Source organism: Microcaecilia unicolor, unplaced genomic scaffold, assembly GCF_901765095.1.
Source record: "Microcaecilia unicolor unplaced genomic scaffold, aMicUni1.1, whole genome shotgun sequence".
Classification (NCBI taxonomy): domain Eukaryota; kingdom Metazoa; phylum Chordata; class Amphibia; order Gymnophiona; family Siphonopidae; genus Microcaecilia; species Microcaecilia unicolor.
Window position 1 is genome coordinate 27,398 of NW_021963273.1, and position 72,089 is coordinate 99,486.

At 41.4% G+C, this 72,089-nt stretch overlaps 1 protein-coding gene across 2 annotated transcripts; it reads left to right on the forward strand.

The window, feature by feature from the left end:
- Nucleotides 1–9,686: 9,686 nt before the first annotated feature.
- LOC115459130 (probable E3 ubiquitin-protein ligase MID2) lies at nucleotides 9,687–53,867 on the forward strand. 2 transcript variants are annotated; one of them, XM_030189002.1, is made up of 3 exons: nucleotides 9,687–9,892; nucleotides 21,057–21,188; nucleotides 50,250–53,867. In XM_030189002.1, the coding sequence occupies exons 1-3, from the start codon at nucleotides 9,711–9,713 to the stop codon at nucleotides 50,653–50,655; spliced, it is 720 nt and encodes a 239-aa protein (XP_030044862.1). In that variant the 5' UTR covers nucleotides 9,687–9,710; the 3' UTR covers nucleotides 50,656–53,867. The 2 variants fall into 2 exon arrangements, with proteins under 2 accessions (XP_030044862.1, XP_030044863.1); XM_030189003.1 differs by lacking the exon at nucleotides 21,057–21,188.
- The last annotated feature ends 18,222 nt before the right edge of the window (nucleotides 53,868–72,089 follow it).

Genomic DNA, 72,089 nt, shown 5'->3' on the forward strand with positions numbered 1-72,089 from the left:
GGATCTCACTGCTCAGCATCAGGGCACTTACAAGGAGGTCCCCTTGTATGGACTAACCCTCTAACCCCCAGATTCTATATAGTGCAACTTAAGCTGTATGTGCAGATAAAGTCGTATTCTGTATTTGTGCATACAACTTAATTAGTTAACAAGACAATCAGTGCTGTCAATTAACAAGCAATTATTGACGCTAATTGGCACTAATTAGAATTTATGCTCACAACTCTCTAAGCGTATTCTATAACATGATGCACATAAATTCTAAGTTGCATAGCTGAAAAGGGGGTATGGCCATTGGAATGGGTGTGTCATTGGTGTTTCTAAAATCTATGCGCGTCATAGAATACACCTGGTCTGCATGTTACTTAGGCATCGGCATTTACACCAAGTAAAACATCACGTAAATGGCCATGACTAAATTTAGTTGCGTTGACAGATGCTCAGACTCTATAGACTCTATTCTTTAGACTGCGTGGAAATTTAGGTTTATTCTATAAAGTACGCCTAAATTAAGATGTACTTTATAGAACACACTTAGGCTTTTTTTTCATTTTGGTGCCGATTTTTTAGGCGTGATATAGAGAATCTATGTAGCCCTAAGTGTGGAAAGTTGTTAGCAATGCTTTTTTTGTGCTGGTACGCAGCGGTACGGCGTACCGGCACCTTTTTTTTTTCCTCCCCCCGCCCTGTGAGTCCATGTCCCACACGCAGTGCCAGCCCCCATTTCCGGCCGCTGCTGCTTCTCCTGTTGAGCAGCAGTGGCCCCTACACAAAGAAAAAGATTTTTTTAAAAACTTCAAACCTGGCTGAAACGCGGCACCCCGGCACTGTAGACAGCCATTAGGCATTGGCTGTTGCCCCGCAGCCGCTCCTCCTCTTGCCTCTACGTCAGTGCCCCTGGAGGAAGACCCCGGAGGAGCGCAGTGACCTAGAGGCAAGAGGAGGAGCGGCTGCGGGGCAACAGCCAATGCCTAATGGCTGTCTACAGTGCTGGGGTGCCGCGTTTCAGCCAGGTTTCAATTTTTTTTTGTTAATCTTCTTTTTCTTTGTGTAGCGGCCGCTGCTGCTCAACAGGAGAAGCAGCAGCAGCCGGAAATAGGGGCTGGTGCCGCGTGCGTCGCGACTTCGCGCCGTTCGCGCCAAACTTGGCAGGGAGAGGGAATCCAACAGAGGGAAGGATTGGGGAAAGAGAAAAAGAGGGAAACCAACAGAGGGAAGGATTGGGGAGAGAGAGAAAGAGGGAAACCAACAGAGGGAAGGATTGGGGAAAGAGAAAAAGAGGGAAACCAACAGAGGGAAGGATTGGGGAGAGAGAGAAAGAGGGAAACCAACAGAGGGAAGGATTGGGGAAAGAGAGAAAGAGGGAAACCAACAGATGGAAGGATTGGGGAGAGAGGAGAAAAACAGATGGAAGGATTGGGGAGAGAGGGGAAAACAGATGGAAGGATGGGGAGAGAGAGAAAGAGGGAAAACAACAGAGGGAAAGATTGGGGAGAGAGAGAAAGAGGGAAACCAACAGAGGGAAGGATTGGGGAAAGAGAAAAAGAGGGAAACCAACAGAGGGAAGGATTGGGGAGAGAGAGAAAGAGGGAAACCAACAGATGGAAGGATTGGGGAGAGAGGAGAAAAAGTGAAAAACAGATGGAAGGATTGGGGAGAGAGGGGAAAACAGATGGAAGGATGGGGAGAGAGAGAAAGAGGGAAAACAACAGAGGGAAAGATTGGGGAGAGAGAGAAAGAGGGAAAACAACAGAGGGAAGGATTGGGGAGAGAGAGAGGGAAAAACAGATGGAAGGATGGGGAGAGAGAGAGGGAAAACGGAAGGATAGGGAGAGAAAGAGGGAAGACGCTGGATGGAAGAATGCAGAAAGAAATAGGGGAGACACTGGAAGGATGGGGAGAGAAAGCAGAGCTGCTGGATGGAAAAGGGGAATAGAGAAAGACTGGAGAATAAGAGGAAGGGGCATGGGGAGAACAAGGGTGAGGAAAAGATGAAAAGCCACAGGTAGATGAAGGAAATTAAAGAATGGATAGTAAGAATGAATTAAATCTGGACAGAGAGAGAGCTTGAAAAATATTGAAGAAAGCAAAGAAAAAGGAGACAAAAATGACAAATGGCACAGAAGAGTTAAGCGAAAACAAAGGAAAGGAGAATCACAGACTGGGACCAATATGGAAAGAAAAACAGTCACCAGACAACAAAGGTAGAAAAAAATCATTTTATTTTCATTTTAGTGTTTGTAATATGTCCAATTTGAGAATTTATATTGGCTGTCTTATTTTGCACTGGGTATACTACTACTACTACTTAGCAAATCACGTTATTTTTGTCTCCTATAGTACTGTAATATTTTCAATGATGTCTGTTTATATGCGCCATGGCTGGTATAGGGGGTGTGGTTAATGTGGGTGTGGCTGTCATAGGGGTGGAGCCATATGTGGTGACCCCGCCCATAATGAGTACCGGCACCTTTTTTCCTACAAAAAAAGCACTGGTTGTTAGTAAGAAATCTACAGTATAGAGAAGCTTTCAATTTAACCTTGTAAATAGTATGTTAGTGGCCTGCTCATTAATGGAATTTGGTCTTTTTTCCTGTCCCAAAGAGCTGACTCAGGAATGATCTTTACTACAGTATGTGCACACCTACTTTATAAAAATTTACAATTCCTCCATTTCACCTGAGCTACACCCAAAGTAACGACTATGCACAGATCAAGTAAAACTAGGTGCACTCTTTTCACCCACCCACTTTTTACACACATGTCGTCTCACAGTTTTATAAATACCCTTTTTCATGTGCAAAGCAGACCTTTTAATCAGGAAAAAAAACTTTATAAAATTATCCCCAGAACAGGCAGTTTTCAAATAGTTTGTATACTTGTGAGGTGCGCACACAAAAAGTATCCATGTTCTTTGTACCTGCTTTGAATGGATGGCTGAGGAATAAAATAGCATATGGATTTGTGAAAATATGTAGCCCCCAATCTAAAGACTGCCCTCTTGAACACAAATCATATCATAAAAATCACCACTTCATTTCTTTCTTCCATTTTGTTTGGTCTAGTTACTATAACTTCCCCCTGCTCACAGATCTACCCTTTTTTACCCTCTCTCTCTTGCCATTCAGCCCAGCCAATGTAGTAACAGACCTTAATCAAGGACCACAGATCATAGTTCCATCTGGAGACTGGAGCCCATTATAAATGTAGCTTTCAACTGGCCACTAGATGTCACCATTGTGCAGTGACCAGAACTACCCTTCCTCTTCCCCCAACTGGTCAGTAAGTAGAATTTGGACTCGGGCTTCATACCCAGATTCCTCATGTGCCACTACCATCAAACCATTGAACCGGACTGATCTATTTGTTTATAGTGGACATTTCACCGTGACTAAGAGGTTAAACTTATTTATCAGACAACATATGTCCTGTTTTTATGTTTAAAAAATAATTGTGTATTGCCTGTCAAATGCCCCTTAACCATGTCTGTGGATGATGAGGCAGAAATAGTTTATATTCTGATATCTGTGAAGTAATGTGGAAAGAATACAAATAGATTTATTTATAAGGACTTAACCACCAAAAAGCAGTATATTCCCAAGAGCATCAGTAAAAAAGCCAATTACTTGAAGCAGAACGGCTCACAGATTGTATATAGGCTTTTTATGGATTACCTGTAGATTTCCAGAGAGGTTTATGTCTTTATTGAAGTTAGCAGGGTTCATGGCTATGTTTGTCTTCAACGACTCCAAGACATTGAGGCTCTGTTTTAATTGGAGACAACTGTATCACATGACTAAAATATTGTTGCAAGTAAAACTTCCATCTTGGCAATCAGCAGACTGAGGTTTGACTGCTGTCATAGCAGCCGCCTCCACAAACCATCTACCACTGTGTGCAGCAGTTAATTAAAAGTATTTGCTGTAAGAAAAAAAGTATAGGTTTTTGCTTTCTTTTCTTAAGCATCCCAGATTTTTATTGCAAAGCTTCTCAAAAGAAATACGGGTATTATATTAATAATATGTGTATTAATACTCAATGCATATTTATCTCTGCGTGTATACATAGAGAGAGAGAGAGAGAGAGAGATGAAATGTCTTTAGTAATCCATATCAATCTGGAGTGATCCTCACTGGATTATCCTATGTTGCTTGGCAGATTGGGGGCATACCTTCAGGGAGGTAACACAGATGTGCAGGGTTCTTCTCTCTGGATACAGTATTTGAGTCCAGGTCAGGACCAGAATACCCGGGAGACGCTGGCAAATTAATCCCACTTTTTACTCTTTACCAGCATTCAGTAACTCAGTCCAGGCCACAAACGGGGTTCAGAACCAAAGAATCTGCTATAAATAGCCTTCAAGTAAAAAGGACAAACTTCACAACATTACCAATAGGGATAAGAAGAGTACAGTTAATAACATCAGGCACTTCTTGTCATTCAATTCTCCCAGGTCTTTCAAATCCCAAGAGACTCCTACCTATCAGAGCTGGATTGGACTCAGCTGTGGTCACAGATTCTAACCATTAGTAAATGGGCACCTTGGTAGCAATAGAAGAGGTAGAATTAAATGGCCCCCTTGGTAGTGGAAGAGGCGTGCAAGATGGGATAAGGTAGAGTAATACCAACACAGTCAAGGCTTGAATCTTTCTGTCCTAGGTACTCATCTGAAGCAAACTTTTTATTTTGCAACACAAACAAACAAAACCACAGATGCTGTAGGGAGAAAAGAGGCACTTTGTTATTGCACCAAGGAAAAAAATATAAATACATATATTTCATGATTGTTTATTTCCTGTTGGGGAGCCAGTCATCATCAGACAATAGTGTCAAGTGCTTTCTTTTTTACAGTAGCAAAGTACATACTATCAGGCTTATTTTCAAAGGAGAAGGGCGCCCATCTTTCGACACAAATCGGAAGATGGGCATTCTTCTCCCAGGGTCGCCCAAATCAGCATAATCGAAAGCTGATGTTGGGCATCCTCAACTGCTTTCCATGGCGGGGATGACCAAAGTTCACGGGGGCGTGTTGAAAGCATAGCGAAGGCGGGACTTGGGCATGCCTAACACATGGGCGTCCTCGACCGATCATGGAAAAAAGAAGGGCGTCCCTGACGAGCACTTGGGCAACTTTACTTGGTCCATTTTTTCTTACGACCAAGCCTCAGAAAGGTGCCTGAACTGACCAGATGACCACCGGAGGGAATCGGGGATTACCTCCCCTTACTCCCCCAGTGGTCACTAACCCCCTCCCACCCTCAAAAAAAACCTTTTTAAATAATTTTTGCCAGCCTCTAAGCCAGCCTCAAATGTCATACCCAGCTCCCTGACAGCAGTATGCAGGTCCCTGGAGCAGTTTTAGTGGGTGCAGTGCACTTCAGGCAGGGGAACCCAGACCCACCCCCCCACACACACACCTGTTACATTTGTGGAGGAAACAGCGAGTCCTCCAAAGCCCACCACAAACCTACTGTACCCACATCTAGGTGCCCCCCCCCCTTCACCCGTAAGGGCTATGGTAGTGGTGTACAGATTGCATCATATTTGGAAACCTCACATAGTTTGCATGATTTTCGATTTGGATTCAGGGCTATGCGTAGCATGGAGTCATTACTGTTACTCTTGGTATTCAGTCAGGGAGTCCATTCTGTCATGCTTCATTTTGATATTTCTGGAGCGTTTGATACAGTGAACCATGAACTTCTGCTGTGTAAATTGAGCGAGTATAGAATATCTGGAGCAGTTTATAAATGGATAGAAGGTTTTTTTAAAAAAAATCATATTATGTTAAGAAGAATAAAATCTTCTTTTTTACTTGGAGAACAGGTTTTGGTGTCCTGCAAGGTTCACCATTATCTCTGATATTATTCAATGTATTTATGAGCTCATTAGGATCAGATACATCACATTATTTTGGCTGTTCATATGCAGATTACATATTTGTGTTGATCCTCCATTACATCAAATATTTTGACACTACAAACTTCTATTTCTGACTGCATATCCTGAATTTATTCTTGGCTCAATCAACATCTGTTAAAGCTTAACGCAGTTCAGATAAAATCACTGTATTTTTCCAATAATGTGTCATTGGTCCCTTGTACATTTCAATTGCTTCAGGAGAACAGCTGTCATTTGAAAAATCCTCTAAGGTTTTGGGGAATATATTAGACACCCAATTAACGATGAACTCTCAAATAAATTATTTGAGTAAAAAGATTTTTTTAAAATTGCAACAATTGAGAACAATCAGATCACTCTTTTTTTACAGAACACTTTTGTATGCTGGTGCAGGCTATTGTTTTGTCTCAGTTGGACTATTGTAGTGTTCTGTATGCTGGATTAAATTTAAAACTTGTTAATAAATTGTAGTTGCTGCAAAATACTGCAGCTAAAATGGTTTATGGTCTTTCCCGTTATGATCATATGACACTTTTACTCAAAACCTTCACTGGCTACCAGTTTCTGCACAAATCAATTTTAAGACTGCTTGTACTGTGTTTAACATCTTACAGGGGAATTGTTCTTCTCCCGCTGCTAATAGTTTATCCAGCCTTTTGGATAAGCTATTAGCTTCTGCTCTACTCTTTTACTGGGGTTTCCGTCTGTTAAAGTTCGTTACAAAAATGTCCTTGATGGCTCTTTGTTTATCAAGCTAGCAAATTGCGGAATCCTATACCTGAACAAATTTGAACGCTTTTTGGATATTTACAGTTTTGTAAAGGGTTGAAGACATATCTTTTTAGTAAATATTTGGATAAATAATATAGTAGGGCTATCAGTATCTTTAATTGTGCATTTTGAATTTTATGTAACCCGCTTAGATTCGTTATTGATTGTAGCAGGATATAAATATCCAGAATAGAATAGAATTAAAGGCAGGTTGCAGGCAGGGTATGCGATTCGCTACTACTGCCAGCAACCACTAGAAGGAAGAACAATTCTAAGATAGCCCGAGGGAGGGGTTGAGAGAGAAAAGGAATTGCTGTCTGGTCTGCCTTCAACCCAGATAAGTGCAGCTTGTTTGAGAGGGGGGCAGTGCCCTCCCCCATGCCCATGATCCCCCAGCCACTTCCCACAATGGATGCAGAGCAGAGCTAGAACATTTACCCATAGAATGTATCGTACAAAAATACAATTTCTGATTCTAGCGTTATCTTAGTAACATGAACATAAAACCTGCCAGTAACAGGCATATTGTGAATTAATACAAAGCTTTACAGGAAAGTCATTCAAGACCTGGAGCAAATTTACCTTTACAGCACTAATTTTCAAAACTTGCACTATAAGGACCTTGCATGGGAAAGGCCGCAGCTTAAATATTACAGGGAGCACTACAACATTAGTGCACTTGTTATGAAAACTGAACTAACCAGATTACTGTACATTCATGCATAGATACCGCATGCTCAGTTGCACATGCAGAACATAGATAGATCCCCACCAAGTAAAAATAAGCGACCACAAACTGAAAATAGAAATATGCAGACTCTGCATGTGGTACAGCATTAAAGAAATAGAAAGAGCTATACCATATTTCCCCCTGTCCATAAGGGCTAGTGAGAGGAGGGTGCAACCAGGGCAATTGCCCTGGGCTCACATGACAGAAAGGACCTCAAGTCTGCCTGAAACTGAAGAAGCCATAGCCCACAAGTGGGCTTTGAGAGTTCACTCCCAAATTTCTGCTCTGGGCTCCAGCTAGGTCTAACATTGGCCCTATCAGACATATGTTCCAAAAACTGACATTTTCTAATCTCTAAACAGAAAATCATGCTGGATTAGACCAAAAGTCCATATAGCCCAGAATCCTGCTTCCTTTGTTGTCTGGCCATTTTATTTTTCCAATTATGTTAGTCTCAGGCTCTGTTTCTGTTTTCCTTTGTCTTCTCTTATCTCTCTAGGATTTCCTGTCTGGCATTTGCCATTTCTTCTTCTCCTCCTCCTGTCTTCACTTCTTCTCCTACATTAATTTCTAACACTGGCTCTTCCTCTCAGCTTTCTTTCATCATTTTTCTGCTTTTCACTCCAGATTTCACTCATCTTCCTTAGCAACTAGTCTTCAGTATCTTTTTTTTTGTAACTGGATCTACCTACAAGCTTTCTATCTTTTTCCCTCATCCAGCTCTGCTTTCGCTATCTCTCCCTCTTCCCCCAATCTCTCACTAATTGCCCCTTCCCTCTACTCCCCTTGTGACCAGCTTTTCCCCTCTCTCCTTTGCCTGGTGTCCAGCTCCCCATTTCTCTTCTCCATCCAATGTCCTATATCCGTCATCTCTTCTCTCTCCCTAATTCTCTCTACCCCATGTCCAGCATCCTCTCTGTCTCTCTTGCTCCTCTCATCTCAAGCACCTTCTCTCTGTCTCTCTAGCCCCACCCTATGTTCAGCATCCTGTTTCCTTAGGCCTATCCCCTATGACCAGCCTCCTCTCTCTGTCTTTCTAGTCCTCCCTGCTCAGGTGGTCCAGTATCCCACTCTTCCATCTTTGCTCCTACAGCCCCATCATGTTCAGCACATGCCCTCTAAACCTTCCTTCCTCAAGTCCACCATCTTCCCCTTCTGTGTTTCTATGTCCCATCACATGGTCCCATCATATCCAGCATTTCCATTCCCCCCACCCCCAAAGTACAGCATCTTCCTTTCTTGCCAACTGAAGTGCCTCAGGTCTGACCCTGCAACAGCCACATTAAAACTGAAAACACCAATGCCGGTCCTACCACCTCCAACCCAGATCTCTATCTATGGGAACAGGACCAGTATCACTGTTAGTGCACATGTGCTAAAGGCAGGTCTCATGAGTCTTTTCAGTTTTAAAGTGGCTGATGTAGGTTTGTACCTGGGATGCTTCAGCTGGCAAGAAAGGGAGTACAGATGCCGCATAAAGCTGCCCCTGAGCTCTGCAACGGTCAGCAGAAAACTGGCATTTACATTGGCTGGTTTGTTGTCCAGTGGACCACCGGCTTTCTATTTTAAAAATCCACCAGACCAGCCGTATACTGGCTGTTGGCAACCTTACAACCCTTTTGTGCTCTGTACCATATATATTCTGAACTCCCCAATCACACACAGACTTTATTATAACTGTGATTTCTATGAATACCATTCTTGTGCTTTCTGGAGTATGATCCTCAAATCTTTGCTCAAATGTAAGTAACTAGATTAAGAGAAGGAACAGTACTCGATGCCTAGAATTGCCTTTCCCCTGGTCAGCTCTATTTTTTGTCATATAAAAGGATGTGTTACTGTTACCTTGGGCATCACAAATTTGAAGGAATCTCATTATCGTAGTTATGCCTTTCATGTGTTAACTCCACCCTCAATTTTTACACTAACAAACTGAGTTTTGGTATCGAGAGTTTTGTATAACAATAATTCTAATTGCATAGACAGAGTTGTGCAAGATAATTTACATGGTTATAGTATCCTGTTCAACTTTAGCATGGATGATTAAGGGTCTTGACAAAGGTTGTGTAGTAAGTGGTGGATGGGGGATATGTACCTTGTACTTTGACCAAACAGATACTCTTCTCCGTCACTATATCGTGGGATTGATTGTATACTTTAGTTTGGATAGTGTGGAGTATAAAATCTAATAAATGGAAATGAAGCCAGGTTTTCTGGATTTGCAGCTGAGTTCTGCAACCACTTTACTACCTTAACACCTCTTCTGTTTGCTTATTGCACAGGTCAGCCATTTAAACTTGACCCTAAAATGGCTCACAAGAAGCTTAAGATCTCCAACGATGGAATGCAGATGGAAAAAGAGGAGAGCTCACTGAAGAAGAGCCATACCCCGGAGAGGTTTAGTGGGACTGGTTGCTATGGTGCAGCAGCAAACATTTTCATTGACAGCGGGTGCCATTACTGGGAAGTCGTTTTGGGCAACTCTTCATGGTAAACAAATGGTTCGATGTCAATGCAATACTTCTAAACTGCTGTTTCCCCTAAACTAGTGTTCAACACAGCGTACAGTTAAAACGTAGCATTACAGAGCTTACACAAATAACGATAAAGATTTCACACATTATTTTAGCATAGTAAATCAAGAGGAAATTAACCCTTATTCGAAAAGGTATGTTTTCAACATCTTCTGAAAGTTCACATAGTTCAGCTCTTCATGAATAACCAATGGAAGAGAGTTCCATTCAGGAATAGCAATGACAGAAAAGATGGCATTTATTATTCTCAAAAAACGTATTTTTGCTAAAAGAAGGGAGACAAAGAATAAGCTTATCCTGCAACTTAATAGATTGCCCAAATAAATTTTTAGAAATCATGTTCATTAGCAACTGAGAAGTAGAGCCTTAGATAATATGATGTAATAAGCAAAGTGCCTTGAACTAGATACGTTCAGCTACTGACTGTATCTTAGAAGGCTAAAGACCTGCTGTGTGAAGGGTTTTCTCTCATGTTGTGTCTAAGGGAAATAAGGTTTTAAATTCTTCTACATGTTACTTGCCTTCCTAATAAACATTTGCTGCTCTAGTTATCTTCTAGACTTAATACCAGTGTTGGGCACTATTTTCATTACTTTGAGTCTTAAGTAACTTGCACTTTTCGTACAAGTTAACATGTAAGGTATCTCAAGTAATATGTACCTGTATGTAAATTATCAAAATACAGCAGCGCGTTTGATCTATAGGTCTTCCAAATTTGAAAGAGTCACCCCATTATTTCTAAAACTTCATTGGCTTCCAGTTAAGGCACATACCATATTTAAAATATGTTCTTTAACTTATTTAATTCTTCATGGGTTAGCCCCAACCTATATGTCTAATCTTATTGACTTACCACTCAGGGATTGTGAGAGATCCCATCTGACTTTTCGTTATCCACTTTCAAAGGAAGTAAAATATAAAGTGATGTTCTCGGGTCATTTTTCATATCAGTCCACATTCTGGTGGAGCTCTCTACCAGCGGTTATAAGGTAGTCATCTAATTGGAACAATTTTTTTTAATGCTTAAAACTTATCTTTTTGGATGTATTCTTCCTAGGACAGCACAGATTCTTGTTTGTGAACCACACAGAACTCTGTGGGAAAAGTGCGGGATAGAAGTTCCATTTGTAATTGTAATTTTACTACTGTGGAAAAGGCATGAGAGAAATCATAACAACAATAATAATAGTAATGAATAGAAACAACAAAACTGTGTTTTAAAACTTTTTTTACACTTTATTAATTTATATTATGCCTATTAACTAGGCAGATTCCATAAAACATACATAATCAGAAAAATCAACATACATAATCATCATAAAACACAATCACTGCAAAAATTCATGACAAAACAAACATATAGCCCAATGCTGCTTTCTGCTTACTCATCCCTAAACATTCAGATTGGTTGTACATACTACCCTGCCTCAAAACAAGTGTGTCTTTAATAATTTCTTAAATTAGGTAGACTTTTTCTATCTTACCACTTTATGGTGGTTCTTACATCAGATGAATATCCAGTATGATATGGCTAAAGGTGCTAAGGAAAGGTTTTTTTTGTCTCTAAATGCCTTTCTGGGCTAATCTATTAGTCCAGAGGCATTTCTAATGGAAGCAGTTTTGAGTTCAGTTTTGTCTTATGAGGTGGCAGTTGTTTGGTGATGAAGTGGAATCAACATCTACAACTCCCTGGGAGGAGAGAGTCCCAGTTGTTGCTCAACACCTACATTGACTGGTTCCAGGCTGTTACTGTGATGGCTGTGCTGGTTGAAAGGGAAAGGGGACTTGATATATTGCCTTTCGGTGGTTTTTGCAACTACATTCAAAGCAGTTTACATAGTATATACAGGTACTTATTTGTACCTGTGGCAATGGAGGGTTAAGTGACTTGCCAGGAGTCACAAGGAGCTGCAGTGGGAATTGAACCCAGTTTCCCAGGATCAAAGTCCACTGCACTAACCACTAGGCTACTCCATCAGAAGAGGAGAATTCAAAATAAGGAAAACTTGGGTAGTTGTAAAAAAAAAGATCGTGGTACTTTCACCTCATTACAAATCGAAAGAACAAGATGAAAACTGTGCTATTAAGTTAAAATATATCCTCCCACTATGTAGCCTGCTGTTTTCAGCATTTTCTAAAATGCCAGCCACCATAGATTTTTGTATGCTGGGATATTTAGTACCGACTGTATTCAGATACCAGTGCTGAATATCCTGTTATAAAGTAGCCGGATACTGGTACCTGGATAAATTTATGACAGCCTTTTGCTGTCCTGATTTTATCCAGTTGGTTGCCTGGTTAGCAAACTGAATACTGCCACTAACTGGGTAACCACCAGTTCTGCTGTATCTCCAGTCCTGCACCGCCGTGGCGTCGTCCAAACAGCGTCACAGCAGTCAGTGGTAATTTTCAGCAACATTATCCAGATAATGCCACAGAAAATCCATGGCTGGCCCCAGGGAGCGAAACTTGTCCAGATAGGAGCACTCCTACCCGGATAAGTGTTGCTGATTATCAATCCCTGTGCTTTTCTTTTCCTTTTCTTTTTTACTTTTCAGGCAGTATCTTTACCTCTTACACATTATCCTCCAGATTCTATATATGGCACCCAACCCAAAAGGGCCATGGGAGGAGCATGGGCGTGTCAGGGGTGTTCCTAAAATTTGCACGCGGTGTTATAGAATACCACAGATGTGCACCTACATTACGCGCCAAGAATTACACCTGGTTTCAGCAGGCATAAGTCCTGGCACCCATACATCCACTTGATCCCTCATCCCGCAATCCAGTCTATCATACACTTATCCACGGAACTATGTACACCATATGTCTTTGTCTAACACTACCCTTTAGCTTCCCATTGTCCCCTTCCAATTATTTCTATGTTGATGTCCCATTGCCATATTCCTAATTTGATATTTGAATGTCTCGTATAACTTTGCACAATGTAATCCATAACCAAATTGTAACAAATGTATTTCTATTATTCATATCCTATTGTAAGCCACACTGAGCCCCGCAAAAAGGTGGGAAAATGTGGGATATAAATGCAATAAATAATAATAAATAATAATATTTGGCAGTCAGTAGTATTGTATAATGGGTGCTCATCTTTGAGGGCCCATTAGAGAATTGTGTTGAGCGCCAATGTTTTTTGGTGCCAATCTTTGAGTGTCATTTACTGAATCTAGCCCTATGTGTTAGTTTTTTCCAGAAAATAGATTTCTGTATTGATGGGCCCTGCTTTTGTCCTCTTTGCTCCTCTGCTGTGCAATTCCCGCACAAAAGAAAAGAACACAGGCCGTCTTTCTTGCATTTTCTTGATGCTTCTGAATATAGAATTTCATTGAACAGCAAAATACAGGTTCCATTTGTGCAAACATGCACAGCTCACGTTCCTAGAGTTGAAGATTTCTGTGGAAATCTGGGCTACTCCCATACAAAGCAATAGACCTTCTTGGAGTCGAGGGGTGGGGGTGGGGGGAGAAAGGGAGGGGAATTTGTGAATCACTTGTGCAGACCTGAAACTCTTTGTGATTAGGATTACCTGAAACCAACAATCTGGCTCTTTCAGCCTGTTAGTATTTCATGCGTGTGTGTGTTTTGTTTTGCTTTTTTAAATTTCATGCCATGACATTCTATTTTTCTGCATACATTGAAAAAAATATCCCAGCTACAAATACTTGTGCATAATTGCTTCTGCCCTCATTTTCTGGTTAAACACAAAGTCATTTGAAAATGAGCCCACCATGAGAGACACCACACAAAGCTCAGGCCCTGTCCTTCCCTGTCTCTCAGAGACCACATTCTGAGGCATGGTGCATGTGTGGCACTCAATCCAGGACCCGTCATAGTCTCCTTCCCGTAAATGAAGGATGCTAGTGGCCATTCAATGCTACTATTAGTCTGGAGATGTTAATGCCCTTCTGGATCTCATTGAGCCTCACTCATAGAAAGATGCAGTCAGAAATGTACAATAGGACGTGTTCACTGAAGTGGGGATGTTACATGGCGCTCTTCCTGCCCATGGTTCCAATTCAGTCTCTCTGAATCTTCCTATAGACTGTGCATTTACAAACTGAAACACATGTGTCTTCATATTCTCTACAGCATCCTCATGTGCCTACACCTGTGACTGGTCCACCCTAGCCTGGAACTCCATGGGAGTGGGCTGCATTTTGCCAAAGACCCAAATCTCCACCAGACATGAAAGGTGGAGAAAGAATCCTGGTCGCTGAATCCATTTATTACAGTGAGTCTCTTCACCATTGATAATGAGTTCCTCCAAGTACTGAAGTTGTCTTCACTGGGCAGCTTAGTGTCCCTTCAGGATTGCTTGGTACTCATTTCACAGTGGCTAGCTGACCATAGATTGGTTCTCAATAAAGAAAAGACCCTAGCTTGTTGGCTTACAGGTGGCATCTCTAGTCCATCTATCCCTCTAACCTTATTTGATTTGCTCATTCAGCCTGTAGACTCATTCCAGTGCTTGGCAGTCATTTTTGACTCCCACCTTACATTCACCCCTCAAATCGCAAACATCTGTAAAACAGGTTTCTTTATCCTCCGTAAACTTTGTTTAGCTCATCGATACGTTAGTGCTGATATCTTCCATTCCTTGATATTGGCTTTACTGAAAACTAGATTAGATTATTGCAACATAGTCTATTTAGGTTGCTTCAGATCTCACATCAAAAGACTCCGGTCCTTTCAAAACATGGCCATTTGCCTTCTCTGCCATGCCCAGCATCCTGATCATGTTACCCCATTATTGCAGAAATACCATTGGCTACCAGTTCAACAGCACATCATTTTTAAGCTCCCGATCTTTGTGTTTCAAGCCTTCTGACTCAGTCTCCCCCAGTATCTTTCCTCGCTTACTATACCATATTTACCATCTCACCTACTCCGTTCACTATGATCATTGTTTGGTTTTACCAGCCCCCAAATTTGCTCAGTTAGTCTACAAGACACCATGCCTTCTTCTTTGTGACACCATTTTTCTGGAACTCTCTCCCTTTGCATGTTCTTGCTGAGCCCTTGTTTAACAGTTTCAAGGCTGATCTAAAGGTCTGGCTTTTTGTTCAGGCTTTCAACCTACCCTAAACCTCATCTGACTGGTAGTTTACCGCTGCCAGCTCCTCCCTTTTTTTTTCTGTGAAACTGTATTATGTTTTTCTTATATCTGTCCTCTGATGTGATTGATTATTCTTTTCTATCAAACATATTGTAGTTCCTTTTCTTTTCCATGTGTTGTGAATCAATGTAAACCATCTAGATCTGCTAGTTAGGCAGGGTGGTATAGCAAATCTAAATAAACTATATGGTGAGGTGCAGGCATAGTAAATGTCCATTGTCAAAGAACCCTGTACTGGGGCTGTGTCGTTCTCAGACCTCTGTGTAGGGATTGCGCTTCATCTCAGGGAGGTATCAGAATAGGCCAAATATCCACAACCCTGCGACTGTTGAAGTGGAGCAGATGGCTTTTGGTATCCTCTTTTTTTTTTTTTTTTTAAAGACTGCGAGAAACCTGCCGGGACATGATTGTGAAGGCAGAATGAGCATGGGTATGTATGTACAAAGTTATATATGAGAAGCAGAGGGGATCCAACTTTTGCCCATGAGCCCGGAAGTCACATCAGCTGTAGCTCAGCTTAGAGAAGGAATAGGAAAAGGATGAAGGTTCTCTAGTAGCTCTCATGGTGGGCATGTGATCTCTGCACCACTCTCAGCTTGAGGCTTCTGCTATTCCTACAGGTGCCAGTGTTATTTCCTTGCAATTGACACCTCTTGCCCATTTGTATGTATTTGAATGTGGCTCACAGCATCTCAGTTGCAAGAACAAAAAGAGCATTTCTGCTCATCCCAGAGAGAGCGCAAAAGAGCTTCATGTTGCCAACTCACTCTATATCTCATACTCATGCCCATGGTTGGATTTGAGGTCTTAGTGCCCATTGGCATCTTTGCATGGAGGGGGTACCTTCGGGGTGCATCCTCCTCTTCAATACCCCCTCCCCACCTAAATTTGCTCTTCTGAGGCCCATGGCAGCCATAGAAAGAAAGTAAGAGGCTTGTGAACTGGTTTGTGCGTACATGCCCTGCTGTGAGCCCATCTCCTCCCGTACAGACTACCTTTTATCAAGAAAGCTCTCTGAAGGGTGGGGCCACTGCACAGCCTGGGGATCATTCACCAGCCCACAGGCTCTGTACTAAGTCTCTTTAGTTGGTGCCACACCACCCAGATGTCTATCCCTGTTCAAGTCAGTTAGCTTTATTGTCTTCTCTCCTGATCATCTACCATTTTGAAAATCATCAACTACAAAATATAATTCATAACCTAAAAGACATCTGCACGTATCAATGCATTGATCAGCAATCAAAACTTTTAAAAATGTGATCAGAATAAGTTAATTACATAAATTGCTATATGATTAATGTGATGATTTCAAAAAACAGAAATTAAATGATAGTGCCAAACATTTTAATAATGCAACACAACTATAATCTATAAAAAATATATTACCTTCCTTATCATAAGCAATGCATCTATCTCTCCCTCTCTCTTCTCTGTGTATGCATGTATGTATATTTATTTATTAATTTATTTGTTTGTTTGTTTATTTATTTTCCTCTTTGTATGATGTCACGTCTCTCATTTTGTTTTGCTCCAGTCATTTGTCAGAATGTGCATTTTCCAGGTTCTAATGTTTATGGCTGTTCATTTGCTGTTCAGATCTTTTTCAGTTTGTACCTTAGAAAATCAATTTTAACTGTGCTTGCGTATTCCACCATATGGTTCTCATGGCATATTTATGCATTGTCTGATCATTATAAACTGCTTTAGTTTCTCACGCCTTGTGAATTCAGCATTCATTTTAATATTCTCAAGCAGAAATCTCTTCTCTTTGTAGGTTCACTTCTGCACAGATTTTTCCCATTGTTCTCATGCTTCATATCACCTCCTCATACTCGTTTTTCTACCCATTGGAGATATTAGCTAAATATAATTTTTATTAGCCAGCAGTCTGAAACTTTTGGCGGGGAGAAGAGGCAGGGAGTCTAACAATTTCTTTCAGCTTCTTTGGACTTCTAGCTCACCTAAAAAAGCTGGGGTGGATAGTACCAAGAACCATCATTTGCAAAAACTTGAGGGTTACCTTTACCCTTCTCTCCCATAAAGCACAGCCATCACAACGATATCCCTCTGCCAGCAGCCATCAGTCCGTGACTTCATCTGGAACTCATTATATATATAACTTGCCGGTAGGTGGGGTTGTGGTATGGGACAATTACCATATTTTCACACATATAACGTGTGCGTTTGTATACATTTTTAAAACCATGCATACCCCCATCCCACTATGGCTAGATTCTATATAACACACTTAAAAATCAGCGCTAAAAAAAATACCTAGGTATACTTCTTAGAATACACTTAAATTTCTGCACAGTTTATAGAATACACCAAGCGCCCATCTGCATGACTAAATTTTGTCAGTCAGTTACGCCAAGTAAAACTTGGTGTAAATGCCGACGTCTAAATTAGATGCTGACCCAGTGTATTCTATAACAATGTGCATAGGGGGCCTTTTACAAAGCCACGCTTGCATTTCTAGCACATGGTAAAAATCAGCTGGCGGTAAGTGCTGAGATGCCCATAGGAATATAATTGGCGTCTCGGCATTTACCACCAGCTGAAAGACCCCCATAGATTTAGAAACACCCATAACCTGCCCATTCCACGCCCATGGCCATGCCCCTTTTCAGCTATGTGACGTAGAAGAATAGCTTAGAAATTTGTGTGCATAAATTCTAATTAAAGTCAATTAGTGTCATTGCTTGTTAAGTGGCAAATTAGCACTGATATGCTTATTAACTAATTAAGTTGCGCATACAAATCCAGAATACGACTGGATTTGCACACAACTTACATCATGCTATATAGAACCTAGGGGTATACACGTGGGCGTGCCATACAGATGTATTTTTACTAAGATACGCTAATTGCAAAATTAGTGCGTTTGTATTAAGGCTTTTTCTTTTTAGGATTTTTTTTGCAGATTTTGTGCACTAATAATGCCTACAAGAACCTGAAATGGAAAGCCCTTCAAAACAAGTGCATTAGTTTTTTCAGTTAGCGCATCTTAGAAGAATTAACTGGTATAGTGTGTGTTATATGGGCACATTATATCAGCTTATTTTTGCATAGACATGCAACTTTCACGTATATGTATAAAAATATGATGTCTCACTCCGATGAAACAATAGCTACACTCTAACTGCCTTACTGGACATCTGACCACCCAGCTTCTGCTATAGAATACTAGCATAAGCCCGCATTGGCGTATCTAAATGTGGGTGTGCCCACTTACGCCAGGTCTGTTTATAGGCATAAATAGGCACATCTAACTATGGCAAGCAGCGCACACAACTTACAGTATTCTATAAGTTATGCGTGTAAGCGGGAGACACGCCTGTGCCCTGCCCATAAGTATCCAATTTGCATGCACAATTTAATTGAATATCAAGATAAGCACTGATAATTAACTTAACAAGTCATTATTGGCAGTAATTAGATTTAATTGACATATACGTGAGTAAATTTAGGCACAAGTTCAGAAATGGGGCACGGATATGGGAGGCTCATGGGCAGAACGGGGGCATTCCTAAAAATTACGTGCATAGCTATAGAATAAGGGGGAATTTGTACCACATTTCAGTTGATGACGTGGCCATGTCTAAAGTTAGGTGCCATTCCCAGGCGTAAGCGCTATTCTATAAACTGCACCTAAATTTAAGCACGGTTTAAAGAATAATGCTTTTTTAGTGCTATATATAGAATTCACCCCATGCCACTTAAACACACTTAAGGCACTTGCACTCGTAAGTAGCACTTTTTGCTGCAGTAACTACAGGTGCACAGTTATGGAACTGCCCTTTTAACAGGTGAATTAGCATACGCTCTTAAGCGTTAACAGCACACACTAATTCACAATGCTAACTTCTTAGCACACTTTAGTAAAAGGTCCCCTTAGACTTGCAGTTGCATTGGTGCTGCCGTGTCACCATCATGCACCAGTGTAGATTGCTCAGATCAGGCTGATCAAAGGGAAAACGATGAGCCAAGACAGGATTTGAAGCGAGACAACTGCTGAGATGAAAAGACATTAGCAGGTTATATTGAATTATTACAATAATGGTGGTGTGTGTTTTATTAGATAGCTATACACAGCAAGTCTGCCCTGTTCTAGGAAATGCTAAAGTCCAGACCCACTAGGTGATAAAATCACAGAGCTAAAGACCTTGTGGAAGGCAGAGAATATGCTTATCTGCCGTGCTTCTTAGCAATTTTGTAAAAATAATTCAGTCCAAGTAAAAGTCGACATGATTTTCCAAGCCTTAGAAGCAGCCAGTCTGCTATGTTGCCCTTTACTGCACTGTCCTATCCAGCCAGAAGGAAAAAGAGAAGTGGTAAAGCATCAACACTTTTTTTACCAGACACATTTGGTTTATGCATTAAAAGAAACATGAAATATCTTTTTAATCTCTGATAAACGGTGCCATAGGGACTCCATTACACTGCTGTGAAAGAAGCCCTTTCACACTGAGCTGAACTCAGAACCTGCAGGGAGCAGTTTGCATCTTTTTCAAAATGGAGATGAAAAATAAAAGATTGGACTTGCCCCTTTCCCCCGTGCACTGTGGGTGAGATAAAGATGCTTCCATTCCTCTCCCCCACAGACACCTTTACCTTTCCTGCTCTGCTGCAGTGAGATGAGAGACTTCTTACTTCCCAGTGGAGTGACAAATTGCAAGCTGTGATAACTGCCTTTCTCCCAACTTAGTTTTATAGTTTTGATTATTTCACTACAATGGCTTCCAGCAGCATAAGAACCACATTTCAGATAATACGCGCTCGGTGATTTAGGGCTGTAGGTGCATCCTGCAATTAGATTGCTAAAGTGGAGATTACCTCTGAATCTTTTGGCACGAAATGTATTAACCTCAAGGGATGATGTGCAACCTGAAGCAGAAAACGATGTGCATTCGAAGGGCAATAAGCCCTCACAAAGAGTCATTCAGAATCATACATGCTATGAAACTGTCAGTCTCTCTTTATTCATTGTATAGCAAAAACTATCTTTTCTAACAAATTCTTTTTTTTTTAATGTGAACAAAAAATGTTTCCCACTGAGCTGTTATAGGACAATTCTATAACTGAGTGCCTCAAGGGGTCCTTTTACTAAGATGCAGTAAAAAGTGCCCCGTACGCAGGTCTTTCCTATGCGCTAAGTCCATTTTTACTGCAGCCCTAAAATGGCCATTTTTCTATTTTTTGTGTTAATGGCCCTACATTAACATTGTCGCCTTGTCCCGGGGCATCGCTGTATCCAGAAGGCGTTGCAATCTCTCAATCTGAGAAACTAAGAACATTCTTCCACGCTTTAAAAAGCTGTGAAATTTAGAGGTTTCTCCTGTTTCCTTTTCTGACACACCTGCATTAACGTTGTCATTACTGCGCTGCCATTTTAAAAAATTACCATGTGAGCTCTTGCCACCACTCATAGGTGGTAAGGACTCATTCAGTATTCCTGTGCTAACCAGTTAGCACGTGTTTAGCACAGGAACGCCTACTGTCTGCTCCAACATACTCCCTCAATCAAAATTAAAAATATATTTTTTAGCACACTCCATGGATGTAGCATGACCTCATCATTTGGGGGGTCTGGAGCCCAAAGGAGGGGGCACAGTTTGTCTTGCCTCCCTGCCGCAAACCCCTGCCCCACTGCAACCCCACATACCTTGGCTGGCAGGGGTCCCCAAACCCCAGTAAGCTGAAGCCTTTTCTCCAGCGCTGTTCTCTGTGCATTGCCCTGCCTGCTTTCCCTCATGTTACGTGCATGCTCAGTTTTAGTGAACCTGAGCATGCACGATGTGTCACTACCTTATAGCATAGTACATAATGCATTTGGGTATGTAAGTGGTGCAAATTGGTGCATTTACATGTGCATGCCGTTATAGAATTGACTTTTTTATAGTGCTTGAAGGACTTTACCTGTGACCGACCTGTGCATGCAACAAGCCATAATAATTCCTGACATGCAATGTGTTTTTTCCAGCTTTTCCGATCCGCTCTCTGACCCACAGCGGGGGCCAATCAGAGAGCAGCTTCGAGAAGGCAGGAAGGTCGGCTGCTGTCAGATTGGGCCATTCTGCAGGTCAGAAAGTAATTCGGAGAAGCTGCCAGAGAGGTATGTAGGGAACGACTTCAAGCCCTGAGCAAAACTCATTTCCATTTGTACATGTGAGAGTGAGAGTTTATCATGTCTTGAGGAGTTTCATTCTGTGCTTAGAAGCAATTCCTATTGTTACACTATGTCTATACGAGCCATGATTTAGTGTTGTCATTTTAACCAATTAAAAATGTAACTTGTGAAATAGTAGTAGCATTATTAGACATCTGCGCTGTTGTTGTCCAGGTTACCTAATAAAGAGAAGTGTCAGGTACTGGATTCTAGATAGAAAGAGAACAAGAGATGATTGGAAGGAAGGGAAAATAGAAAGCTGATGGAATGTATAAAAGAAGCTATCAGAGGGGCTTAGAACAGCCAGGATTATCTGGAGAAGGGTTAGCATGGCAAATAGGAGAAGTATAATTTAAAGCATATTTTGAAAATTTGAAGTATATGCATAACATTTTTTGTTGACAGGCTTCAATTCAAAAGGTAAGGTAACACTGCAGAGGTGCATAGGAACCACAGCAGAGCGACTCGAAGAGGGATCAAAGTATACATCACAGAAGCATGGTCCTTTATTGTAAAATCCACTTAGTCTTTAATCCATAGACTAATATGAGCCGTGTTTTGACATGAAATGCCTGCGTCAGGGGTTAAAAGTCTGGATTTCAACTTTAAAAAAAAAAAGGACAAAAAGCACAAGGACCAAAATTGCTCAGTCACATGAACACTTTCGAACAGCGTCTTGCAAGACGCTGTTCAACGTGTTGAATGCTGTCTTGGAAGACACTGTTTGAAAGTGTTCATGTGGCTGAGCATCTTTGGTCCTTGAACGTCTGTATTAGAATATTGAAGCTGAGATCCAGTCTTCTGACCCTTGATGCAGGCATTTCATACCATAGCACATCCCATATCGGGCCTATGGATTAAGGACTAAGTGGGTTTAACAGTAAAGGACCAAGTGTTTAGATCCCAATCTTGAAGGCCCGTGGTGCTTTGTTTACTGTACAGGAGCCACAGACATACAAAGGAGGCCTGGAGTGCCTATGTGAGAAGTCCGAAAAGATGCCTATTTTAAGCCTGTTTTATAAAGGCAATATAGACACCTATGTGCCCTCATAAAAACAGGCACCCAGAGCCCCAGTAATGCCCAAATGACAAAAAACATACATTTAAACCAGCTCCAAAGGTGATGTAAATGGATACGTGTACTCTAAGCATGTGCTTATGTATGTTAGCTAATACTTGCACACTTTGCAAGTCCACCTCCAGGAACACTTCAAGCAGCTCATGTTTAAAGTAGGTGCAAACTCCCCATTTGCATACTTTTTACTTGCCTGCAATTTTATAAAAGCCCAGTCCTGCATATAAAATAGGTTTCAGATTCAGAAAAATTGTGATAAAACTACCCCCAGCATGGGCTGGAGAAAGGTCTGAGCATGAAGAGGGGGGAGGGAAAAGAGAGACAGCGATCAGAGGTTATGGATAGTGGCGTGAAAAGGTTATATGTGGAGGATAGAAGAAGGACTGAGAGAGGAATAGAAGGAAAATGGAAAAAGGCAAGTTGAGACAGAAATAGGCACTAATCCATTTCTCAAATTGTGTCCTTGATTCCTCAAGTACTTAAGACTGACTTGAAAAGGGCATATAAATAATGAAATTTCTTTATAATGCTGAACACAAATTTTCTACATAACACCTCTCTCTGAAAGAAGAGAGAGGGCATAGAAGAATTTATTCCCCACCTCCACCCCACATTGTTATATGTGTGTGTGTTGTACCTTGTTTGGTGCCTTCACAAAAGTAATCAAGTATTAATAGCAAATAAATAAACATGTTCAGAAAAAAACAAAGGTCAGTGCTGCCATGTTGTCTCTTTAGGTAGAGAATGAAATAATTTTCATTGCCATCACTGAAAGGCTAGCAGCAGGGCTGTCCTTGCCATGGACTAACCGTGTTTTTGCACATGGCCCTGCTTTGTAGCACCAAAGACTTTTATGCAAATTAGGCTCTGCAATGAGTGCACATGACCCCACTTCTGCCCCTGACAGCAGTATAAAATGTTGGCCTCTCTTCCATGAGGAATGATTGTCTTCCCTTCTCATTACTCATTCCTTGGCTGGTCTTCTGTGGCTGAGAGAATAGGATGCAGCTTTATATAGAAATGCTCTTTAGACAAGCAGTGTATATGCTCATGAAAAGCCATGGCTTAGCTTTCTCTTGATCAGATTTACACTTAGATAGACCTAACATCCCTTCTACTACTACTTATCATTTCTATAGCACTACTAGACGTACGCAGCGCTGTACACTTGAACATGAATGTTTGATACATTCATTTTTAAGGTGATCAAGTGACTGTTCTGCTATATAAGACAGATTATTTCCTGATTTGGGCTGACTGTGATAAAATATCTGAATACATTTGTTTAGGTTCAAGTTTTATTTTTTATATGTTTTGTGCTGCAAATCATGGTCACAGCCCCAGCCATCATCACCTTCTAACAGAACCGTTTGAAAACCAAAAGGTAATCAGAAGAGAGTAGGTATTATAATGTCAGCAAATCTATTAATAATTAACACAGAACTTAAAAAAAAGAATAATCAGAATTCATTAACTTAGGAGCATAGTTATCAACGTGAGCTACCAAGAAGACATGTTATTTTACCTCTAACTCATGCTATTTTAGCACAGGACCCATTCTGTCAGTGAGATCTAGTACTAGTAACAGGGGTTAACAGTAAATAACACATCTTAACGGTAGCCCACAATGATAACTTCCCACCTTAATTAAAGAAAAAAAAATGTCTCTACAAATCAAACTCGCTGCTATATGTAATAAAGGTAAGCCAAGTATAGGGCAATTAAGCCATTGTGGCATCACTGATGAGGTTGGTTCTTAGGCGTTGGAGGAATGAGGCATTATGACATCACAATATCAGCTCTGGTTATCAGAGACTGAAACTCTTAGGGGGTAATTAACATGGCCTACTGTTAAGGGCATGTTATTTTACCACTAACGTGCTATTTTAGCACAGGTCCCATTCTAATCAGTGAGACCTAGCTACTAATAACGGGGGTAACAGTAAAATAATGGTAGCAATTCTATAAATTGGAACCAAGATTAAGGCACCTTGGCACCAATTCTATAACATCATCTGGGTGCCAAGATTCTGTATAGAATACAAGTGTAAGTTGACATTGGTGTACCTAAAGTTAGGTGTCAACAGTTACACCTATTCAATGGCAGTCATAACTGTTGACACCTAAGTGTGTCCTGAAGGTGCACAACTTATAGTATTCTATTAGGTGTGTGCATACCTAAGAAACACACCCATGACCTGCCTACTCTTTGCTCATGTGTGTGCCCCTCGAATCTAAGCAGTTTTGGTGAGTAGAAAAACTCCTAGCACTTAAGTGCATAAATGCTAATTTGTGGAGCTATTATTGTGTAATTTATGTGTCCAGTTGGTGCCTCTCTTTAGGCACAAATTTATAGAATTTCTCTAAATACATCTAGGGCTACTATTAAGGGGTGGAGTTATCACATGGCTTGTTACTAATAACTGGGGTTAATAGTAAAATAATGGGCCAAATTCTCTAAATGGCACTCAAAAATTGGCAAACAGGAGACAGTGAAGGTGACTCAAATGATACACAGATGATGTTTCAAGAGTTCTAAACTTTATTGTCCAAGAATCATTACTCGACATGGCTGTGTTTCAGCCTATCTGGCCTGCCTCAGGAGTCTCCAACAAATTGTATGTGTAACCTCAGATAAATGACATTGTGCATCACAAAGGAAAACATTCTGTTGCAAATATTATACTGGTGTCATCCACTGCACGTCAAGAAATACACAGATCAACTCTCAGTGAAGATCTCTCCCTCTCTGGAAGTCTCTTACAGCACCCCTTCTGGTGCATTGCAGGTCTAGCACAAGGTTTCTTAAAGAAGTATGCACACTGGGGTAGCGTCCGCACTGGGGCTCCATCAAGGACATCTATGGCTGATGTACTGCAGGCACCTAAATTTAGATGCACCTATACCAAGTTGTGCGAGTATTCTGTAACAAGTCAGGTGCCCAGATGCTGTTTATAGAATAGACTCAAAGCCCAGCATCAGTGTGCCTAAAATTAGGTGGCCATTTATAGAATTCCCCTTCCCTCTAGGGCAGACTGTGGGACAGAGTGTTGATGGGATTGGGACCTTTATGTGTTAAAATACACTCATAAGCACCAGTTCTTACTTGCACATACATGCACAAAAGTATTGCATTCTCAGAACAGGTGTAAGTTTGTGTTGCAGCTTGGGCTCAAGTAGGCTGAGGAGAAAATAAACTTGCAGGAGTGTGAAAAATAGGACCTAGGTATTTGTTACCTAGAAAAGACAGAGAACATGATTGACAGTATATCCAATACATAATGAAAATTAAGCTCTTTGTGAGTGTGTGTGGGAGGGTTATCAGTGCTCATTTGCCTTCTGTCTCCACTGGGAAAGGACAAGTGCAAATGATCTTAAATTGCAATAAGCAATATTTCAGTTAGTTAAGAAGAATTTTTTAGCTGTAAGGGTAATTACGCATTGGAACCAGTGTTGGAATATCTAGCACAGGAAATTTGACAATATTTGTTTGGGATGATAAGGTATAGTGAATCCTGTCTGAAGACGAGGAGTTAAAACCGATGACCTTTTGAGGTCCTTCTAGCCTTCTGACCCAGTGATTAATTGAGAAAACTATTGGGCACTATTCTTTCTGACTCCAGCATTTCCCCAGGGCTGGAATATGCATTTTTGAGTTTCTAAGCTAGATTAAAGCTTCATACATTAAAATATGAAGTGAACAGGAGTGAAGACACATAGGCAACTAATCAATTGAGTGTGCTGACCATAAAAGGTTGCAGCCTTAAATTCCGGGTCTTGGTTATTAATGGCCATGAATTTTTCTACTTCAAAGGCATGAATCAATACTGGATCTTTCCTAGAATGTTGTCCTGCAGGATATGGTACAGAAGCTATCCACACTAAGAGGGGAAGTTATCATGGGCTACTGTTAAGACATGTCATTTTACTGTTAATTCCAGTTATTAGTAACGAGGTCTCAGTGCATAAAATGGGACTTGTGGTAAAAATAACCTGTCCTTAACGGTGGCCATGGAATTCTATAGAGTGCACCTGGAAATAAAGCTAGTACAGACCTGCTATTGATACCTTAGTAGGCTGACTAGTTTACTTCCGGCCCTCCTGTTGTAACAGGTATATCACAATCAGAACCATAGTTCCATGGCTGTAGCAAGCTATAGATGTATATTGCACATACCATGGCTATAGATGTATATTGCACATACCATGGCAGTGCCCCCTCCTTGCCTCCCCCCTCCTGCATCACAGAGTGCCTCTCTGCTTCCTTCCTGCCCACCCCTGAACACACAGTGCAGCACCTCCACCTGTCTCTTTCCTACCCTCCCCCCCCCCCCCCCCCCCCCCCCCAGGAATCCCCTCTTTTCAAATCTTCCAGTCATGGGTAAAAGATCACGTTCAGCAAGAACAGCAGTGCTCCACAGAGCCTTCTGCTCAAGCATGATCCAGTCATTGCCGGCTCCTGTCCTCTTTGATGCTCACTTCCTGTTGCTGCGTGGGCCAGATCCAGTAGTGCCCCAATCACAATAGAAAGTTGACAGGCACTATTTTGCAGAAAGCGAGTTGCAAATTGGATGGAAGGTATTATATTGTTAGTATGAAAATTTAGCAAATGCATAAATTATTGTAATTTGAGAAAATATTTTACTTCTACAATAGATTTAGATTATTAAAAATGCCAAATAAATGTTCTGCATTTGGCTGTAAACGTGGCTATGACAGCACTCAGAAACACGGAGCAAAATGACACCAAGATCAAATTTCACATGCTTCTCTTCAAGAATAAAGACATGTTGGATAAATTAATTAAGGTTAATCTTTGAAAAGTCTGGTTTCCTACAAAAAAATTCAAAAAGTTGTTTGCTTCACCTTCGGCCATGTGATTTTGAAGAAGAGCAAAGGACAGTGACATTGCACAGCAGAAGTAAAAAGCTCTAATTTCTGAGAAACCAATTAGATGCCACTTAAAAGTAGAAGCTATTTCAAGCATTTGCCTCAATGCCCCAGAATATTTTTTGACGATGCTTGCAGCACCAAGAAAAACAACAAAAGCAACAAGTGACAGTCACTTCAGGGAAAAGCATTCAGAAATGATTTGCTAGAGTAGTCACTCAAGGAAGTGGAGGATATTACTGGAGTGCAGATTTCTTCCAAAGTTGCATCTGAAACTAATGCACCCTCTGGATTTACATTTGGCATCATAGAAAACAAACTTTTATTCCACATGCTAGAGTTCAAGCCTGATATTCTTGTTATTGGTGCTGTTTGAAGTCTGATCTATCTGTTGTTCTTAGCATTAATGACAACATTGTTCCAGTGTCATAGTACGATTATCTGGTAGTTGATAGCAGAATTAAAATAGTATCTCAGGTTGTCAATCTCATAGCTTGTGTGAAGTCATGGACAACAGACAGAACTATAAGACCATGGAATTTAAATTGAAAGATGGCTAAGAAAATACTGAAGGAAAGCCTTTCTTGTCTCCCTGATCCTGAATACAGACAAATTATTTTTATTATCGACCAGCTTCATCTGATGTGCAGGAACAAGTATGGTCACAATTATTCACCCAAACTGTCCTTGCATTTACAATACGTACTGTTAGTTCATTAGCCTATGAAATTCTCCTGCAGTCACATAATCTTTGCATGCCATCGGATTTGACTCTAAAGAAAATTGCGCATCTCAATAGTGATACAAAACTGGACAACATCTTGTACGTTAAACTTCAAGCATCAAAACTGTCTGAGATGGATCAACATGTATGTTTAGTCAATAATGAAATCTATGTGGTAAAAAAAGTTGAATACAGCTATGGTGAAGTAATTGGATCTGATGGATCTGTAGCATCTACATTACTCTGTTTTATGGTGAAATCAGTTGCTGGGCAATATACAGACATTGTTGGTGCATATCCCATAATCATGTTAATGGTTGAGAAACTATTCAATTTCTATACTAAAGTTATGGATTTGTTACACAATGTTCCATTTAATATGGTTGCAATTTCAGTTGATAATGCATTCGCAAACTGAACATTTTTGGTTGACTTCTTGCACAATGGGACTTTGAAAACTCACATCATCGACCCATTAACTGGACAGCCAATTTATTTGATATTTGATCCTGTACATGACCTAAAGAATCTGTATAAGGTCACAAAACATTCATTTGCCCCTATGGCTGTACAGCTAAGTTATCAGACATTGTTGACTTTTATCGATTTGAGGAAACATTGTCATTGAAAAAAAGCTCACAGACTGACTCCTTTGTGTAATACAGCCCAAGAACATTGAAAAGACTTTAGTTAATTTAGTAGTCACAGTCTTTAGCGGAGCAACATGTGATGTTTTATGCTATTATGCCACAAATGAAGGCTAACCTTGGTGAGAAAACATTGGATTTTATTTCACTGATAATAAACTTTGGAATATGCAGAATGTAAAAACTTCAACAAAAGGAAAACATAAAGAGACTACACGATGAAGCCTATTACATTGTCTCTTGATTGGAAGCTGGAGTTTTGAACAAAGAGTTGAGAGACATTTTTAGCCCTTAGGCATTTATGCTTGTCTCTATCTCAATCATTGTGGTTTCAGTTACGTTCTTCTGTGTCAAATCTAGTCAGATGCTATCGAGTCCTGCTTCGGATGGCTGTATCAGATGTCTGGGGCAAATTATTTCATTTCAATGAAGCAAGTCCTTGACAATGACCGGAAAAGTCAAGCCTTATTTATATGTTTTTTCCAGTATTTCACTCGCTGATATTGACAATGCTGTCGATGAACAACATTTTGGAACTTCATCAGATGACCCATTAGTAGATAGCATTGAGCTTCACCAGATTGTTTACCCTACTCCTCGCAAAATGATGCTAACACTATATACTATGTAAGTGGAGCTAAAGCAAGATCAATTGTGAGGTTCAGCAAATACAATTCTTGTAAGGATTTGGTGATGGGAAACGTGAAATACTGGAATTTGACCAGCATTTAGAAAACACTATGTCTCTGTGTTTGGAAGAGGTTAATTGAGGAGGTTTGAACAAACCAACTGACTATACATTTATTTATTTGTTTATTTTACACATTTATAGACCACTTATATCAAAGCGGTTTACAAAAAGAAAAGCCATACAAAGCAAAGTACATACAGCACCAACAATAAAATAAGTAAAATACATGGAAGGCAAATAATACCATTAATGTTTTATATCCATGACTTGTATCAGAACTGTGCCACTGTAACAGCCATACTTATATAAATGCTTCCACTAAAAAAAGAAGTCTTTAATAACTGCTTAAACTGCAAAATTTCAGAGCACAGGCTCAATTGGCCTTTTAGGTATTCCATAGCTGTACCCCATCCACAGAAAACGCAACAGATCTAGTCTCACAAGATCTTTTTCTGTATCTTGTGTGGGTCACCACATCAGATGACAAACGCATTGTCATCTCAGACCTCAAATTCCTAACAGATCGATACACAACAAAACTATCAAATACTTTGGTGCAGATCTATAAATAGCCTGATGCACATGACAAAGAGTGGAAGAGTGGCCTAGTGGTTAGAGCACAGGTCTTGCCATCCAGAGGTGCCCAGTTCAAATCCCACTGCTGCTTCTTGTGATCTTGGGCAAGTAACTTAACCCTCCATTGGCTCAGGTACAAAATTAGATTGTGAGCCCTTCAGGGACAGAGAAACACCCAGTGTACCTCAATATAACTCATCTTGAGCTAGTACTGAAAAAGGTGTGAGCAGCATCCAAATAAATAAAAGAACTTTAAACTGTATTCTACTCTTCACTGGCAACCAGTGTAACTGTCTCAGAATTGGAGTAATATGTGCTACACCTGTTACCAACCTAGCAGTAGTATTTTGAACTAACTGCAATGTCCTTACCCTGGTATTTCTTATTCCAAGATACAGAGCATTGCAGTAATCCAATTGTGATATCGCCATACTCTGGATTACCCCACGAAAATCACAGGGCGTCAGCATTGGTTTAAGTCTGAAAAACAAGTCTTAATAACATTTATTACCAAATCCTTCATTGATAGCCCAGAATCTAATAAAACACTTAACTTCATAACATGCTGTACAGGTAATGGAAACCCCCCTGAAAGTTCAAAAAAGTGGGCCAACATGCCTGCATTATTTTCCCAACAATCATCACCTCAGACTTTCCAACATTCATCAACAAACCATGCTGATGCATCCACACATTAATCTCTTCTATGTACAACTGTAATTAGGCTTCGAGAACACACCCCAAGAGGAAACAGAGAAAATGAACCATTTCGGTTCTAGTGAACCATATGGCCAATTGCTGGTAACTGACAATTTCTGTATTAAAGGACATGACTTGTTTGAAATGATTGTTCAGAGATTTTTTTTTTTTTATTTCTTGGCTAAGAATTTAGTTAGAAAAAACATACTAATAAAGCCAATGAAAAGCTTGGAGACCCATCAAAAAAGAGAAAAAAATTACTAAACTGCAAAGCTCCTCACAAATTGGAATGAAGTGAATCAGACAGTTGAACATTTTGTTTATCATTTGTAACTGACTCTTCCAAATAGGTACGCTTGCGTTTTTAGCATGTGCACAAAATTAGCGTGCACTATGTAGGTGCCCATAGGAATATTGTGTGCATCTACACAGTTGGCGCATGCTAAAAGCACTAATGTGCCTCTACCACAGCTTAGTAAACGGGCCCATTATAACTTGGTTTATAAATTTTGTAAATATTTAATTAAATTTCTTTAGCATTTTAAAATAATTTACTTATTTCACCTTTTTACTGTTACTAAACACATATTGAAAACATGTTTTGGCTTGTAAATTATGGTGAGCTTGGCATGAAAGAAAAGCACTTTTGATCAGTCAATCTACTCAACTACTACTATAGAGAGCACCTTTCTTTCCAGGTACTCTCTATAGAATTCCATGCAGTAGCCTACATTGATAACTTCCCCCCCTTAGTGTGTAGAGTTTCAGTCTCTGGTAACCATAGCTGATATTGTGATGTCATAATGCCTAAGAGCCAACCTCATCAGTGATGTCACAATGGCTTAATTGCCCTACACATGGCTCACTTTTATTATATATATTAGTGATTTCAATTTCTAGGGCATTTCTTTTTGCTTTAATTAAGGGGGGAAGTTATCATCATGGCCTACCGTTAAGACTTGTTATTTTACTGTTAACACCAGTTATTAGTATCTCATTACATAACATGGGACCTGTGCTAAAATAGCATGAGTTAATGGTAAAATAATACATCTTAACAGTAGCCCACATTGATAATTACATCCCTCAGTGATGACCAATATGGAGTCTTTCAATTGCAGAATATATTATACAATGTATTTATTATTAATTTTGTTGATTTATTTGCTGCTTTTTAAAAAGATATTCATCTAAGTGTTGTACAGTAAATCTCTTCATATCATCATGCAACATTCAGACCAATATCTGACCCTCATCTGTATTATCCCCCTGTAGGGTATGTAAAAGGAGCTGCCCACATCTGCACACAAGAATCAGCCTAGTGTCTAAACTATCAGACAAAATCTGAACAAGCCAGAGATATATCTAAAAATTAATGAATACAACCCTGGTTCCTGCAAGGCTGAACTTCAATGGCATTCATTTTTAATGAAGCTGTTGAGAAGAATCCATAGCAGCTTACCTGCTAGAAATTACGTCTTTATTTCAGAGTTTTAGCTTTAATGCTTCTTTCAACTTCAGCAAAACACACTTTGCATGTGCGCTCCACATGTTGCACCACTGGATTGAATGTCATAAAATGCCCACTTATGCTAGAATGAAGATGAGAATGAGATGGAAGGAGTGGGGGGATGTTGATACAGCCCACGTTCTGCATGACTGAAGCAGCTCACTTATGAAAGGGGTTGGGCTTAGAGAGAAAGAAGACAGAGAGAATTTTATTTATTTATTTATTTACTTAGTGAGGTTTATTAAGCACCTTTATGAAGAGATTCACCCATAGCGGTGTACAGTAGGTACAGTTTTAACATCAAACTTGCAGTTTTGATAACAGCATAACAATAGTAAAACGAACAAGTATAAACTTACAGTAGAAGCATATACAGTATGAGGGTAATTTTATAAGACATACATAGGTCAAGAGGCCAAGTAGACACCTATGTAAGAACTACTTTATAAAGATACGTGGAGGGGCATAATCGAACGGGGTGCCCAAGTTTTCCTGAGGGCGTCTTCACAGGACATCCCCGCAAAGGGGCGGGGAAACCCGTATTATGGAAACAAGATGGGCATCCATTTTTCATTTTGATGATATGGTCGGGGACGCCCAAATCTCAATTTAGGTTGACCTTAGAGATGGTCGACATAAATGTTGAGATGGTCGACCTTAGAGATGGTCGTCCCCGGTTTTTGGCCATAATGGAAACCGAGGATGCCCATCTCAAAAACGACCAAATCCAAGACATTTGGTCATGGGAGGAGCCAGCATTCATAGTGCACTGGTCGCCCTGCCATGCCAGGACACCAACCAGGCACCCTAGGGGGCACTGCAGTGGACTAACTGATGCACTAACTGAATGGAAAAAGTCATGCGGTGGTCACTAACCACCTCCCACCCCGAAAAAAACAACTTTAAAAACTTTGGTCTTTTTTTTTTAGAGTGTGGGTGAAGGATGTCCTTTGCTATGCCTCTGTCCCTGTGATGGCAGTTGAGGATGTCCAAAGTGTGGATGTTTCTGTGAGAAGGATGTCCATGTCTGGATGTTTCTGTGAGAAGGATGTCCATGTCTTTTTCTATGCCTCTGACACCCCCTTTATTTATAAGTAGCAGCAGTGGGATTTGAACTGGCCATCTCTGGATTGCAAGACCAGTGCTCTAACTACTAGGCCACTCCTCCACTCCACTCCCTTGAAATTTGGCTGTCCCTGTGGTGGGGGGCAGTTGAGGACATCCAAAATGTTTGAAAGAAGGATGTCCACGCCTTTGTTATGCCTCCAGTGACATACACATACCTCCCCACCAGGGACCTGCATACTGCCCCCCACAGGGACAGCCAGATTTCAAAGGAATGGAGGAGTGGCCTAGTGGTTGGAGCACTGGTCTTGCAATCCAGAGGTGGTTGGTTCAAATCCCACTGCTGCTACTTGTAATCCAAATAAATAAAGGGGGTGTCAGAGGCAAATGCATGGACATCATTCTAACAGAAACATCCACATTTTGGATGGAGGCATAGCAAAGGACTTCCTTCACCCATACTCAAAAAAAAAAAAAAAAAAAAAGACAAAATTTTTTAAAGTTGTTTTTTTCGTGGTGGGAGGTGGTTAGTGACCACAGGGGGAGTCAGGGTCCCTCCAGTGGTCATCTGGTCATTTAGTGCACATTTTTGTGGCTTCGTCATAAAAAAAAAAGGACCAAATAAAGTCAGCCAAGTGTTCATCAGGGACACCCTTCTTTTTTCCAGTATCGCTTGAGGATGCTCATCTGTTAGGCACACCCCAGTCCCGCCTCCGACACGCCCCCTGGGAACTTTGGTCATCCCCGCGACAGGAAGCAGTTGGGGAAGCCCAAAATTGGCTTTCAATTATGCTGATTTGGGCAACCCTGAAAGAAGGACGCCTATCTTCCGATTTGTGTCGAAAGATGGGCGCCCTTCTCTTTCGAAAATAAGCTTGATAGCCACCTATATGCCTTCATAAAATACTAGCCAAATTGCAGAAATTGTATCTTGAATGCAGGTGTGAACATTTAATTCTGCTCAGGAAAAAGTGTAAATGGTTTCTCTGTGAAGTTTGCAAGTACACACATTGATTACAGCATTGTATAATGAAGATGTATAGTTGCAAACTCTGCCTGCACAGACCACCTCTCCAACTATGCCTACTAGCAAAGTATGTGCCATCTTGACTAGGTGCATACATATATGCCAACTGGTATTTTATCCTTGGTATTCAAAATGATTTAACGAGCCAGAAGCAGCCACTGACTGGTTAAATCACTTGGTCAAGGTTATCCGCTAATTTTCAGAAGCATTTAACCGGTTAGTGTTAGCGATTTGAAAGTTCAAACCCTTTGCGAAAACTACACTGGCTCCCAATCAAAGAACGCATTGCTTTCAAAATCTGCACTCTGGTTCACAAAATTATCTACGGTGAAGCTCCGGGATAAATGACAGACTTGATCGACCTACCAACTAGAAACACATCCGAATCAACACGAACGTACCAAAATCTGCACTACCCAAGCTGCAAAGGACTCAAATACAAATCAACTTACGCATCCAGTTTTTCCTACATAAGCACACAACTGTGGAACGCATTACCAAAAGCCTTGAAAACTACGAACGACCACCTAAACTTTTGGAAAACACTAAAAACTAACCTGTTTAAAAAGGCATACCCTACCAATCCAACATAAATGCCTGATCTTTGCAACACAACAAAACTAAAGAACGTAATGGACATAACACAACTGTTCCATTGTACGATTCTCTAGTGTGGCTGTGGCACATGAACTTTATCTTACCACAACATCACTTTGTATTTGTTTACACCAGAGTCTGCAAACCCCTCCCTGGTACTATGTAAGCCACATTGAGCCTAGAAATAGGTGGGAAAATGTGGGATATAAATGTAATAAATAAATAACAGAAAACCAGCTATTTTAGGTGTTCTGGAGGCATTGTCAGCTCTTAGTTGGTTAAGTGCCTACTTTCTGTCCCTTTACATGCCCTCTCCCAGAAGAATTGAAAATTTGGTGTGTCCTATGGCAAGCCATTTTAACTTGTGGTACATGCATGCTAACAGTTATTGCAGCTTAGTAAAAGGACCCCTCTCAACTGGTAGAAATCATAACTGAGTTGAAGCTGTGGCTGATTAGTGCAGAATTAGTGTGTGAGCCCCTAACATCTACAAAATAGGTGTTGGTAAGTGCTCATACATAAACTTTTGTAATGGCCGTGTGCTGACAAATTAGCACATGACCATTAATTCAAAAAATAGGGAAAATAGCCATTTATGGTGGAGTAAAAATGGCCTTAGCGCATGGGAAACAGCCTTGTAAGGGTGTGCTAAGGCCACTTTTACTGCAGCCTAGTTAAAGGACCCTTTAGTGAAGGCACGTATGGTATTTAAGCTTTGTTGCCTTGTTTTGTGAATTGTGCACGGTGAAGCACCGGAATACATGATAGGTCTGGTATAATTATCTTATAGAAACATTATACCTGGAGCTAGATGTTTTCTACTTTTACAATATCCGGACCCAAAACAGGTTGTTTACAAACAGGTTTTTTTCAGGTACATTGGCTTATTTAGCTACCAATCATTGGAATGAATTTACCCATTGATTTGAGAAGGCAATCAAATTATATGACCTTTCAAAAATTGTTGAAAACTTGTTTAGGACATTTTTAATGTGATTATTGTAATTTTTTATCATTAGTTGATTATTATATGTACTATTCCTGGAGTTGGTCCAGTTTATTCTTTTGTGAACCACACTGAACGTTTATGGTAAGTGTGGGATAAAAGTGTCATGCTATTATTATTATTATTATTATGTAGGCACCTTCCAATCTTAGTCAACCTGCTATAAAATTACCCTCGTAATATTCACTAAATGTATTTTCTTTGTGTTAACTGCATGGGCAAATACTGAGAATGCCCCCAAAGCCCCCAACAGTTAACACAGAGGCTTTGCAGTTACAGCACGGTAAATGCAAACCTTTACTGCACTTTAATAAAAGGTCCTCTTAGTTGCACTGTGTAGGTGCTTTTATCTGCAGATGGAGAGATAATTTTCAGAAAACCTGTTTCTCCGTATAAAGCACCCTTTTACACTTGAAAATATGAAAATTCAGATAATGTCCCTCTTTCTGTGGCAAGACATAAAATTTTGACATTTTGGGCCAGATTCTATATATGTGCAGTGCGCAGCCTCTTCATGTGAGACTTCACTGGCTTCCCATTAAGGACTGTATTGATTTCAAGATCTGTGCCTTAACTCACAAGATCATTTACGGTGAAGCACCAGTGTACATGTATGATTTGATTGATTTGCCTGCAAGAAATTCCATGGTGTCATCTAGAACTTATCTTAACCTGCACTATCCTTCATGCAGGAATCTGAAATACTACTACTACTACAAATCATTTCTATAGCGCTACCAGTCGTACGCAGCGCTTCACAATTGAACAAGAAGAAAAGACAGTCCCTGCTCAAAAGAGCTTACAATCTAAATCGAATAACAAGATGCTCTGCGCTTCTTCCTTCTCGTTCATCAGCCCATGAACCTGGAATGCTTTGCCGAGACTCTTGAAAGAGTCATCGGATCATCAAACTTTTAAAAAACTGTTTTGTTTACTAAAGCCTACCCCGAAGTCAGCAATGTTGTTTAACCTCCTGTTTTCCCATCCGTATTCTCTTAAATTTAGCTCCTCTGTACTTCTTTGTATCCTATTACTGGAACAATTTTCTCCTGTTGTATTATGTAATTTTCTTGTAACTTTGTTAGCCACATTGAGCCCGCATAAGCTGGGAAAATGTGGGATACCAGTGGACCATAAATAAATAAATATGACACCTAAAAAGTCCACATGGAACTAAGCATATTCTATAAGATTTAGGCGCGGTGTATAGAATACACTTAGGGCCCTGTTTACTAAGGTGCGTTAGTGTTTTTAGTGTGCCTACACTTAGTGCATGCGCTAACCATGTAGGCAACTATAGGGATATTGTAGGCATGTACATGGTTAATGCGCATACATGCGCATACATGGTTAACGGGCATTAAAAACGTTAATGCGCCTATAATGCTGCCTAGTAAACAGGGCCCTTAGTCGATACAGTAGCACCTAAATCTTTGTGTGTCCATTTACGCCAGTAAAAACCTGATGTAAATCCATGCACATAGATTTAGGCACACTGATCCATATTCTATAATTACCATGAAAATTTTGGAACGCCCATAAGTACATCCATAAATATGCCCCTTTTAAGCTACGCACATTTATTTTGAACTGCACACTTTGCAATTTCGGTGCAGTTCTTTATAGAATACGCTTAGCGATTTCCGCACATAAATTTTAATTATTGCCAAGTAGTGCTCGTTATTGCCTGTTAAGTTCTGTTAAAAACACTGATTACCTTACACCAATTATGCTACGCGTGTATCTCTGCACAGAATCTAGGCACCGTATATAGAATCCGGGGATTTATCCAGGGAGGCCATAAAATCTTTCTTCAAAATTCCAGAACGTACATGCCTTTTCTGGGTTAAGGGTACAATGTTCACTTTAAGCCTTTCACCCTAAATGCACATATACAACAACATTGGGCCCGATATTCAGAAAATTCTGAGCTCCTAAGTTTATGCTTTTAAATTAGCCTCCTAAACTTAGTACTGATGAGCAAAAGTAAACACGGGCTCTAGAGGCCATTAGCACTGTACAAGCGCATTTACCAGCGCATAATGATCAGAGGGGTCTAGCACAGCAAACAATGAGCGTTCCAGACCTTAGAACAGATAGCATGCAAATATAGTTAAGTTCATTTAAATGAGGTTATTTTGTATTTCTCCCCAATGATCAGAAAAGAGCGCCTGAAACAAAGGTGCCTTACCGCTGGAAAAAATAACGACAGGTCTGAGCAGGCATTAGGGTGCTGGAAGAGAGGATTTCCCATGATTCTCTTGCTTCTCTCATGATTCTTTCTGCAAAATCTACCAGTTTTGATTGCCTTTGGAAGCAGAAGGAAGCCCGTGCAAGCCCTTGAGTGCTGGTTGTGAGAAACAGCATGTGAAGCACACACTGACATTCCTGTCCTGCATTTAAATTTAAAGCAGCCATGCTTTAAAAAAATAAAATAAAATAACCAAAGCACACATTTGCCTCTGTTACTTGCATCTAAATATAAGCATCCAGAAAAAAAAAATTTAAACTTTTATAGTTAGGCTGCAGAAAACAGATGCCAGTGTGTGCTTCACATTCGAGTTTTACCCAGCGCATGCGCACAGGATCTCAGCTTGCCGCTGAACTCTTCTGTGCATGCGCCAAGCACAATCCTCCCGCCGTACTCCCTATGCTCAAAGCTATGAGCAAACCTATATTTGTTTCTCATCTTCTTTGAGCATTAGGGTGTTATTCTGCAGTGTTCTGGCGGTATTTTTATGGAGTTTTGATCATTGGCCATCTTGTGCTCTATTTTCAGCCAAGTTTAGGGTTTTTTTTTTTTTACTAAAGTGTGCATGAGGTTTTAGCACACGCTAAAAATTAGCTGGCAGTAAACACTGAGATGCCCATAACAATACAATGGGTGTCTCGGCGTTTAGCACCAGCTGATTTTTAGTGTGAGCTAAAAATGCTAGCATACCTTAATAAAGACCCCCTTAGAGCATAATCTCTGGGCTGAAATTTCACCTTAATTTAGGAGCGTAAGAGTTATGTTGATAATTTTAGGCCTGACATTTGTTTGCCTAAATTTATGAGCCTAGTGCTGAAAATCAGTGCTTAGCTTCTAACTACTTTTACCCACCCTAAATCCACCATTGTTACCATCCACTTTTTATGCTCCTAAATTTAAGAGTTTAGTGAAACTATGAGTAAAAATGTATGCTCTCAGCCCTAGTAAATTTTCAAAGAGATCAATTTATGAGCATAACTCAGTTAGGAGCATAAATCATTTGGATATTAGGCCCATTGAGGATTATACTCTACTTTGAACATAAAAAAAATGAGTGAGTTTGGATTACATTTAGATGATCCTTGGTTTTTCCCTCTACATTTAACATCAACCCAAGTTATGGTTCATATCTAAACCAGTAGGACTTTGCCCAGTTGACTTTACAAATATGTCCTTACACAAGTTACCTTCTTCTCAGGCTAAGCATAATTGTAGCCTAAGGCAAGAATACCATCATTGTCCATTTAAATTACAAGTGTTACCAATTTCAGAAATGTTTGTTGTTAAAACCTGTGTGTTCTATATGGAAGATGTTGTTGGCTGCTATAATGTAGGTCTAACAATATCCACCATTAAAGTAATTTTCAAAAACTATTTACCCTTGTACATGTGTGGTTACATGGGTGAATGGGCTATTTGAAAATTGCCAGCCTATATGCAGGTAAAAATATGCATGCTATTTAACATTTCCAAGGCGGAATTAGGTAATGGGAAGCAGTGTTCTGCATTTTTAAATCTAAGCCGCGTTATAGGCACACTAAAAATCCCTTATCCCACATTTTTTTTAGAGATCTCATCAGCCTCATAAAGCCAATAATATTCTTCCCTGTGCCACAATTGATTAGTAAATAAACTGTTTTAGTATTCAATCATTCCACTGTTTACCCCACACAGCATGTATTAAATCACTTAACCTAAGCTTCTGTTCCTTGCAATCCCGAGGCTGTTCACTAGGAATTCAATTCTTTTTTTTTTTTTACTTGATTCAGCATACCAGCACCTAGGGATTTATTACTTGAATCTTCCATTTGAAAGCAATTGCTGAAATGGTGCTGAAGAATCTTCATTGGTGTTGGGACTTTCCTGGGAAGCTCTATATAAGCAGCTGCACCGCCATCATTTTGAACCCTGAAGGCAGACAGGAAGGAAGGAGAAAGGAATAAAGATTGACACAAACTAGAGATGAGTTTGAGCATGTTAGATTTAATGTTCTGTATTTGCTTTCAGTTATTTCATTTCAGAACATCCTGAGTGAAAATGACCCACATATTTCTTGTTCATTGCGCCATGCCGTCTTAAAGAGATAAGCAGAAACTATCAAGTTATTTCAGTAAAATAAACCTTACTAACTACTAGACCTTGAACAAAAAGAACATTTGCAATTAATTACTATAACAGTACCAAATGCAATTTAAATTACATGGTATAGTACACTCTAAGAAAGGCATGTATAAAGTATAGTCTCCAACTTTGTTCTTTCAGAACTTTGTTCTTTGTTATTTATCACATTTATATACCCACATTATCTAAATAATCTAAGCGGGGTCACATTGCAGCAAATTGCTGACTGCTCTGATTGCCTTACCAGTAAGGCTGGATATGTGAGCATGTGAATTTGACTGTAGATATCAGTTGCTTAATGTGTGAGCTATGAAACAAACAGCAACCAGTAGGAGTATGAATGGAAAAATCTTTTGGTTTTCCATTCTTTTCTTCATTCTACTTTCATTTCTGCATCTTGACTCTCAAGAACAGCTTTTACTAGTCCCCTTTCCCTCCACAATGCTTCTGGAATGCACATGCCAAGCGTCTTTTTCCTACTTAGTGCCCACACTTTGGAACCAGCTTCCTCTTCCATTGACAACCAGGGCTCCAAAAATGAAATTTACGTCTGCTCTTAAAATGTAGCTTTTCTAACAGACCTTTGATAAGTGAGCTGTTCGGACCTGGTCTCCACATTGGACCTCTATTTTACTCTTTTCTTGTTCTTCTTTCATCCTGATGTAACCCTCAAAATGCAGTCTAGCAAATATATTATCTAAACTAAATATAAAAGGGGAGGGATTCTATATATATTGCCAAAAGTTGGGCACCGAAAAGATCTGCACTGAGCCCCTATTCATGCCCAACTTTTATAGAATCCTGGCGTAGTGGGCAGGTTGCACTTAACTTAGGCCTGATAGAAACATTGTTCCATAACATGGCGCCTAACCTTTGAGAACTCCCATATGCCCCTTCCTTGGCCACATCCTCTTTTGAGTTGTGCATGGGAAAAGTTAGTCACCAAGTTACAGAATAGCATGTAATTACGCCCAAGCATTAACACCAGCCTTTGACATGGCATAAATGTTCACATCTACAGTTTGGCACTCAAATGTCAACTTACCCTAATATTCTATCACGGCTTCAGCGTCCAACTTTGCCATTGTAGAATACTTGCTTAGCGCTCAGTTTTTTTGCACCTAACTTTTGGTACCCTTTTGTAAATCTACCCTCTAGTGTACATTCTTTGCTCCTTTCCCCAAATTCTATAAAAGTTATTAAAAATTGCATGCAAATTTGTATGCATTCCCAATTTGCATGTATCAGTGCTAATTGGCTTCAAATAGAAATTATGCATCTAAATGTAGGTGCTGAGATCCACGCATAAAAGTTATGTGAGTCCAAAAAGGGGGTGTGGCCATGGGGGATCATGGGCAGATCAGGGGTGTTTCTTTAATTTACACAAGTTGTTATAGAATAAAGAGAATCCATGCCTAATGTAGGTGCAGGGATTTACATCAAGGCTTCATTGGTGTAAATGGTCACACCTAAATGTAGGCACCTCACTTTAAGCACCATTTATAGAATAACACTGTGCTATTTTGTTCAGTGCTGATTTTTTTAGTCACCATGTATAGAATTTCGTTCATAGCATTCCCTCTTTCAAAAGAGTGCGCATTCACCAACTTTGCCCATATCTGGGCACCGGCACTGAATATCCAGGGCTAATTGTAGATGTCCTGGCTGCCGGAGCTTATGCGGGTCCCAACCAATATTTAGCCGGGGCCCGCACAAGACAGTTATGCGGACCCGGGTTGAATATTGGCCAGGACCTGCATAACTTTTCACCAATGTTCACCCCTTCTGATTTCCCTCCTACCCTCTTAACTTGTTTTGAATATCAGCCTAATGGATTATAAAATCATATAACTGCCCCTCCCTAACTCCGCCCCCAGTTTCAACATAGGCGGTTACAGGGAATATTCAGTGATACTACCCAGTTAAGTGCTCCTGAATATTCCTGGATAGCCCCACACAAGCAGCCAGGGCTGTTTAAATTGCTTTGAATAACTATCCATAAAGTACTCATGCCTCTAAGGATATTACCTGCCTCTTCTATTCTTGGGTCATAGAATGATTCTCCAGTTTTTATGCTTGGCCACAGAAAGTTTTGAAAGAAATTACAGAGGTCTTTGGTATTAATTGGCGCAGATACTTCTGATTTCAAAACAGGATGGCAAACTTACTTTAGGGTAATTTTCTGTGGAGCCCTCAGAATAATCCTACAAGTTGTACCTGAAACTGGATCAACCTTGCCACTGACCTGAAGTTCTCCTTTTTTATGCATCCAGGACTATGAGCAAAGTTTGCATTCACTTCTCAAAAACAGGAGACATTCATCCAGCTTAACCCTCCACAAATAGTTTTGCTAGGGTCCAGATGGTAGCCAAAGCCTTCTAGGAGATAATTGTAATTCCCTGTATGTCTTCAAGGCTTCTAGTGCTGCCAACACAGTCACAGTGGGAGCTTGTTCTCTTTTCTGAAGGGGGTTTCCAGCAGTGGCTGCACATCAAGGTTAAGAGAAGGGGCAGATCTACAGGGGGAAGATGGAGGCAGCTGGTACACTGGGACCCAAGTAATGAAGAGGTCCCTGTTAGGAGATATGTTTACCTGTGCACCCAGCAACTCTGCCTGTGCACCCAGCTCATGTGGCTCTTATAAACAATGAGGACAATGCAGTCTCAAGTTGACAATTTACTCGAGCCCCCACTCACCCTGTAGTCATCATCAGAAATTGGGGAACCTTCCCCTGAATTTCTCATCGATGGAGGAAAAGCATAGGCGTAGTTTGACTGTTTCATTTGGGGGGGCAAAGAATGGGCGGAGCATATTAGCATATCATTTGCATATATACATATGCAAATGAATATGCTAATATGGAGGAAGGAATTGAAATTTACAGGCAAAATATCACAGATGCACATTTCAAAAAGCTGACACATTTCAATTAATAAATTCTGAATAAAATACTTTTATCTACCTTTGTTGTCTGATCATTTAGTTTTTCTATTCGCTTTGGTCCCAGTGTCTTCTGTTTTATGCAGTTTCTTCTTTCCAGTAGGCTTCCCTCTGCTCCCCATCCTCCCAGTCCCATCCATCTCCTGCTCCTTCCCTCTGCTCCCCACCCCTCCCAGTCCCATCCATCTCCTGCTCCGTCCCTCTGCTCCCCACCCCTCCCAGTCCCATCCATCTTCTGTTCCTTCCCTCTGCTCACCATCCCTCCGTCCCATCCATCTTCTGCTCCTTCCCTCTGCTGTGCCTGACCTCTCCCAATCCCATCCATCTCCTGGTCCATCCCTCTGCTCCCCTCCCCTCCCAGTCCCATCTATCTCCTGCTCCTTCCCTCTGCTCCCCACCCCTCCCAGTCCCATCCATCTTCTGTTCCTTCCCTCTGCTCACCATCCCTCCGTCCCATCCATCTTCTGCTCCTTCCCTCTGCTCCCCATCCCTCCCAGTCCCATCCATCTCTTGCTCCTTCCTTCTGCTCCCCACCCCTCCCAGTCCCAACCATCTCTTGCTCCTTCCCTCTGCTCCCCACCCCTCCCAGTCCCATCCATCTTCTGTTCCTTCCCTCTGCTCACCATCCCTCCATCCCATCCATCTTCTGCTCCTTCCCTCTGCTGTGCCTGACCTCTCCCAATCCCATCCATCTCCTGGTCCATCCCTCTGCTCCCCACCCCTCCCAGTACCATCCATCTTCCCTCTGCTCCCCACCCCTCCCAGTTCCATCCATCTTCCTTCTACTGCCCCCCCCCCCGCGAGGTCCAAGATCGTGACTCCGTTTACCCCCTCTCTTCCTCCCTCCCTCCGGCGCAGGCAAACAGTCTTCAGCTTTTTCAGCGTTCCTGGCAGCGGTAGCGATGTACACGCTGCCTTAGGTCTGCCCCAGAAGCCTTCTCTTCAAGTTCCTGTTCCCACCTATGCGGGAACAGGAACTTGAAGAGAAGGCTTTGGGGCAGAGCCGAAGGCAGCGTGTACATCGTTACCGCTGCCAGGAACGCTGAAAAAGACTGCTGCCTGCGCCGGAGGGAGGGAGGAAGAGAGAGGGGTAGACGGACACGCTCCTCTCAGTCCGCTTGGCTTCCCTGCCCTCTCTGTCTGCGTCCCGCCTTCCTCTGACGTCAGAGGAAGGCGGGACGCAGACAGAGAGGGCAGGGAAGCCAAGCGGATGGAGAGGAGCGCGTGCCTGCATGTGTTTTTTTTTTTAACTAATGGCGCGGCGGCGCCTCGTCGTTTGGGGGGGCATTGCCCCCCCTCGCCCCCCCCCCAGTCTACGCCTATGAGGAAAAGGAATGCTTGGGGGCACTCTAGACCTATCCTCAGACTCCAAACAATTGTTGCTTCACTGCTAGCTTAAAAAGAAACCTCCACAATCTGCAGGACAGGTGCTACCCAGCTTTGGCAGGTAAACTCAGCCCTGATGCTGGCACTCGATTGATGGAGTCCATGATGCTCAAACTTAATGAAGGGTTAAAGCAGGATTAGCTTTACGTTCCTCTTACCCATATTAAATGCAGTAGAAAAAAATAATTGGAATTTGTCTGAACAGGGGCTCCAGAATATCTCCACACCATCTTGAACCTGTGTGAATTTGTACTGTAATGCTATATAAGGTAACATAAGTAACGTTAAAATACAGATTGTGGGATCATATTTTAATATCTAACACAAATTTTCAGAAAATGGAATGGTTTTTAGCTTGACTGCATATATTTCCATCATATATCGAAAATGATAAAGGGGATGGGATGACTTCCCTATGAGGAAAGGCTAAAGTGGCTACGACTCTTCAGCTTGGAGAAAAGGTGGCTGAGGGGAGATATGATAGAGGCCTATAAAATAATGAGTGGAGTGGAACGGGTAGATGTGAAGCGTCTGTTTACGCTTTCCAAAAATACTAGGACTAGGGGGCATGAGATGAAGCTACCATGTAGTAAATTTAAAACGAATTGGAGAAAAATTTTCTCCACTCAACATGTAACTACATGTAATATGCACTACCATAATTTATTCTTTACCATGTATGTATTCATATGGTGTGTATATATATATATATATATATATATATATATATATATATATATATATACCACGATTTGTTCCATATACACTGTTCCATATATGTTACCATGTATGTATGCACCATGTATGTTACCATGTATGTATGCTCCTTAATGCAATACCATTTGTAATTCTGTTACCCGGAAATGACAACCGCCATTACGGCAAATGTAAGCCACATTGAGCCTGCAAATAGGTGGGAAAATGTGGGATACAAATGCTACAAATAAAAATAAATAAATAATTAAACTCTGGAATTCGTTGCCAGAGAATGTGGTAAAGGCGGTTAGCTTAGCGGAGTTTTAAAAAGGTTTGGATGGCTTCCTAAAGAAAAAGTCCATAGACCATTATTAAATGGACTTGGAGAAAATCCACTATTTCTAGGATAAGCAGTATAGAATGTTTTGTACTTTTTTGGTATCTTGCTAGGTATTTGTGACCTGGATTGGCCACTGTTGGAAACAGGATGCTGGGCTTGATGGACCTTTGGTCTTTCCCAGTATGGCAATACATATGTACTTAATACTAGAACATAGAATTAACTGTAGGGATAGATTTGATACATCTCCGGTCTGCTTTTATCAACCAGCTATATAATACAAGCAAATTATAATTTTTATATATTTATTGACACATTTGATATTGTGCCTTTCACAACAAGAAAGCACATCAAGGAAGTTTACAAAAGTAGGAAAACCGACAAACAAAACAAGACAAATCAAATAAAAAGAAGACTATTATACCACAAACACATTAGGGAAAGGAAGAGGGGTTGCATAATATCAGTTACTGATAGACCTCGTCCAGAAAGGGTGATGCAGAAGTTGGGGAGCAGATAAAGAAACAAGAATCATGAGACTAATAGCATGGAAAGAATTGTCCAAATAGTTTGAGCCCAGATTTGAATTTTGATAATGAGTGCTCAGTCTGCAAATAAGTTCCATAATGAAGGGGCCAGGAAACAAAAATATGCACATTGTGAGGACTCAAATCTTAACATCAGCGAAGAAGGTACAACTAGCAAAATAGCTTGAGGCGATCATAAACAGCATACTAATTGTAAGAGAGAAACTGGGGAACTTGTCAATAGAATATGGTGCATCAACATAAGTATTTTAAATTTTATCCTACTGCAGTCAGTACTACTCCACCAGCAAGGAACTAACATGATCTGACCATTTTGCATCACATAACATTTTTACTGCTGTACTTTGTAAAAGTTGGATATGTTTCAAATGAACTAGTGGGATGTTGGCAAAGAGGGAGTTACAGTAATCTAATCTGTTAATTATTAGAGCATGTATTATGGTTTGTAATAGTTTGTGGTCTAAGGAGGATCTAAGGCCCATATCCTGTCGGTACTACAGTGCCATATTTGTTCAACTACATATTTAATTAATGAAAAGTTTCCTTATCTTCATATATGTGTTAGGGTTCACTGTGATGTAAATGGGGTTACCAAACATTTTAAAGTAAAACCCTGCTAGCAGCAGAATTTTGAAAACGGTAGTGTCTTATCACTTACGCTTAGTAGTTTTCCAGAGTTAAAGACATTTGTAAAGCTGTTTGATTTAACTTGCTCATTGGGGTTGACATGTAGTCTGAGTGGGTGTAACGGAAACAACACATGAGTTGTGCACTTCAAGTTTCATTTCTTCTGGCAACCAGATATTAAACTACAGACTCAAGAATAAGGCTTTTCTCTAGTGTAGCCTGATGGGTATATATTTCAGAAGATATATAATATTGATTTTACACATGGTAAGCATGACCCTTAGAGACATTTGTGCCATGTCTTTCTGCTAAACAGTGTGAGAAACAGATGGTGCCTTCTAGGCATCCAGAGAAATTCCAGAACACACTCGGTCTTTGAAAATGAATCTTACAACCTCAAATCTGATTCTTCTGGGACCTCCAACAATGGTCAGGGTTGAAGTGACACATCTGCATTCCAGTTATTCCAATATAATTAGTGGGTAGTTTGTGCTTAGCTCTTTGGTAATGTCTATTACCTTTGAAATGTAAGAATTTCTTTTTCAGGGTTGTGTATTCACTTATCTATCTAATTAGATATATATAATTGCCTGGAATATGGCTCTTTAATATTCAGAAGAGCTTGACCAGATATCAGCACTTGCCATCTGTATAACTGCAGCTGGCCAGGCTCTCGGGCAATTTTCCGCAGCTAAAATCATGACTCACTGCCCCAAAAATATCCAGATAGTGCCAGGCTGGTGAGTGGACAGAGCATGGGTCAGTCTTTTTTAAAATACCAGGGGAATTGAATGTCCCAGTTTCTACCTAACCTCTTTGTTTACTAAGCTGCGCTAGCGGCTGCCAATACAGCCATTCAAAGTGAATGGGATGTGTCAGCATTAATGTACCACAGCCGCTAGCACAGCTTAGTAAACCGGGGGAAATGTCTTATGCAAAAAAGGGCTCCACGTTTATTTGTGTACATGCTTATTTTAGTAGTGCAAATTGGACTTTAGATGTGCATAAACCAGCATTTAGACATTTATGTGGCATAAACATCTAAATCCCGAAGGCCAATATATACAGTACACATCTAAAACTCTAAAACGTTCATATGGTAACACGGTGTGGCCTGGGCATGTTTTGAATGGGCCAACAGCAGTCCTAAATAATAAACCTTTATTCCCCATTTCAGAAGGGGAGTACACATGTATGTCCAAAAAGATTGACACTGAATTTACAGCTACTGTCTTGGATGTCTAGGTTTCAGAAAAGTTTTTATATTGAGCATCTCTCCACTGGAGGATTAGGGGAGGTTGTCCCCTTAGTTCCCCAGTGGCTGGTGTCCCGTTCCCCCCCCACACCCTCCAGAAGCAAACAGGAAATAGATATCAGGCTCTATGACAATAAACATTTATGTTTCTAAAATGGTTGATATAATTATATGCCCATTTTGATCCGTTGATAGGTGTTTATGATTCTAAAGTGGATTCACATAAATGTCTGTTTCTCCATGTCTTTTAGCTGTACATCCTTTTCCAAAATACTAGTGGAACTTGAGATGCCTCAACCTGGATGTCTCAATTCCAATTTGTATGTCCTTTCTAAAATGCACCTCGTGGTGTTCTATGTCATGCAATCATTTTAATATTTCATAGTGTAGACACATTTGCAAAGAGTTAGCCCTATCATCTTTCTGCTTTCCGCCAGCCATAATCTTTCATTTCCTGATATGCTGCCCATCAATAGCATTTTATTTTACAATACACTCATATTTTTGTAACTTAAATCAGCATACACAACCCTATAAATAGCCATAAAATATTGCAAAACATCTGCCCTCATCCCTAGATGGCTTTTGTGTTTCTTTCCACAGGTTTATTGTGTCTTTTTTATCATTTTGCTTCCTCATTCTCACTAGCACCTGTTACAGTCAGCCTTCTTTCCCTGTTTCTGCTCAGCGAATTTCTGGAACCCTTGAGCGCATCCCTTGATACCTAGGAAATAAGAGCTGACATTTTCGCAGTGCAAGCAGAGAGATGGGACTGCAGTTTGGAAATATTTGAAGAATACTCTAGCAGCCAGATGTACAATGTAGCCTCCAAAAATTGTCTTCAGTATATGACTGTCCTTTCTCAGATATATGGGGCAAAATAAACAAGTTGGATAAATTAGACAAAGGAGCTCATTTTCAAAGAACTTAGACTTACAAAGTTCTATAGGTTACGATGGGGCTCATTTTCGAATGAGAAAAACATCTAGAAAGTGGCATAAAACAACATTTGGACGGATTTCTTCTCAGAACGTCCAAATCGGTATTTTCAAAACCTGTTTTGCAGACATCTATTTATGCATTTCATTTGCAATGTGTCCAAATCACAAGGGAAGTGTCGGGGGTGTTTCGAAGGGGGATTGGAGGATGCCTAACACTTGGACGTTTTACAGCCATAATAGAACAAAATCAAAATGTCTAGACTTGTTTTTTTCTAATGAATAAGGCACAAAATGGTGCCATAAATGACCATATGACTACTGGAAGGATTCAGGGATGACCCCCCGCCTTACTCCCCCATTGATCACTGACCCCCTCCCACCCACCAAAAATGTGAGTAAGAATAGTAGTCACCAGCCTCTATGACAGCCTCAGATGTTATAGCCAGGTCTGTTAGAGCAGCATGCAGGTCCCTGAAGTAGTCTAGTGGTGGATGCAGTGCACTGTAGACCGGTGTACCCAGGCCAATGCCTCCTCCTACCTGTTACACTTGTGGTGGAAACTGTGAACCCTCCAAAACTCACCAGAAACCCACTGTACCCACATATAGGTGCCCCCTTCACCCATAAGGGCTATTGTACTGGTGTACAGTTGGTGGTAGTGTGTTTTGGAGGGCTCAACAGACAAGATAAGGGAGCAATAGTGAGATTTGTACCTGGGAGCATTTATATGAAATCCACAGTAGTGCCCCCCTAAGGTGCCCCATTGGTCTTCTGGGATATCTGAGGGACCAGTCTGCTAAAGATGCTGGCCCCTTCTACATCCCAATAGCTTGATTTTGTGCATTTTTAATTTGTGTTGGGTTTTTTTTTTCCAAAAGTGGCCTAAAAAGATAAATGCGTAAAGCACAAAACCTTGTTCAAAACTGTATTTTTGAAAAAAGAAAGACGTTCCTAAAAACTGGTGTATTTTCTATTCGACTATGGTATGTTTAGTGCAAAACGTCCAAAGTCTGACTTAGACGCACTATCGAAAATGACCCCTCCACATAACTTTGTAAGTCTAAGAACTTTGAAAATGAGCACCATAGGGTCTTATTTCTAGTTGACCAGGTTCAAGCAATTATGTGCTACTGATGTTTTAAGCATCTCCTACCACTCTAATAGCCTCATTTTAAAGCTTCAAAGAAAAACCAAAGGGAACATGCAAAACACTTGAAGAGTCCATGTGAACTGTATTTTTTATTCATTTCACAATGTCTTCTGTTACTTGAATTGTTCACATTTGGGCAGCATAAACATGATATAGTCAGTCTTGGTCTGTTATTTTTATTATCTATAGAAACTGGGTACCTGCATCACTCTTATAGGAATTTAACATTGTTTTTCTTCTACTAGGTATGCCATTGGAATTGCCTACAAATCGGCGCCAAAGAATGAGTGGATAGGTAAGAACTCTTCCTCCTGGGTCTTCTCTCGCTGTAACAACAACTTTGTGGTGCGGCACAACAACAAGGAAATGCTGGTGGATGCACAGCTGCAGCTGAAGCGCCTCGGTGTCCTCCTGGATTACGATAACAACACGCTGTCCTTCTATGACCCCGCCAACTGCCTGCACCTCCATACTTTTGACATTTCCTTTGTTCTTCCTGTGTGCCCAACGTTCACTATTTGGAACAAGTCTGTGACAATCTTGTCAGGCCTACCTGCCCCGGACTTTATAGAGTTCCCTGAGCAACAGGAGTGCATATGTAGGCCACAGCATGAATCCCCTTATGTTTCAGGATTGAAAGCCTGTCACTGAGCACTGTGGAGGACCTACAACATTGCAGTGGCAGGTAGTTCAGTGCCTACTACTTCAAAAAAAAAAAAAAAAAAACGCTGAACAAACTCTTTCAAATGGATTTGGTCAGCAGTCCGTACTTGGCATTTTCCCTCCTAAACCAGGAACCTCCAGTATATAATACTGACCATTAAAATACTAAAAAGATGAGCATGATTAAATGTTGATAGGTTGGATTCACTATCTGAATATCCATAGCTTGAACAGCTACTCTTGGTAATTGATTGTCACATGAATGCCATTATTGTTTGAAGGGAGAAAAACCTATTCAGTTCTTTGCAGTGAAGAGCTCTGAACTCTTCATTGCATAGGTTATGAGTCAAGTGATGTATTTTTATGTTAAGCCCATGAAAAAAGTAGAAAAGGAGGTTCAAAAACAAGCCTAGAAAGTGATTCCAGCTTGTCCTGCATGCACCCGTCAGATGGTGTACAGAGAGATTTAGACGATGCCCTGGTGGAGGGTTAGAGCCATGCCTGACCATAAGAGTTCCAGAAAAGCAAAAAAAAAAAAAAAAGTCTTTATATCTAGAGCTTTAAAAAATTAAATTGTCATATTTTTAAGCAGGTTCATATACTGAAGCTGAAAACTAGCATAATTAAAGTATGGACTTACAATTAATATGTGGTTATAAAACAGTTGCAATGGAACAGGCTGCAGAAGGAAAATATTCCATTTGTTACTGTTCATAGTGTACTCCTGATAACTAGATGATGTGTAGGTATCATAATCCACACTGGACAAAGTTTGAATGTAAATGAAGCGTTCTACCTTATTATTGACGTCATCATCCAAAAGGGTTGGCTTTCAGAATGGTCCAGAGGTTCCATGCAAAGTCTGTTCTGGATGAAGAGGCTCTCTGTTAATGTTATTACTAGCCTCAGTTACCAACTCTAAATCTTTAATGTTTTGATAGAGTGCAGCATCCACACTCTGTCACCTGTGCAGTCTCTTTCCCCAGTATTTGTCAACTGTATGGAGCTATATGTTTCCTTCATCTATTGATAGGACTGTAGGGGGCAGGGGGTGAACACTGTTGTTGCTTTCTAACTACAAGAAGAGAAAATGGAAGAAACCGAACGATTGTGCCCAAAATGTACTGCTATGGAGCAGAGCGGAGAAGTCCTTTCAGTGAGACTACTGTTGTACAAAATCATGTATAAACGTATTTATGAACAAGTATTGTACTGCTTTCTGCTGCACAAAGGCATATTTGCAATGCACTTTCACAATGAACTGTTTTGATTGTATATCAGTTTAACGAAAAACAAATGTGTTAGAGTTCAAGGTCTGAATACGAATAGGGTTAGAAAGCAAGAAGACCAAACACTGTTGCCAATTTGCCAATTTTTAGAGACCCTTCATTCTTACCATGTGGAAATGGGATTTTCCTTAACTGAGGAAAGTAGAATCTGTTTCCTTGGCAAATGATTGTGTGAGAGCATGGAAGAAAATTGTGCTCAGATCAACAAACCCTTAAAATAGGTATGCAAAGGTTCAATGTACCAATCAAGAGTACTGAAAAAAAACAGCTAACTCCTGGGTAACATATTTAATCACAGTAAGGTATATAACATACTAAGCGACCGTAGGTGAAGACCAGTTGACTCATCCAATCTGTCAAATTCTACTCTGGTAAGATCTATCCTGGCTGCCAACTACAGAAACTTGTACACTTGTAAGATATCATCACTCTATATCGAAGACAGTCTTTGTTATCTTCCTAGTCTATTTACATGAGCATAAAAGTATACTTAATCTGACACCCAGTCCCTCTAACCCTTCCATGTCTTATCATCAAATTATATAATAGTTTAAAACAGCTACAAAAACTAATGACACAGTTGCCCATACATCTAGTTGTCTATGCCTTTATAGCTTTGCTGGACAGTACCTGGTGACCACCAGTCACTTTGCACTTTAAATGCATAGGGCCCAAAGGTGGATGCTATGTGTCCCATCACCTACTTTTATTTGCGTATACCCCTGGGTAATTTTATAAGCATGTACATAACCTTGTAAAACTCTGTTGTACATGCTCAAGGTGCTTAGAAAAGTACCTGCAAAGTACTGACAATGGCCATCTTTCATTGGCAAGTTAAAATGATTTCTGCATTTTTAAGCAAAAGGCAAAGAAAGCGTAGAGTAGATAGGGATAAAGCTAGAGAAATATCAGGAGGAATCGAGGTAAAAGAGAAGAAACAAAGAAAAATAAGAAAGTAAAGCATTGGAAATATGAACTAGATTTAGGCTGGAATGTTATTTATCAAAGCCTTCTGTGAGACTTTACGTTACCTAAGCATGAAATTTTATTTCCCAAATTGCAAGAAAATACATATTTTAAGGTTATTGTTATATATAATTCTTCTAAAGAGTTTCACTGTTCACCAAGATGTTTTCTGTCTTAGAATTTTCACTCTCCTAGAATCTATTAAGGGTCAGGAAGTCTAAAATGCTAAAGATATGAATTGGCCAGGTAGTCCTTTGACATTAGGCCTTATAAGAAGTGAGCCAGGATCCTGAAAATTGCATCATACAATAGATTTGAAATGAGGTGGGGGAGCAAATGGTCACATGTTTAGTTTGCTTAGAACAAATTGTTTCTCACCGCAGTCCATGGACCCTACCCACTAAGTCTGGTTTTCAGGATATCCACAATGAATGTACATGAGATGCCTCCATTTTGAATGCAAGTTGGTTTCATGCATATTCACTGTGGATATTCTGAAAAACAGGCTGACAGTGTGTCTTGAGAACTGGGTTGAGAACCACACATGTAGAATAACGAAAAGCTTAGAGCTAGTCATGCCATAAGAAAAACCCCCAACAAATTTAATTTAAAAACATACACCACCCAACCATAGTTCAAGGCAATTTTCAACAGAATATTCATAAATTACATTTATGGGGCAGTGCTATATACTAGATGCTAATATTTGCAAATGCATAGAATAGTACCCTGTAGATGCCAATATGCCACCTAAGTGCTATTCTGTAAGAAGGCATAATACATGTATAGCACATATTTACAAAGGGATGTTTGTGGGGTAGGAGAGCATGGCTGGGACCCAAACTTACAAATGTAACTTATGGAATACTTTCCCCCTGATTCTATAAAGGTTGGCAAAAATTGTGCATGCAAATTTAAGCACATTCCCAATTTGCATGTGCAATTTATTGAATAACAAGCCAATTAGTGCCAATAATTGGCTTTTTAACAAGCAATTATTGGCACTAATTAGATTTAATTGGGACCAATGCGCTTAAAATTAGTCATGGGCTCCATACCTAAAATTTACGTACGGTCTAAAAAATGGAGTGCTGAAATGGGGGCATGGCTTTGAGTTACGCATGTAATTACAGAATAATGATGCTCTGCTTGTAAATTTAGGCACAGCCATTTGCACCAGGTTTTCATTGGTGCAAATGGATGTGCCTAAATTTATGCATGACTCTCTTGCTTAAGCATGTGTTCTATAAACCATGCCAAACTTTAGACGTGGCTTTTAGAATACCGATTATGTAGGTATTTTTCGGTGCCGTATATAGAATCTAGCCCTTTGTGTGCAGCACTAAAACTATGCCAACTCTATTCTATAGAAAGTGCCTGTGTTCCTTTATAAGATAAGCTCCTACAAGGTGCTCTTTGAACACCTATTTGTAGGTGCCCTGTTATTGAATTGCCTCCTTAAACGAGTCAAATATTAGACTGTGGTCAGTGTCATTCATCTAGAGCATAATCCACTCTGCTTCAAAGTGTATTCCAAATTTTCATCCAACTAGCATCTAAATATAGTCATTCCAAACTCTCCATTTCCAGATTTCTGGAAATGAAGGAGTCCTCTTACTAAGGCGCGCTAATGATTAGTGCACACTAACTCCAAGATTCTATACAAGGCACAGCAAGTAGCACGCATTAAATTATGTGCATGACCAATGAACGCACGCTACTCAATTGAGTAACAAGCCAATCGATGATAATTGACCGATAACAACCAAATATCATCACTAATCGGCAATAATTGGAATTTATGCACAATTCTTTTTAGGGATATTCTAAAAAGAGGCATGTGTAGATTCTAACGTGAGTAGCTGACAAGGAGGCATGGGGAGGAGTGTGGGTGTATTGGGGTGTTACTCGAATTTATGTGCATTTTTATAGAACGGGGAAACCTGTCTACATTTAGACACGGGTATTTACACAAGGTTTTCAGTGGTGTAAATGGCTGCACCTAAATTTAGGTGCATTCCCCAGTCCTATGCGTTATTGTATGCACCATTCCTAACTTTAAGTGCATTATATAGAATAGTGCTAAGTGCTTTAATTGGATACCTCTACATTTTAGATGCTATTTACATAATTTGGTCTTAAATGCTATATAGCTCATAGAAATATAATGGGCTGCATGGCATTTAGCATGCACTAATGGTTAGCACATGTTATTAAAAGGATCCCAACATGTTTGGACCAGTGGCGTAGCTACGTGGGGCCTGGGCCCTCGTAGATATGGCCCTGGACCCCCTTGCTGATGACCCTCTCAACCCCCCCCCCCCCCCACCACCACAAACTCGCTGTCGCTGTTGCCTGCCTTTGCTGGCGGGGGACCCTAACCCCCGCCAGCCGAGGTCCTCTTTTTTTCCCAAAGGAAGCCTTTTGCGAGAAGAAGAGGACCTTGGCTGGCAGGGGTTGGGGTCCCCCACCAGCAAACGTAGGCGACGGCAGGTTGGCAGCGGGAGGGGGGGGGGTCGAGAGGGTCGTCGGCAGGGGGGGGTAAAGTTGGTGGTGCTGGCGGGGTCGGCAATGGCAGGGGGGGTCGTCGGCGCCGGGGGGGAGCTAAAATGTGCCCCCTCACCCCAGGCTCTGGACCCCCCCTCCCACCGAAGTCTGGCTACGCCCCTGGTTTGGACCAATTATATTTTGATGCTAATTGGATAAAAATTTGGAGTTCTCCCTGAAGCATTGTGGATTATATTGGAAACACAATCATGTTAATGGATGTTTGAAAAAAAGATTCTTCAATACTAAATTAAGTTCTAATTGCAATGGATGTTATAGAGACGGTTTTATGCTATAGAATTTAAAAAGACTCGCTGTGTATTTAGTTGATTCATCGATAGAAGACATACACAATTATCTTTCATTCCCATTTCTTTTTCTGCATCTTTATATTCTCCAGAAGCCCATTACCTATTCACTAAACCATTATTACCCTAGTGGTCACCAGATCCCTCCCAAGTTGCTTATCAGTGTGAGACCACTTCTTACACTTATGAGTGACATCATTATCTTGTCATGTGTTCTCTTCTTTGTGTTGTTTGTTGTTTCAGCTGCCAGCAAAACATATCAGGAACTTGTGAACATCCAGATGAAAATCTTAAAAAAAAGTGAAAAAAAATTGTATTGTAATTTTTCTAAAAATATTCTGCCACTGTCATGCTTTAGTGTATTACAGGGGTGGGCAATCTGTGACCCAACAACAAATTTTATTCAGCCCGGAAGCAGATCTCCCCTCCCAGTCCCACAGTACCAGCAATTTAATTTCAACGTGCAGGAACCTTGATACCACAACCGTAAAGGACCTGTTGGTCCCTCATCCACTGTCACATACCAACATGTGCGGAACATGTCAGAGAGAGTAGGTCAAGCAGGGCCTTCGCGCATATGGCACCAAGGCATCTCCTTGCCAAAGTTAATTGCTGGTACTGAGCAATCTGGACCAGGTACTTTTCTTCAGTCCCATGTGACCGGAAGGGAGAGGGGAGATCTGCTTGCAGTGAATGAGGGATAGAGAGACAAGAGTGATGTTGGAATCGGGGGAGGAGGGAAGATAGCGCGGGGAACTGGGGCACATGGATTGTGGGGCAAGGAAGAGAGAGGAGAAATGTGGCACATGGATTGTGGGGCAAGAAAGAGAGAGAGGAGAAATGTGGCACATGGGTTGTGGGGCAAGAAAGAGAGAGGGGAACCATGGCATATGAATTGTGGTACAGGTGGATTAAAGATGGATAGGAAGGAGAGAGATTCTGGAGACCATGGAGTTGGGGAAGGAAGATTGGGAAGAAGAGAAATGAAGGACACCATGGGCCAGATTCTATATAAGGCATCTAAAAAAATCAGTGTAATAAATATTTCCGCCCAAGCATATTCTATAAGCAGCACCTAGATTTAGGCACGATATACAGAATATGCTTAGTTGATATCCCAGTGCCTAAAACTATGTGCCTCCATTTACACAAGTGAAAATGTGGCATAAATCCCTGCACATAGATTTGCATGCACTGGGCCATATTCTATAACTATGCATGTAAATTTGGGAACGTCCATTTCCCTGCCCTTAGCCATGCCCCTTTTGAACTGCGCACATTAGAATTTAGATGCAGTTCATTACAGAATATGCTTAGTGAGTTGTGTGTGCAAATTCTAATTATTGCCAATTTGTGCTCATGATTTATTTTATTTTTGTTACATTTGTACCCCGCGCTTTCCCACTCATGGCAGGCTCAATGCGGTGGGCAATGGAGGGTTAAGTGACTTGCCCAGAGTCACAAGGAGCTGCCTGTGCCAGAAATCGAACTCAGTTTCTCAGTTCCCCAGGACCAAAGTCCACCACCCTAACCACTAGGCCACTCCTTCACTCATGATCACTTGTTAAGTGCTGTTTTCAATGCTGATTAGCTTGTCAAGCCAATTAAGTTATGCACGTTGTTATAGAATATGCCTGGATTTCGGCTTGGATCTCTTGGTTTGCTGTTTAGAATCCGGCAGCATGTGTGGGCGAAAGAATTTTATGTGGGAGGGATTTTTATATGTCTGTGTGTGTGAGAAGGGGTTCATTTTATGTGGAAGGAGACAATTTTATATGAGGGGGGGAGAATTTTATGTGTGTGGTCCCCCAGGGATAGTGCGACCCTCTGTGTAAAAAGTTGCCCACCCCTGGTGTATTATGATACTGATATATCTTAGTACTGTAGACCTTTAGAATATTTCAAACTAGCACATACTTTAACAAAATGTGCTATAAATGACTAGTAATTAGATAAACCTTTAACTTAAAACACTGAACATAAAGCAGTGCTGTTTATTTCCAGTTTTGAGGGCCACAAACTGGTTGGATTTCAGGCTTAGATAGATTTGCATCTGATTGAGGTAGCGTGCCTGCAAACGTGTCATGCATATTCAATAAGTGTGTCCTGAAAATCTGACCTGTGTGTAGTCCTCAAGGACTGGAAGTGAATATTATTGAGATAAAGGGTCAAAAATTATAATTAAGAATATGGGTGCAATAGACATTTGAAGTAAAAGTTACAGCCATTAATCTGCTTGTAGAAATTACAATCTAATGTGACTACGTCTTCGTTATCAATATAGATCATGGTAGGCAATTTCAGTCTTCAAGTGATACAAGCCAGTCAGGTTCTCAGGATATGTACACTGAATATGCATGAGAAACATTTGCATGTGCTATCTCTCTTGTGTGTAAATGTATCTCATGCATATTCAGTAGGGATGTCTTGAATCCAGAGTAGCTTGTGACCCTTGAGGACTGGAGTCGCCTAGTTCTGATGTAAACATTCTTTGGTATTAATAATATTTTAGTGCTGGTATATAGAAAAACATGTTTTTGCAAGTTGTGATGTCCTTTTTTTGGACCAACATAAGAACTATCTAAACTCATGGTACAAGACCACATATGATTTACCTTTTTCACATGCTACCTTTTAAACTGGGCTTCCATTCTTTTCAGCTGTTCAAACTGTCAAGTCATAAGACAGGTTGCTGGTGTCTTCCATTCTGTAGTGCAGAGTTCTGATAGGGCAAATACAGTGAAATTGGTGCAAATGTGCTATGTTCTTCAGCTGTACATCTGATAAGGTATTTCACAGGAGCAATATCCAGTACATAAGAGCATAAATGTAATAAGAATGCAATGATGTTATCAGATTGTATGCATATAAAGGCAGATTGTAGAGTGGACAGAACAAATTTTTAATTAATAAGATTTACTAAAACCCTGGCATGTGTGTGTTGTCTTTCAATGCTGTAGGAAGCACAAGTATGTAGTCTGGAAATCCACTTTTTCTCTTGCTGTTAAAACAATTGGTGAGAGGTAGTCACGATCCATTTGTGTCATAAATACATGTATTGGCCCACTCCTGGACACAAACCTAGGGGCCCTTTTACAAAGGCACACTGAAAAATGGCCTGCGGTAGTGTAGATGAATGTTTTGGATGCGTGCAGAATCATTTTTCAGCACACCTGTAAAAAATACCTTTTTAAATTTTTTTTCCAAAAATGGACGTGCGGCAAAATTAAAATTGCCGCACGTCCATTTTGTGTCCAAGACCTCACCGCCAGATTGACATAGCAGTAAAGTCTCACGTGGTAACCGGGCGGTAATGACCTATGCTCGTCAAATGCCACTTGGTGCATGCCCAATATGCGTGCCTGACAATAAAAATTATTTTTGGACACGTATCAAACGTGCACCAAAAATGAAATTACCACAAGAGCCAAACGGTAGCCAGGCGGTAACTCCATTTTGGCGCATAGGCGTGTGTAGATGCTTACACGGCTTTGTAAAAGGGCCCCCCTAGCCAGCTGTCTTTTCAAGATCACCACAATGAATATGTATGAGATACATTTGCAGACAGAGGAGTTCCATTATATACAAATTTATCTGTTGCATATTTCTTGTGGAGTTCGAAAACCCAACTGGCTAGGTGTGCCTTCAGAAGGGGGATGAGATTTACTGATCTGTTTTGAACTGTTCAGTGATCCAGTTATTTGATTTAATTCATAGTTTGTAGCCCACTGTTCCGAAAGCATTTTTTGAACACAGTGATGTACCACATAAATGATATTGTGCAGACAATAAATAAAATATATAACTAATAAACAGCAATCAATTAAATGCTAATAAAACAGATAGTAACCAGTGATGAATGTGGCACTAAGAGGGTAAATGTAGAAGGACCTGCCTAGATTTAAGCAGCAAGTACATGCCTAAATGTAAGCATTCTAGTCATTTCCATGAATACGTGGACACATGCATAGATGAGCAGTTTCAGGCAATGCACTATTCTGTAATCACACATCAGTATTCAATGGCTTGTACTTTGCAGGTGGCCGTGCACATGGGCAGAGTTTAGACAGCATGGGCAGGGCACACATTCCCCCAGATTTTGTAAACCGACTAAAGTTGCACATGCAAAATACTATAATCAATGCACATACTTTCACAATCTAGGTGCAAGTATTTATATCAGCTGTATGACTGGTGTGCTTGCACCTAAAATATAGGCATGTACTTGAGCTGTTGTGCTAGTATCTATAAAGAAATATAGGTGCCTACTTTTCTTTTCAGAATAGGCTCCAAATAGGCACCCATCAAGGCAGTGCTTTCAACCCAATCCTTGAGACACACGTGGAGGGGCATAATTGAACGAAAACGTCTATCTCCATGGGCGTTTATCTCCGAGAACGGGTCCGTGAAGGGGCGGACCGAACTGTATTTTCGAAAAAAATAGACATCCATGTTTTATTCGACAATTTGTGAGCTGGGCGTTTTTATTTTTCAGTGATAATGGAAAATGAAAGCGCCCAGCTCAAAAACAAATAAATCCAAGGCATTTGTTCGTCGGAGGGGCCAGGATTCGTAGTGCACTGGTCCCCCTCACATGCCAGGACACCAACCGGGCACCCTAGGGGGCACTTTTTCAAAAACAAAAAAAATGGTAAAAGAGCTCCCAGGTGCATAGCACCCTTCCCTTGTGTGTTGAGCCCCCCAAATCCCCCTCAAAACCCACTGCCCACAAGTCTACACCATTACTATAGCCCTAAGGGGTGAAGGGGGCACCTACATGTGGGTACAGTGGGTTTGGGGGGGTTGGACGACTAAGCATTAAGCAGCACAATTGAAACAGGTAGGGGGGGATGGGCCTGGGTCCACCTGCCTGAAGTCCACTGCACCCCCTAACAACTGCTCCAGGGACCTGCATACTGCTGCCAGGGAGGTGGGTATGACATTTGAGGGTGAAAATAAAAAGTTGTGAAACATCATTTTTTGTGGTGGGAGGGGGTTAGTGACCACTGGGGGAGTCAGGGGGGGTCATCCACGATTCCCTCTGGGGGTAATCTGGTCATTTAGGGCACTTTTTGGGGCCTTATTCGTGAAAAAAGAGGGTCCAGGAAAAGTGCCCTAAATTCTAGCTACAAACGCATACTTTTTTTCCATTATCGGCGAAAGGCGCCCATCTCTCCTCGGCCGATAACCACGCCCCAGTTCCACCTTCGCCACGCCTCCGACACGCCCCCGTCAACTTTGTACGCTTCCGCGATGGAGTGCAGTTGAAAACGTCCAAAATCAGCTTTCCATTATACCGATTTATTCGTTTTTGTGAGATAAACGTCTATCTCCCGATTTGGGTCGAAATCTAGGCGTTTTTCTCTTTCAATTATAAGGTGGATAGTCCCATCAGGTTTTCAGGATATCTACAATGAATATGCATGAAATAGTTTTACATACCAAGGAGGCAGTGCATGCAAATCTATCTCATGCATATTCATTGTGGGTATCTTGAAAACTTGGTGGATTAAGTGTGCCTCGAAAACTGGGTTGAGAAACAGTGCTGTAAGCAGAGCTGGCTCAAGGGACTAAGCTGCCCCGAGCCAACTTTTGGTTCGGTGCCCTCCCTTTAGCATGCCCCCCCTGACAACACCCACACCTCAGCCCACCTTGAAAGACAGTTTCCCTCTCCTGAATACCGGCAGTTTTTCACCTAACACTGTCAGCATCAGCCCCTGCATCTTCCTTCCACCGCACCCCTATGGAAACAGGAAGTTATGTCAAAGGAGGGGCCAGGATGTGGCAGAAGGAAGACTCCGTGGCACTGATGCGGGTAGTGTTAGGTGAAACGCTATCTGTGTTTGGAAGGGGAAAACTGCCTTTAAAGGTAGATGGGGAAGGTGACCTGAGACAGGAAGAGGAAGCGGATTGCCGGCTGTTCTTTTTTCCCTGCACATGCAGCACCACCAGGTTAGCTCTGGGCCAGCTTAAACTATAGGGCCAGTGATATCTTGGGCTCAGGTGTATGGTGCCCTTTATCTCCAGCGCCCTGGGCCAGAGCCTCACCTGGACCATAGGTTAAGCCGGCCCTGGCTCTAAGGACTGAGTTGACGTGAGCAAATATTTTCTATTGCATTTCCTTATGAGCACTTCTTACAGATACACACACTCATAAATGTATTAAACACTCACAGGGAAGTTGGAAAGAATTTCATGAGCCATGCTCTGCATGCTTTCCCTACTTGTTTACCTTGACGTTTAACTATGCTTATAGTTACTCTAAATTTTACTCAGCTACTGGATGTTTAGTGCAGCTTAGAGGGAACGCTGATCCCCCTGTACAAGCACCACTTTTAACAAAAACAAAAAAACAGGACAGTAGGGGCACTTTTAAACAAAGCAGGAAAGAAAGGCTACTTTTAACTCCTAACTCCTGTTCACTAGTTCAGTACCCATGTCTGTTTTAATCATTGCCACCATAAGTAATTCCATAATCCCTTATTTGTCCTGTTTGACTGTCTAGATTGTAAACTCTGTCGAGCAGGGACTATCTGTTATGTGTTTAGTGTACTGTGTTGTGTATATTTAGTAGCACTATATAAATGATAGTAGTAGTAAGAACACCTTTACTGTCTACCAGCTGCCTCCCCCAGTCCCTCTGTTACTGATGGTATTACATACATGGGGAATTATATAGCAAAGCATCAAAATAATGCAGAGTAAAATAATACAATATATTAAACAGAATAGTATTTACAGTATTCTGGAAATATATGCAGGTACTTTAACACTTGGCTCTCAGTCAGCCCTAACTCAGCAGTCCAGCATCTTCCTGTAGGCTATATGTGAACAGAGATGTTCTAGAAATCCTGAGGTTACTGGTAACCATTAAATAAGAATATAAGCATCACCATACTGGGACAGACGATGCTTATGTTAACTATCATTGATTTTGATAGGTTGTCAAAGTCCACCGGGCTTCGCCTCTGCTAGCCTTTAGTTTGCTATACAGTTACCAAACATTAGGTACAGCTAATACAGATAATTTGTATTAGCTGTACCTAATAGAGCACCAGGCTGAGAACCAGGGAAACTGAAATTTAAATACCACTGCTGCTTTTTGAGATCTTTGACAACTCACTTAACCCCCCATTGCCTCAGGTAAAGGATAGGAAAATACCTCCTATACCTGAATGTAACTTGCCTTGAGCTATAATTGAAAAAGCAGTAACTTCCAGTCACACAAGGACCTACTTAACAAAAAACAGCACTACAAACACTGCAGTGAGCGATAGAACAACAATAAAATTACTGGAAAACTAAAAAAGCCAGATTAGTACAGATTGATCCTGCACAGTAAACCATGTCTCTTTCACACATGTAGAACACAGATAGACCCTTACCCAGGAAAGAATAAGCAACCTCATACTAAAAATAGAAATATGTAGACAAAAAACTGGACACCCAAGAAGCCAGGCTCCACATACAGTGCAACATCAGAGAAAGAGAAGGTGATGCAGGTCTCCCCTGTACTGTGCAGATGTAAATTTTAAAAACTGACATATTCCAATCACTACATTACAAATTAATAAATATAAATAAAGCCAAAATAAGATGATACTATTTTATTGGACTAAATACACTTTTTATTTACCTTTTAAAGGCAAAACCTCCTTCCTCAGGTCAGGTTTTGATCTCTGAAAGTTAGTCAAAGAAGTATTAAAATTAGTCCAGTAAAAATGTATAACATAACATCAGGTCTTATATCCCACTTACACCTTGCAGTTTAAACATCAAGAGCCAGAACAATCCTCTGGGAGGACAGATAAAAAGAGCGAGTTAAAATTAAAATGATTTCCATTTTCTATGTATTTTTATTAACATTTATCAACATAGCTACCACACTACTTTAAACAAACAAAAAAAATATATATATATATATTTTTTTTTTAACTTTTGTTGTTTGGCCATTTAGGGCCTCTTTTATCAAGCCGCACTAGCAGTTCCATGTGATAGTGCCGATGGAGCCCATTCAAACTGAATGGACTTTGTTGTCATTACCGCATCAAGAGCCACCAGCATGGCTTGATAAAAGAGGCCCTTAATTTTATTTATTGTTTTGGTCATGGTTTCTGGATTTTCATCATCATCTCTTAACTCTCTTGCCAGGATTTTCTATCCATTTGTCATTTTTCTTTCCTCCTTTTCCTTTCAGCTTTCTTCAATTTATTCTACCTGTCAACAAATTTAGGGGTCCTTTTACAAAGCAGTGCTAACAATTAGCATGCACTGAATGAGAAGAAGCCCATGCGAAATTTGAAAGGGCTTCTTTGCATTCGGCACACAGCTAATCAGTAGTGCCACTTTGTAAAAGGTGCCCTTAATTCTTTCTTACTATCCAGTCTTCAATTTCCTTCTTTTTACTGTGTCTGCCTACAGCTTGACATCTCTTTACTAGGCTTTCCTATTTCACTTTCTCTTATTCCCCAGTCTCTCACTAGCTGTACCCTTTCTTTTTTCTGACCCTTTCTTCCCTCCCTGCTATCTCACATCTGCCCTCTCTCTCCCCTCTTCCATCCAGAATCTCCCCTTTTTCTCTGCTCTATTCCATCCAAAGTCTGCCCCCTGTTTATCTTTCCATCTGGCATCTGTCCTCTTTCCCTGCTGTCTCTTTCTCCCCCACTTCAACCCGGTATCTGCCCCTCACTTTTCTTCAATCCAGTGTCTGCCTCCTCTCCCCCTCTATCCAGTGTTTGCCCCATTTCCCCATTCATCAAGCACATGCTCCCTCTCTCCTTCCGTCCAGAATCTTCCCCTCTTCCTCCATCCACCTAGTATCTGCTCTCTCTCTCTCCCTCATTCTATCCAGCATTGGCCCCTCCCCTTCCATCCAGCATCTGCCCTCTCTCCACTTCCATCCATCTGCCTTCTCTCTCCCCAGTTTCATCCAGCATTTTCCCCTCTCCCCACTGCCATCTCTCTCCTACCACTCCCATCCAGCATCTGTCCTCTCTCAGCCTTCCATCCAGCATCTGCCCTCTCTCTTCTCACTTCCATCCAATGTATGCTACGTCTCTCTCCCCACTTCCATTCAGCATTTGCCTTCTTTCCCCTTCCATCCAGCATATGCCCTCTCTCACTTCCATCCAGTGTCTGCTACCTCACTGTCTCACTTCCATCCAGCATCTGCCCCATCTCCCCCCACTTCATCTGGAATCTGCCCTCTCTCCCCTTCCATCCAATGTCTACTCTCTCTCCCCTTCCATCTAGCATCTGCCACTCTCTCTCCCATCCAGTGTCTACCCCCTCTCTTTTGCACTTCCATCCATCTACCCCATTTCTCCCTTTCCATCCAGTGTCTGCCCCTTCTCGCTGATGCTTCCATCCAGCATCTGTCCCCTCCCCATTCCTTCCAGCATCTGTTCCTTCTCTCTGACCCTTCTATCTACTGCATGTTCCTACTTTTTCCCCTTTCCTTCCAGTCCCTCTCTCCCCCTTCCATCCAGCATCTGTCCTCTCTCCACATTTCCATGCAGCCTTTGCCCCCTATCTGTCCCACCCAGTGTCTACCCCCTCTATTCCCACTTCCTTCCAGTGTCTGCCCCCTCTCTCCCCACTTCTATTTGCCCTCTTTCTCTTCCTCCTTCCATCCAGTGTCTGCTATCTCCCTACCTTCCATCCAGTGTATGCCCTCTCTCTCCCCCACTTCCATCAAGCATTTTCCCCATCTCCCATCAAGCATTTGCCTCTCCCCCTCCTTCCATCCAGCATCTGCTCCCTCTCCCTCCTTCCATCCAGCATCTACCCTCTCTCCCCACTTCTGTTCAGCATTTTTCCCCTCTCTTTCCATTTCTTTCTAGCATATGCCTCCTCTCTCTTCCAACTTCCATGCAACATCTGCCCTCTCTCCTCCTCCCATTCAGCATTTGCCCTCTCTTCCCATTTTCATCCAGCATCTGCTACATCTCATTACTACTTCCATCTACCGCCTGCCCTCTTTTTTCCCCACTTTTATCCAGTGTCTGTTCCTTCTCTCTCCCCACTTCCATCTACTTTTTTCTCTGCCTCCATCATTTTAATACCAAGCTCCTATTTGGAATTCATTGCCAATTTCTTTACAATCTGAGTTTAATTACTTTTTTTTATTTAGAAAGGGTTTGAATACATTTTTATTTCAACAATTTATACCTGTGAAAGGTATTTTATCATAGACTACTAGACTACTGTTATTGTTTATTTTATGTTTTATGTTTAGTCTGGCATTTGATTAGACAGTTTGATGCTATTGTGATCCACATAGAACTCGATAGGTAAATGCAGAATACAGGTCATGTAAAGTAATGTAATCCAGTGTCTACCCCCTCTCTCTTCCCACTTCCATCCAGTGTCTACCCCATTTCTCCCCTTCCATCCAGCATCTGCACCTTCTCTCTGACCTTTCCATCGAGCATCTGTAGTAAATCACCTGAACCAGATGGTATACACCCCAGGATACTGAAAAGACTCAAATTTGATCTGCTGTTAGTGATTTGTAACCTGTTGTTAAAATTGTCTACAGTACCTCAAGATTGGAATGTAATGCCTACTTTTAAAAGATCCAGGGGTGATCCGGGAAATTACAGACCAGTAAGCCTGACGTCAGTGCCAGGCAAAATAGTGGAAACAATTTATAAAGAATAAAATCACTGAACACATAGACAAACATGGTTTAATGAGACAGAGTCAACCTGGATTCAGCCAAGGGAAGTCTTCCAATTTGCTTCATTTCTTTGAATGCATGAATAAACATGTGGATAAAGGTAAGCCAGTTGAGGTGTATCTAGATTTTCAGAAAGCATTTGACAAAGTCCCTCATGAGATACTCCTGAGAAAATTTTTAAAACCCATGGGATGGGAGCAATGTTCTCTTGTGGATTAAAAATTGGTTGATGGATAGTAAACAAAGGGTAGGGCTAAATGGCCAATTCTTTCAGTGGAGGAGGATGAATAGTGGAGTGTCCCAGGGATCTGTACTTGGACTGGTACTATCCTATATAATAAAAACCAACCTCAACATTCTGAAGCTGACTCCCTGGCTTCAGTGAAGGGTTTGAAGCTTCTGAAGCTCAGGCTCCATCTCTGTAAGCTCTGTCCTCGAGTACTTCCGGGTTCGTCACAAGCAGAAGTGACCAACCACATGAGGTTTCTCGGCTTCAGAATGTTGGAGGTGCATTCTATTAAATAGGATTGGTCAGTTCCTTGAAGCACAGCCAGAGCTCAGCGTCCTGCACAGTAACGCTCAGACACCAGAGCGAGAGGGGGAGGCCTGACACCAGAGAGAGGGAGGGAGGGGGGCCTGACACCAGAGAGGGGAGGGGGGAAGGTATCTCTGTCATACACACACTCTCACAGTCAATGTCTTTCTAACACACTGTCTCTCACACACTCTATGTCTCACACTGTATCACATTCACTCTATGTGTCACACAGTCACTCACACACTCTCTTGGTCTCATACACTCAGTCTCACAGAGAGTCTGTGTCTCACACACTCTCTCTCTCGCACACATTGTATCTGTGTGAAACACACTCACACACTGTGTCTCACATACGCACTTGCACACACTCTCATTCTCACACACACACTCTCTCTCACATACACTCTCTCAAACATGCACACTCCGAAGAAAACAACATCCCCACCATCGCTACTGCTCCAGACCAGCAGCAGCAGTGGCAAAACAAAAGACAGCCACCATGAGTCTCACTGTGAGTATTCATGGCTGCCATTTCTGCTACAGAACAAGGAGTTTAGAGGGTGGGACCAGTAGCTGCGAGTTTGCACAGTGCGATCCCAGAATGGCTGTCCTTTGTTTGGCCACTGCTGCTACTAGTCTGGTACAGCAGCAGCATCCATGATAGTGGCATGAAGGAGATGGGGTAAGTCTCAGTGTGCCTGCTGCATGGCAGACCAGAACTGTGGTGTGGCTTCTAACTAGACGGTGTACGGCTACAGAGGGAACATTACCATCCATTTATAAAATTACCTGACACGTGCCTAAACTCAAGCATCTTAAGAGTAGAGGAATAGCCTAGTGTTAGAATAGCTGGCTGGAAAAAAAAGTGAGTGAGGGTTCACATCCTGCTTCTCCCATTGATGTGCGTTGAGACCTTAGTTATGTCACCTCACCCTCCTCATTGTCTCAAGTACCACACTTAACTTTTCCCCATTCACTATCTATGAAATAAAGACTTAGGTGGCAATTCTATAGTAGGTTGCCCTGTTTTAGGTGTCCCGATGTAAAGCAGGGGTCTCCTGTTCTATAATGGCTTCTGGACATGCCAATTCTGTTACAGAATAGTAGAATAAACTTGGTGTGCCTAAATCTAGGCACGACCACTTACAACAGATCAATGGTAAGGTGTAAATTGGCATACCTATGTGCACCAAGTAATGCGCATAACATATAGAAACAGAGTAGATGGCAGATAAAGGCCATATGGCTTATCTGGTCTGCCCATCCATATCATCTACTATCTCTTCCTTTCCCTAAGAGACCCCTCATGCTTGTCCCACACTTTCTTGAATTCAGATACAGGGGCCGATATTCAAAGTGATTTAAGGGGGTAGGAGAGCCTCCTGCCTGCTTAAATCGCTTGTCGCCATCTACCCCCCCCCCCCAATATTCAGTGGCACTAAAGTGGACAGTGCCACTGAATACCATCTTTGACCACCACCAAAAAAAGGGGGCAGGTCAAGGACGGTAAGGGGGTGGTGTTAAGGAGGAGTCCAGGGTTATGCGGGTGCTAGTAATATTCAGTGCCAGCACCCGCAAAGCTAAGCAGCCAAATTTAGGACAGCTCAAAAACTGTCCTAACTTTGGCTGGCCTAGTTATGTGGGTCCCGACAGTGAATATCGAGCAGCGGCCACATAACTTTATTATTATTAAGAAAAAGCCCCCTCCTGCCCTCTCAACAATGACACTCTTTCTACTACTACTACTACTACTATTTAGCATTTCTATAGCGCTACAAGGCATACGCAGCGCTGCACAAACATAGAAGAAAGACAGTCCCTGCTCAAAGAGCTTACAATCCAATAGACAAAAAATAAATAAAGTAAGCAAATCAAATCAATTAATGTGAACGGGAAGGAAGAGAGGAGGGTAGGTGGAGGCGAGTGGTTACAAGTGGTTACGAGTCAAAAGCAATGTTAAAGAGGTGGGCTTTCAGTCTAGATTTAAAGGTGGCCAAGGATGGGGCAAGACGTAGGGGCTCAGGAAGTTTATTCCAGGCGTAGGGTGCAGCGAGACAGAAGGCGCGAAGTCTGGAGTTGGCAGTAGTGGAGAAGGGAACAAATAAGAAGGATTTATCCATGGAGCGGAGTGCACGGGAAGGGGTGTAGGGAAGGACGAGTGTGGAGAGATACTGGGGAGCAGTGAATACATTTATAGGTTAGTAGAAGAAGTTTGAACAGGATGCGAAAACGGATAGGGAGCCAGTGAAGGGTCTTGAGGAGAGGGGTAGTATGAGTAAAGCGACCCTGGCGAAGATGAGACGGGCAGCAGAGTTTTGAACCGACTGGAGAGGGGAGAGGTGACTAAGTGGGAGGCCAGCAAGAAGCAGATTGCAGTACTCTAAACGAGAGGTGACAAGGGTGTGGATGAGGGTTTTGGTAGCGTGCTCGGAAAGAAAGGGGCGGATTTTACGGATGTTGTAAAGAAAGAAACTACAGGTTTTGGCGGTCTGCTGGATATGAGCAGAGAAGGAGAGAGAAGAGTCAAAGATGACCCCAAGGTTTCGAGCTGAGGAGACAGGGAGAATGAGAGAGCCATCAACAGAAATAGAAAACAGGGGGAGTGGGGAGGTAGGTTTGGGGGGGGAAATGAGAAGCTCGGTTTTGGTCATATTTAATTTCAGGTGGCGTTGAGACATCCAGGCAGCAATGTCAGACAAGCACGCTGAAACTTTGGTTTGGATGCAAGGTGAGATATCAGGGGTAGAAAGGTAGATTTGGGAGTCATCAGCATAGAGATGGTAGGAAAAGCCATGGGATGAGATTAATGAACCAAGGGAAGAAGTGTAGATAGAAAAGAGGAGGGGACCAAGAACAGAACCCTGGGGTACGCCGACAGGCAGAGGGATAGAAGTAGAAGAGGATCCACCAGAGTGAACACTAAAGGTGCGGAGGGAGAGGTAGGAAGAGAACCAGGAAAGGACAGAGCCCTGGAATCCAAGTGAGGACAGGGTATCGAGAAGTATGCTGTGATCGACAGTGTCAAAAGCAGCGGAAAGATCAAGAAGAATGAGGATGGAATATTGACCTCTGGATTTAGCCAGTAATAGGTCATTGGAGACTTTAGTAAGTGCAGTTTCGGTTGAGTGGAGAGGGCGAAAACCAGATTGTAATGGGTCAAGAATAGCATGTGAGGAGAGAAAATCAAGGCAGCGGCGGTGAACAGCACGCTCAAGTAATTTGGAGAGAAAAGGAAGGAAGGAGATGGGTCGGTAATTAGAGGGACAAGTAGGGTCAAGTGAAGGCTTCTTAAGGAGAGATGTGACCACAGCATGTTTAAAGGCAGCAGGGACAGTCGCAGTGGAAAGTGAGAGGTTGAGAATGTGACAGATAAAAGGAATAAGAGTAGGAGAGATGGCATTAAGAAGGTGGGTGGGAATGGGATCAGAGGAACAGGTGGTACATTTTGAGGAAGAAAGGAGAAGTGTAGTTTCCTCAATAGTAACTTCAGGAAAGGAGGAAAGGGAATGAGGGGAAGGAGAGAGAGGGGAACGGACTAGTGGAGGGAGAGGTGGTGAGGTAGAGAAAGCAAGGTTTATCTTTTGAACCTTGTTGTGAAAGAATTCAGCAAGGGTCTGAGGAGATAATGAAGGGGGAGTTGGGGGAGGGGCACCTTGAGGAGAGAGTTCAATGTGGTGAAGAGAAGTCGAGGATTAGAGCCAAGAGAGTTGGTCAGTTGGATATAATAATCCTGTTTGGCACGTAAAAGAGCAGATTGGAAGGAGGTCAGCATGAACTTAAAGTGTAAGAAATCAGCAAGGGCCCGAGATTTCCGCCAGAGGCGTTCGGCGGAGCGGGTACAGGAACGTAGGTAGCGGATATTAGAAGTCAGCCAAGGTTGGGGTTTTGTACGCCTTACAGGGCGGGTCATCAAAGGTGCAAGAGTGTCTAAGGCAGAGGATAGAGTATTGTTGTAAGAAGAAACAGCCTCGTTGACAGACGTGGATGGTGCCACAGTAGAGAGGAGCCTACTGCATGAACCCCTCCATAGGGCCCCCCCCACCTCTGCCATCCAGGTAGGCTCTCCCCACGGGCCTACCTGTAGCCCTGGTGGTCCCTGATGGTCATTGGGAGCAGGAGCGCAGGCCCCTCACTCCTGTCCCTTGCAGCCGCTGAATGAAAATGGCTGCCGCAATCACCACAGACCACCAGGGTTACAGGTAGGCTGGGAGGAGGGCCTACCTGGGGGACAGGGGGGCCTTTTGGGGAGGGTTTCATGCCATTGTCTAGGGGAGGAAGAAGGAAAGATAGCAATTGTCGGGGGCAAAGAGGGGCTCGGGGGCTTTAAAAAAAATAAACGTGGCCCTGGTAGAATATTGGCCAGGTTCGCGTAAGTTCCAGAAGCCTGCCCAAGTGCAAAGTGATGCATGTGGGTAAGAGGAACCCGAATTATAGCTACGTCTTGCAAGGTTCCGCGTTAGGAGTTACGGATCAAGAAAGGGATCTGGGTGTCGTCGTCGATGATACGCTGAAACCTTCTGCTCAGTGTGCTGCTGCGGCTAGGAAAGCAAATAGAATGTTGGGTGTTATTAGGAAGGGTATGGAGTCCAGGTGTGCGGATGTTATAATGCCGTTGTATCGCTCCATGGTGCGACCGCACCTGGAGTATTGTGTTCAGTACTGGTCTCCGTATCTCAAAAAAGATATAGTAGAATTGGAAAAGGTACAGCGAAGGGCGACGAAAATGATAGTGGGGATGGGACGACTTTCCTATGAAGAGAGGCTGAGAAGGCTAGGGCTTTTCAGCTTGGAGAAGAGACGGCTGAGGGGAGATATGATAGAAGTGTATAAAATAATGAGTGGAATGGATCGGGTGGATGTGAAGCGACTGTTCACGCTATCCAAAAATAATAGGACTAGAGGGCATGAGTTGAAGCTACAGTGTGGTAAATTTAAAACGAATCGGAGAAAATGTTTCTTCACCCAACGTGTAATTAGACTCTGGAATTCGTTGCCGGAGAACGTGGTACGGGCGGTTAGCTTGACGGAGTTTAAAAAGGGGTTAGATAGATTCCTAAAGGACAAGTCCATAGACCGCTATTAAATGGACTTGG

Coding starts and splice junctions, on each gene's coding strand:
- LOC115459130 (XM_030189002.1), top strand. CDS start 9,711: ATGGCTCACAAGAAGCTTAAGATCTCCAACGATGGAATGCAGATGGAA. Junction 9,893..21,056: donor GTTTTGGGCAACTCTTCATG/GTAAACAAATGG, acceptor TGTTTTTTCCAG/CTTTTCCGATCCGCTCTCTG. Junction 21,189..50,249: donor TCGGAGAAGCTGCCAGAGAG/GTATGTAGGGAA, acceptor TTCTTCTACTAG/GTATGCCATTGGAATTGCCT.